Source organism: Cicer arietinum, chromosome 1 (assembly GCF_000331145.2).
Source record: "Cicer arietinum cultivar CDC Frontier isolate Library 1 chromosome 1, Cicar.CDCFrontier_v2.0, whole genome shotgun sequence".
In the NCBI taxonomy this organism is placed as follows: Eukaryota; Viridiplantae; Streptophyta; class Magnoliopsida; order Fabales; family Fabaceae; genus Cicer; species Cicer arietinum.
Window position 1 is genome coordinate 43,312,527 of NC_021160.2, and position 72,089 is coordinate 43,384,615.

Consider the following 72,089-nt stretch of genomic DNA (forward strand, 5'->3'; position numbering starts at 1 on the left):
ATAAAGAATTTAATTTATATGCATCGATAATATAAACTTCTTTTACATTTTCATCCAAATAGAATATATAATTGATTTTAACACAACAACTTAGAGTCTGTTTGTTACAACTTATTTGTAAAAACATCATTTTTTTTTTGAAATAATCACTTTTAAAGTTTTCACATGTTTGTTATATATATTTAAAACAATGATAATATAAAGAAGAAGAAAAAATTACAATGCCTTCAAATGAAAAACTATTGAGTAGTTCCTATTGAAAATCATGTTCCATAACTGATTATTTTAAAAGATTGAAATTTTCATTAATTTTAGAAAAACAAAATAGATTCTGCTTTTTTCTTCAAAAATATCTAAAATTAATTTCTAAATTATCGAATATCAAAATTATTTTTTTATAATCTATATCAAACATACTCTTAATATATTTCAATAAATTAAAAATAAACTACAAATAATAATAGTTTCCATTCAATGAAAAAACCACGGTAAGGATTATTGGATTAATTACATAAGTAAGGTTATTTTTAAGTTTTTTAAATTTTGTTGTCATCTAGATTTTTAATTTTAATTCAATTAAAATGTTCTTATTGGATGATAATTTAACCTCTAAGAAATAATGAAAAAAATATATGTATTTACAAAATGATATAAATAGCATTAACGAAAAAATATAAAATATAAAGAGAATAAAAATAAAATATTTATAGTTTATTAAATTTAAATATTTTCTTTCATTTTTATGAAATTTACTTTATATATTTATTCTCTTTATTTTTATTTTATACATTACAATTTTTTATTGATTGTAATGAAATATTTATTTTATTAATTTTAATTAATTTTAATTCCTTATTATTTTTTCTTTAGAACATTTATGTCATTTTATACACATTTTTCTTTTCTATCATCCTTTATTTTCATTTCTCTTAAAAAAATATTTTCTTTTGATTTTCTCTTATTCTAAACTACTAAATATTCAATTTATTTTCTATTCTTTTTCTCTCTTCTTTTTACTTTCTTTTCTTTTCTCCATCGTTAATTTTTTCAACAACCACACAAATTGTGAAAAAGGTAAGGAATAAATTGTTCTTGTTTAATAAAAATCTAATCGTGAAATCTAAGGTATTTATTAGATTTCACGATTTTTCTAAAGGACTAAAATAATTATTTACTTAATTTTATATATACTACTGGTCGTTAATTTTTATTGATAGATAATTTCATTAAATAGTAATAAATAAATTGTACGGAAATAATTATAGTTAATAATTCATTTAATAATATATCTATTGAAAATTTAAATTATATAAAAAGAGATTTTAAATTAAATAATTACTACCGATGATATAACAAGTAACTAAAAATTCATTAACATGTTGGATTTTTTGTTAGGGTTAGTTTACCATCTTATTCATCAAAGTGATAGTAATATCTGAAATAAATCAGGCAAAACCAATATATTTGAAATAAACTCAAATTTAAAAGGTTTATAACCGTTTACTTATATAGCTTAAAATATTCATATATATTCATATTCAAATAAAGGAAAATTTAAAAAGTAAAATAACCGTTTACTTATATAGCTCAGAATATATACAGAGAGAAAGAGGTACATATATGTTTATTAGACATAAAAGAAAAACTCTTTCTAATAATTTTTATTCTTCCAAATTTTTTAAAATTAATTCTCATTAACTTTTTTTTAATATTAGAACCAATCACATTGTTTATGAAAAATATAAGAAATATTGTCCCGAGTCTAGTTTTGAACAACTTTAATATAACAAATTAATTTTATATAAAATTTGAAATTTTTTCAAAAGATACAAAACTTCTTCATCTAAACAAGGAAACTGAAAAATGCACTATTTCTTTATTAATTAAAAAAAAAAAGATGATAAGAACAAACACTCATTCTCAAATGTTTTTTAGACAAAAATAGACATAAAATACCAAATATATTTTATATGATTTTTGATTTTATAATAATTTTTTCTCTCTCCTCGAAATCCATATACACTAAAATTAAGTGTATTTTATACATTAGGGACATACAATGCCAAAATTTTGTGTCTAAATATTAATGAAGACGTTAATTATGATGTAAGTTACTATCCTTCTTCTCGTGGACATGTAAACTTGTATCTTTCATGTGTCCATCTTAACCTCAACCCCAACTTTCCTCTCTTGTTCACACAATTCATAACTTGTGAAATAGCTCTTCAAAGAAAGAGAAGATATGGAGGTGGTGATGGAAAGTGATGAGATACAAGATTTTATCAACAAGCTTCCAAATGACATCTTAGCCTACATCCTTTCAAAACTTCAAGTTGATGAAGCTGTGAGATGCAATATCCTTTCAAAAAGATGGGTAGGTCTTTGGAAACAATCTCCACACATTGAATTTAATGCAAAACACATGATAAAGCCTATGACTCAACTTTTACACACAAAAGAGTCACTCAAACACCAAGATTCTATTCTCAATCCATTTATGCAAAAAGTAGTTTATAGGTATGGTATTCTAATGTTTCAATTGATGTGTCGTCACTATGGTAATATGTCAAGTTGTCGAGTCTTGCATTTTAGAAAGAGTCTTTCAATTGGAGAAGTGAATGCTTGGATTAATCTTCTCCTTATTAAAAACAAGGGACTAAAACACCTAAGCCTAGAGTGTTTACCTAATTATGGAGATGAAATTGTGCATGAAGATAAAATTAATGAACCTTGCTTCTCACATAGGATTTTTCATTGTCTAGATTCACTTGAGTTGATCAACTACACAATTGATTGTTGGTCTTCATTTGAGGATTGCCATAACCTCAAAATCCTTAAACTAGAGAGAATACACTTGGATGAAGCAATGTTGAGTGGGATTCTAGAAAATTGTGTGGTATTGGAAAATTTTAGCCTAATTGAGTCCAATGGGTTCATGAAACTTATCATCATGAAATCAACACTTAAAGTTTTAAGACTCCAAGCTTTATGTGTGGAACACCTACAAATTGTTGCCAAGAACCTTGAAATTTTGTTTCTTGATTCTATAATTTGTCCAATGAAGAATTTATCCATTTATGCCCCAAGCTTGCACAACTTTGAGTCTCATTGGTACTCAAGAAGGTTAATTCAAGAGAGGAAAAATATTATGAAAACCTATGAGATTCTTGCTTGCTTCATTGACCGTTGGGTAAGTCCTATTACTTTTAATATTACATCTTTTACATGAACATATATTTTATTTCTTTAGGGATTCCATGAAGTGATTTGAAAAATTGGTTATAGTTTTTTCTCAAAGGTTGATTATATTTTGTATCCTTGAGGTGCAATTAGGTCTTTTGTCCAATCCCCCAAAACATAATATTATACCAATAAGAGTTAAACCATACTAGAAAAGGCTCTAAAACTAGTTCAAATATTCAAAAAAATTAACTAGGTGCCATCTTTTTTAGACTTGATTGTCAAGATTTCTTTACCTTGTTTTGATGAGTCATGTTTTTGGTCTCTAGATGACATCCTAGGATTCTAAGTGGCTTAACATCTAAGCCGATGTGTTTAGATCAAATGTTGTATGATGCAACAACTCTAAGGATTATTAGACTCAGAGATAAACACTTTTTTCTCATTAAACTTAATTGTTCTTATAATAGTTGCACCACCTAACTACTGTAGATGATTCAGATCTCATAACGATGTGAATTATATAATTATTTCCGCAATTGAAACTCATAGGTCTAAAAATCTTTGTTGTGGCCATCAACTATAAATTTGAATCACTCAACATTCACCTAGGGAAAATTGATTTTTTTTTTTTGTTAATTAATTAATATCAACACCAGCCTTAGTTAATTCTTTGCTTCTATACTTTATTTGTATAAAAATGAATCAGTGAAATATGAGATACCGACATAAATTAGAGAAAAAAAATCATTAAATTTGATGTTTAACAACAAAATTAGAGATATATTTCACCTTATTCTATCTCTAAATTTTGTTTCTATTTCATATTTTTCGATATAGAACTAAACCCCAAAGGATGTACTAGTTAAAGACTAAGCTCTAGTTTACTTACATAGTTTTTGAATTACTACTTCAATGTTTATGCTTGTGCTACTAACTAACTTCCTCTTCTCTATTTGTTAGATACATGGAAGTTGTAATATTTTTCAAAATTTATCAACATTCTCAATGGACTTGGATTTGAACAATATAGAAGAAGTCATGGATCTTTCTTTTGCCTTGAGATTATGCAAAAGTTTACGAGTTCTCGATATCACTCTACCGGTATGTGGTGTCATATTTGATTTTTTTAAGCTAAAAATTTAATAAAAATAAAAGGAAAAAACAAATTCTAGGGACATAAAATGAATCCAGTAAGATAAGAAAAAAAACTCGTCAAATCATGTAGGTTTGTTGGTCCTTCAACAAAAATTATATATTATAGTTCTTTTATGCATTTTTTTGTTTGTTTTAGAAATCACTTCCGCAAAAGCTCTTCACATGCCGTACGAATATGCAAATCATTAACATCTCTTTTCTTATGGCAATAACATTTGAACATGTCACATTTGATTGAATTATACTACTAACAAAAGTTGAAATAATTATAGAAATTAAATAAGAAAAAAATTAAATTAATCATCAAATTTGACGTTGTTAATATTTGGCAACAAAATTAAGAATGAATTTTATTTATTTCAATCTCTAAATATATGACGCTATTACAATTTTTTTCTAGTTGTGTTAATTCTTACATAACCCAGATATTCCACTATAGATAAAATTGTAATAGATAATTTTCCTTTACAGGCATTTGTTTATAAAGGTTCTAGTGGTTGTGGCTCTAATGCTTGTGCTATATCAATGTTTTGGGAGAGACAAGAATTGTGCAACACTATTAGTCATAAGTTGAAATTTGTATGCATAAGGGGATTTAGAGGCAGAGAACAAGAATTACAATTTGCAAAATACCTCATAACAAGAGCCACAATGATGAAGAGGATCACTTTAATTTGCAATGATTCAATTGAAGCAGCTGAGAGCTTGTTTTCACTACCTAAAGCTTCCAATGATCTCTGCATCAATTTGAAGTTCAATGCTTAACATCAAAAATTGCAGTTGAAATGCTAATAAATTATTAGATTTTTCTATTAAGTTAATGTCATGCATGTAAGGAATATTATATATGGGTGATACACTTTGTGTAATAGAATTTTAATGTTGGTGTTTCCCAATTTGGCTTTAAAAGGCATACATGTGACCGGTTGGAATTGTGGTTGGTTTTTAGATTTTCTATTTTTATTTTTAGAGTTTAGGGGTGATACTCACAAAGACACACACTAAGTGTGAAGGAGAAGAATATTGCATGTTTTAATCCTCACCTAAACCTATGAAATAATGTCTCTTAAGGTTTTTTATGTTGCGGAAATGGTGGAATATATTTTGTATTATTTCTGGAAGTGGTTCTTGGTTAAGACATCAAAATCCATGCATCTTCTATGAATAACTATTAGACCTCTCTTTATGTTTTCTTCAATAGTTGTTTTAGATGTATTTGCGACCACTCATTTTGATGGAACTTCACCTTGGACTCTCGAGGCAGAGTTGCCTTCCTATATCTTTTTTTTTTATATGTACTATTTGGATTTTTATTTGAGTATCCTTTGTACTCTTATTATTCTATATGTTTTTACCATAAAGCTAAGAACAAATTAAAATGATGAAAAAAACAACAATCTAAGGGAAAATAGACCTAACCCCATAAAAAAAAACCAATAAAGTGATGAATTTTGGGCGTGTCCAAAACATGTCTCTCATAACATCCGAGTTTTCAAGGCTCCTACCCCGACAAACATACTTCTTAGTTTTGAGTAATTTCATTAGATGTTTCACATCACTTCTTGGGACTTTCAAAGTCTTTTGATGCGTACTTTGTCACTTATAAATTTGAGATACATTAGTTTTGTTCTCCTTATTTTAATTTTTCAACGATGTTACGATGTGCCTCAGTTCAACACGATGCTCGGTCAGTTCATCAACACGTTTATGGTCTTATTCTTTTAATCACACAACAAATGCATTATTCTCAACTGTAGCTACTAACTCCTAGTTGTGAAGTCTGTATCTTACATTCACAATCCATCCTCGACTATCATTTAATGCTTTTGATATAAGTTTAAATGAACAATTACACTTTTTAGTGGAAACCTCTAATTTACCTTTATTTGACTTGTATTTTCCACCTCTATTGCAACCTAAAATTTATTTTGACTTTCTTCATACCATTCCAATTTATTTGTCAAAACTGAGTTATCATAACAACTACTCGAGTTTGTTTCTCAACCTCTCTTACTTGAGATATGACAACTTCTTTTGAATTAAATATTATAAATAATAGTGAAAACAACTGACTTAATATTACTTCCTCTAAAATCTCATACTCCTCATCAAATATAAAATCTTTAAAATAGTAAAATGATAGCTTCAATCAATTTTCTGTACATATTAGAGCCTCAACCATTTTTGGGTTTAGGGAGCTTCTATATACATGTAAAATCATTCCCTCATTTTAAAAGCAGTCTAAAAAAGCCACTATAAAAATTGGTGTAAGCATGATGTCTCTTACTATTTTGGACAAAATTGAATACCAGTTTCCACCATATTAGAATGTCAAACTTTTGTACACACTCAATACACTTTTCATTAGTATATCTTTCATGCTCATTTTCAACATCAATTGAATAATTTGCCTTCAAATATTGTTGAAAAGCATTTTCGCTTCGTAGGGGTGTGTCAATATCTCCAATTGTAGTTGTTTCACTATGGAAAACAAAAGCTACGACATTGGACATCATGCCAGTGGTAAATACACTAGTCAAATCCACAACACCAGGTTCAACACCGTCATTTATTGCGTCAATACCAGATTCCAAATCATCATGTATTTTGTCAAATTTAGGTTCCAAACTTTTATACATTTTGTCATTATTGTCTTCCTTTTGGTCCATTTATCAACATCCAATAGGAACATATCAAAAATTGTGAATATTACTTACGTAAACTGAATTCATGTATACTGCGTTAACTTAATTCACACAAAGTACATAACCTCGATTCACGTATGTGTATGTATTCACATACATATTTTTCTTAATAATTATAATATTTTATATGTACGTGAACTAAATTTAGATACGTTCACGTGAACTATAATTGTGTAGCGCTTGTAGTTTATTAAGTTACAGATCATACCTAAATTATTTTCAATGGCTAACAAATTAGGTCATGAATTATTTTTGGTGAAGAACAATTTAATGATTTACTATATAGAACATTTTAATGATATTGTCTAAATTATTTTCAATGTCTAAATTGTATTTAGAACTGTTTAATGACATTATCATCAAATAAAGAAAATTATTGATATTTATTTAGATTTTACTATCCAAAAAGTAACTAATTTTGTTTATAGTTTATTTTAAATGAGAATATATAATTATGGTGAACTCTAGGAGAAGCACTTGTGTTGGGGACATATTAGTGAGCACCGTAAGATTCTAACGTATATGGGGCAAACATCTAGAAGGTATCCTTTATTCCATTTTTCTATATAAGCGTTACACTTTATATTATTTGACAAACTTCTTTTTTACTCATTATTTGACACAAATTTAAAACAGTTAACGAGTTCCCCAAGACACTCACCCATTAGTATTTGCCATAAAATAAACTTGTGGCTTGAACTTATAAGAGGAGAATGATTGTGCACAGTATAAAATAGTTTTATCAATAATCTTTAATAGAATTTATATGTTCGGTTACAATACACTATTTTTATTTTTATGGTAAGACATGATAAACTTTTAAATATTTGTGTAAAATTATTTTACAATAACAACATATATTCATTAAACTCAATTTATAAGGCTATCTACAATGGTTAGTGCTTTAGCTATTTAATACCAAGTTAAATAGACACTTCACTGTGGAATTTTATTTTTAGTGCTTACCGAAAAAGGTAGTTATGGAAACTCCTTTTGTCTCTTCACTTTTTACAGATCATATATACACAATAAATTATATTAAAATAAATTAGTGTCGTTGAAAAATAATGATATAGAGTTATTAGTAGAATCCATTTAATATTTTTTTTTAGTACTGAATTGGAGAGATTAAGTGCTTATCAAAGAATGTCATTAAAAAGTTATAAAGTGAGTGATATAAACAAACGAGACCCGTTTAAACACTCATACATGAGTGATCTATTATGAATGCTCTAAATGGCGTTGTTTAATGTGTTTGAATACAAGATGTGGCTTCATTTAAAAGCATAACAAGACGTTGTTTTTACAATCTTTTAAATGATATATGTGACTGCAGCTAAGATTTTTTTTTTTTTACTGAAATTAAATGAAGTAATATAATAAGTGAAAGTGTTTCGATACATGAAAATAGTATAGAATGATGCAAAAATATTATTACATCCTTTTCAATGATTTATTTGACTATTTTATAAATTAAAGAAAATATATAAATAAAAGAGAAAATAATAAATATACTATTTAACATTCTCTTTGTCAAATATTGCTCTATAATTCATGTGAAAATTATTAATTTAAGTATGAATGTGGCGTAGCTTGAACTAAAATATTGAGTGATCAAAATTTTAATATTTTAATGGCTAAATAAAAAGTATAATATTGTATAGAATTCAAAATTACAACAATATACACCACGATATCTATATTAACTAACATATCTATTAATATATGTCATATCATGCCTAGTCAAAATTCATTACAATTGATTAACATATATCAAATCACACCAACCACAATTATCCTACATATTTATATAATTTGGTTTTCACGAATTTGTCACAATTAATAATTATTTCTTTTTCAAATTGTTTTAACATAAACATTTATTTCTTAGAAAATTTATCTACTTTAATACATTCAATCAAATGCATATCATAATTTTACTTTTGAGACCACTATTCTATACTCATCCACACAAATATAATTTTAAAGAGTCAATAGAAGAAGAGAGAATTACTTACTAGTGGTGGACTGGAGAGAAGATGAGAGAAGTAAGATTACTAAGTGTAGAGATAAGATAGAGAGAAATGTTTAAGATTATAAGAGTAATTTGATAATTTGAGTATTCTAGAAATAAAATATATATATAAAATTTTAGAGTGGTAAAAATTATAGATATCAATAAACTTTTTAAAAGTTCAATTATACTATAAAAAAAAAATGTACCCTACCTACTTGAGTTGAGTACCTTAATTGCATAGGTCAAGGGCCGATCCGATTTGGTCCATATATCAAATAGATTAATCCTTAATGACCAAATTATAATTGTTTCCTAAAAATTAAAAGTATCAATATATTTTAAAAAATTACTGAAAACTTTGAATAGTCGTGGCTACTCTATGTACTAACGAAACTCCGTCACGTGTGACTAATTTATTGATACAATTATTATTAATTAGATGATACCATTAAAAAATTTAATTAGTGATGCATTAAAATCGAGAAAGTATTGTTATTTGACATTATTTGTTACTCTATCATTCCTTTTAAAATGTCTAATTTGTTTGTAATTTTGTGGTACTATTTATCCATTTGTTATTTTTAAAGTTTAAAGTTGCATTAAATACTTTTTATATAAAACTATTAATTGTTTATTGTAAATATGATAATTTAATTATTTCATAATTTTTTTTAAAAATAGAAATAAAAAAGAGATAATACTACTTTTATTATAAATTATCTTATAATACCAATTATTGATGTATTTAATATTATTTTTAATATAAAATAAAAGATAAAGAATTGAGAGTGATGTATGTAGTATTAATTAAATTATATAATTAAAAATAATAGTTAATATTACATTGAAAATCAAAAGATCATTCGTTTATTATATTTATCTTTCAGTTGACTTAAAATAATTATGTAACTATTTACACAATATATGTATATTATTTATTTGATATAAGTTGGAATGGAACTAGTGGAATAATGTATAAGGGTGAAACTTTGTAAACCTAGTGCGGTTCTCCCCTTATTCATTTTTTCTTCTTCTTTTCTTCACTCTCAAGAGAGATAATTTATGGTCAATTACATCTCTAAATTGTTTTCTTCTTTTTCTATTATTTGAATAATTGATTTTCACATATATTTAGTTTTATTTTTTGTGATTTCGTTGTTTAATTGCAACTTTGTTTTTTGATTTCTTGTCTTGGTACTGTGTCTTGATTTCCCATCTTATTGCAGCGTTTATTGATTTAGATTGATATATTAGTTTTTGATTCAGTGCAAACTCAATCAATGACTTTAGTGTCTTCAACGTTAGAGCTTCGAAGATATGACTATTTCAGACACTTCAATCTTGTCATACTTGTAGGCTTTGTCTTAATCTGGATGGTTTGAGTTTATTCGCAGACTTATCATATTTAGTTGTTAACAATGAAAAGAGGAAGAAGAGAGACAATCACTCTGGGTTTCATAACATAGAATAAACCAAAACTTAAGTTAATAGGTTTACAATGAGTATATATACAAGAGAATAGAAATGTCTAAAATACCCTTACTACTAATATATAATAACATTATCTAACATCTCCCCTCAAACTCATGATGCATTAACATGGAGCATCGAGAGTTTGTCAACTAAAAAACGAAAACGTTTAATGGGATGCATCTTTATGAATAAATCAACAATTTGTAAAGATGAGGAGACAAACGGTAGAGTAATGGTTCTATGTTGAAGATGATGACGAGTAAGATGACAATCAATCTCAATGTGTTTGGTGCATTCATGAAAGACCGAGTTGTGAGCAATTTGAATAGCACTCTTGTTATCGCAGTGCATCGGAGTTGGCTCAAAAAGAGAGATACCCATATCAGAAAAAATCCAACGCAACCGAATTATTTAAGCGGTAGTGGATTGATGTATCTAAATATCACTAGAAGGGGGGGTTGAATAGGGATTTTGCTGTTTAAAAATAATTTTCAAGAGATTGTAAAACTATCCTCTCACTGAGGATGGATTTTTTCAACCCTTTAGTTTTAACTTAAGCAAAAGAGTAAAAGAAGAATATGAGAGAGACACACACAATTTTATACTGGTTCACCCAAAGATGGCTACGTCGAGTCCTCACACCCTTGTGAGATTTCACTAACTTTCAAACAGATCAACCTCACTCTGAGGATGATTACAAACTGTGTATTCTTTATCTTCACCAAGCTTACAATCAATTTTCAAATATTTCCAAGCTTCACTCACAAGGAAATTACAAAGTAGTATGAGAGTGATTGATACTTAATACTTTCTCAAAGGATATACAAAGATATAGTGTAGGATCAAAGAAAGTATGAAGTGAGGATGTGATTTGCTCTTGATAGCTTTAAGATGCTTGATCTTTTTATGCAATTGTGTTGTGTGTTTTATGATGAAGAGCTTGCTGCATTTTATAGAGGTCCAAGCTCTTTGATGACCGTTGGAAATCATTTTTCAAAGGATCCAAGGTTTTCCATCATAATTACAGAACTGTCATTCAACTTGTTAGGCCAGGCAGAACCTATCCTCACGTATACAGGCTAGTTTCGTTGAAACTTGATCTTGAGATGCCTTTGTCTATTCTCTAATATCAAGAGCGCAAAGCTATTTCTTTGACCATGTGAGCTGCAACCTTTTTGAAAACTTTAAGGTCTAGGTTGATTTCATCTTTTGAGGTGATGTTGACAAGATAGAGAAAGCCACCCTATTACATAGGACTGTCACACTCAGTCCGAGGATCAGATCTGGCAGCAACATGTGATTGTCTATTTTTGGCTTGTTTCTTGTTGCCTTTCTTTAACTTGACTTCTTCATATATTAATCCGTGCAAGCCCAATAAATGATCTGATTTTAGCCTTTGCACATGCTTGATGGGTTGCTTTCAACTTGGGTTGAATCATTTACAGCCTAGTCTGCCATCCTCAGCCTATTCTGTCATCCTCTTAGACTTAGATCTAGTTGCTCTTGTCCTTTTCTTTTTGGCCTTCTAACTTCTTTATTTCAAATACTTTTACTTATTCATTCTTTGACTTTGTTGTACATTTCTTTAATGAATAAAAATATTTGTTCTGGTGAGGTCACAACTTAGGCAGATCTGGAGATTTTCCACTTTGCAGCCCATCCTCACGTGGTTCATCTTGATCATATGCCATCCTCACGTGGTTTTCCATCCTCAGGCCAGAATTATATTTTCCTTCTTTTTGCCTTAATGATTAATAACCTATTATCTTATATGAATACACTCAAGAGCACATGTTAGTTCTTAACCACAATCATAATCTCTTAAGTAATTTTGTTATCATTAAAATCATTTGAGAGATTTTGTCTCAACATGGATGTCATAGCACGATACTCAGCTTCTGTAGAGGAGCGAGAGACAATGTCCTATTTCTTACTCTTCCAAGAAATAAGAGAGTCTCCAAGAAAGATACAAAATCATGTGGTAGATTTACGATCTGTGGTGTCACCAGCCCAATCAGCATCAAAATAAGCTCGTAACTTCAATGAGGATGACGATGGAAAGAGAAGGCTTTGAAATTGAGTTCCTCGAAGATAACGAAGAATCCGAAGAACTGCTGCCCAATGTACTGTAGTAGGAGAGACAACAAACTGACTAACAACATGAACAACATAAGCAATGTCAGGTCTGGTAATCGTGAGATACACTAAACTGGCAACCAAAGTACGATACAAAGTGGAATCTGGTAAAGGAACACCATCCGATGGAGCATATTTCACATTCAACTCAAGAGGAGTATTTGCTGCTCTAGTATCAGAAAGACAAGTCTGGTCAATAATGTTGGCAATGTACTTGGATTGAGAAAGAAGATAGCCTCTAGGAGAGTAGGCAACTTCAATCCCCAAGAAATAGCGAAGAGTTCCCAAGTCCTTCATCTCAAACTGTTTGACTAACTGCAATTTCAACTCATTGATTCCACTAACATCATCACTTGTAATAATCATATCATCAACATATAGAGAAAGTATAATGCGACCATAAGTGGTGGACCTTATAAACAATGCATAATCATGTTCGCTAGAGAGAAAACCAAGAGCAGTGATCACAGTAGAGAATTTCTCAAACCAAGCTCGAGGAGCCTATTTAAGACCATATAGAGCCTTTTTAACTTACATACTTCCCCTTGATTATAAGAAACTCCTTGTGGAGGGACCATATAGACTTCTTCATGAAGCTCACCATTTAAAAAAGCATTTTTGACATCCATTTGGGAAATATGCCATTGACGAATAGATGCAACTGCAATAAGAGTACGAATAGTGGTCATCTTGGCTACAGAAGCAAAAGTTTCTTCATAATTCATACCATATTGTTGAGAGAAACCCTTAGCAACAAGACGTGCTTTGTAGCGCTCAACTGACCCATCAGACTTAGTTTTGATCTTGTATACCCAACGAGACCCAATAGCACGTTTTCCAGGAGGAAGAGGTACTAACTCCCAAGTGTTGGTTTTGTGCAATGCATATAATTCTTCTGCCATAGCCTGCTGCCAAAGAGGATCAAGAACAACCTCTTTATAGGAAGAGGGCTTAGACAAACTGTGAATAGAGGTTAAAAAAGAAGCAAACGAAGCTGAGTAAGTGAAATAAACAAAATCAAGTAACTGAGTAGACTTATGTTGACAAGAGGGGTAACGAGGAGGATCAACAATCGCAGGAGGTGGTTGGACAGCCCGAGGGATAAGAGGGATGTCATCATGTGGAGTAGTAGTATTTATCCTGTAATTCTCAACATTACAATCGCTAGAAGCATTATCATTAGGATCAAACGAATCAATATGGGTTAGTTCAGAACTCTTAGTAATATGAGAATCAGAGGAAACATAGTAAAAAATGATGTGCTCAAGGAAAACAACATTACAAGATACATAAAGTTTTCTTGCATGGGGATCATAACAACGATAACCCTATTGACCATCCCCATAACCAAGAAAAACACACATGGCTGAACGAGAAGACAACTTACTGTACTCTACTTGAGGGCGAAAAACAAAACAAGTAGAACCAAAAACTTTCAAAGAATAGTAATCAGGGGTAGAAGCATACAATTTTTCAAAAGGAGACAAACCTGATATGATAGAGGATGAAATTCTATTAATAGCATGAACAACAGTAATAACTGCTTTCCCAAAAACTCACTAGGAACTGAAGCGGACAACAAAATGGAACGAGTAGTCTCTATAATATGGCGGTGTTTCATTTCAGCAACTCCATTTTGTTGAGGAGTATCAGTACAATATGTTTGGTGGAGAGTGTCATCATAAGCAAGTAATTCAAAAAATTTATTAGATGTATATTCACCACGTAAATCACAACGAAAGCACTTTATAACATAATTATGTTGAGCTTTGACCATTGCACGAAATATATGATAAATGTAAAAAAATCCAGACATATTTTTCATAAGATAAACCCAACAATAATGAGTGTAATCATAAATAAATGAAACATAATATCTAGATCCACCTTTGGTGAGAACCGGTGATAGACCCTAAACATTAGAGTGAACTAAATCAAATGGAGCATCTGAAACGGAAACACTTTTACTAAATGGTAAAGCTGGAAGTTTAACAAGTTTACAACCACAACAATCTAAGATATCACAGGTTTGTAACTTTCCTAAGGCTCCAGTAGAAGCCAAATATTTTAATCTAGAAGTAGAAACATGTTCAAGGCGAGAATTCCATAAATAAAAACTAAAAGATAAGGAATTCAAGCGAAAACTAGATAATAAGTCAGCAGTAGTTGTTGAGGCTGCAATATCTGGGAGTCGCAGGTCATCCAAAACATAAAGTCCCTCTTGTCTATGACCTGTCCCAATCAGTCTCCCGGAATATGGATCCTGCACACAACAAGAAGTGGAAGAAAACATAACCGAATAACCGAGATCACATATTTGACTAACAGAAGCAAGACTCAAAGTAAGATTAGGAATATAATAAACATCAAAAATAGACATGTTAGGTGTGGAGACAGAACCAACGTCTACTAGTGGCATTGGAGTGTCATCAGCAATCATAACCGACACAGACGAGACATGTTTCACAGACACAAAAGATTTATCATCGTATGTCATATGATGAGATGCTCCCGAATCAAGAATCTATATGGAATGAGATATACCTAACATACCAGAGGAGTTCAAACCTATAGAAGAGGTGGCAGACATGACATGTGATTGAGTGGCGAGAAGTTTTTGAAGCTGTTATGCAATATCAGATATTTGGGAAGCAGTCTCAGATGAGTATACAGAACCAGAACTAGAGCCAATGGTAGGAGGAGCAGAAGCGACAACATTGGACGATGACGCCCTAAAATTCTTCTTATGTGCTCTCTCCAATTTCGAACAATGTATTTTCCAATGTGCTTGATGAGAATCATCCTTAGCACCAGCCGTAACAAATAATGACATGAAAATACGACAAACACAATCACAAAGACAAAATAAATTAGGGATAATATGGTGTTGTGAGAGCCCGATTTCTCCCCCTACTGACGTCGTTTCACCGATCCGACCGTTGAAGACGAAGAACTAAATGTTGCGAACCTTCTGTCCAAATATCAGCCCGATCCAACGGTTAACGAATGTGAAATTGATGTTTTTGTGAGACTGATTTAACAAAATCGGGAATAGGGTTACTCTTCTCTTTTCTCTTTTGGTGGTTGCCTTTCCTATCAAAATAGTTTCTCTCTTCTTTATAGTAGATCCCAAAATCAACCAAAGCTCTTTGATACCATGTTAACAATGAAAAGAGGAAGAAGAGAGACAATCACTCTAGGATTTCATAACATAGAATGAACCAAAACTTAAGTTAATAAAGTTACATTGAGTATATATACAGGAGAATAGAAATGTCTAAAATACCCTTACTACTAATATATAATAACTTTATATAACATTAGTTTTAGCTACTTTGAATTGTATTGTTATCGATTGATGTAATTTTATCAATTTGAATTAATGAATACAAATTTTCAGTAAAACATAAACATTTGATATAAGTTGGAACTCATAAATGGTTCTATATTTTTTGGTTCATATAGGTTCTCTTCGCTAGAAGAAATCTTATTCGAGGCTCGGCGGGAACTAAATGCAGATATTTTTTCCAGCGGAGATTTGAACATGGGAGCACAATGTTATGAGAGTCTAGACCCTTTTGTTAAACTTAACCCCCTTTGATATAAGTGGTGCTATTTACTGTGAGATGGAATATTAATATGTGGTTTTCATTTATAAAAAAAAATTAGATGTACTTTTGGTCCCTATTTCAAATGTAACAAGATTTTATTCATCCCATTTATAAATTTGAGAGTTTAGTCTCCCTATTTTCAAAGATTTCAAGATTTCTCTTCACAACTCAGGTTGAATATTATCTTTTATAATACGACATATTAATTAATTAATTATATAGCACTACATTTAATTGTGTGGTATTGTTTAGTTCGACATAAAAACAATAAAATTAAAAAAAGATTGTAATAGAGTTTTTAGTCTAGGATTTGTGGTCCAAATCAACAACATCATACCATTGAATTTAATTTCACATCCATTTTATATTAAAAAAGAACATATTAAAAAATACTACTGAAATTTGGTTACTACAGGGAAAAATCCCAAAACTGGGAAGTAAAATCATACACTTTTTTTACATTGGCCAAAAATGAATTTTCACATTGAACCCAAATATGATGTGAATTTTGATGTTTGTTTCAACTTTTCAAATTAGGTAAACAATCGATGTAAAACGTTTTACATCAGTTATGATGTGAAAAGTTCAAACAAAAATTGTACATCCGTTCAAAAAATTCACTTTACATCAGTCATAATTATTTTTACATCAATTATAAAGTACCATATGACTTTGTTACACTTTACATGGGTTGAGGCTTTACCTGATGTAAAGAGTTCAATCTGCATCCTATGAAAATATATAAGTATATTATCATTATTTTTTTTTTAAATGTTGACGTTGTTTGCTTTCGAGTTTTCAAATTGGTAAACAAACGTAGTTTTTTTTACATGAGTTATAAATGCATTTTTTAAATGGCTTTGTTACACTTTTTACCTGATATATAAAGTTCAAAATTACATATTCTCCTTAAATAAATTTTTGATTTTTGTAAATAGATTATATTTTATTTTTAGTTTCTTTAATTTTTTTTTCAAACAATAGTCTCTCATATATTTTTTATCAACTATTTTGGTCTTTGTTTTAAGTTAATTCACATATATGAATTAAATTTTTTAATATTTTTGGCAAGAATATTTAGAAATATTATAAAAATTCGCATCTCTAATTTTTTTACAAAGGATGCATTAAATGCAAAATTTTAAGCGTGAAAAGCTTTAAAAAAATTATATTTAATTCTTTATTTGTTAAAAAAATTTAATTTTTTAGGTGAGATTCTTATAATCCTCTAAACATGCATGTAAAAAAATGTATTTAAAAATTCAGACAATACATATAAATTGTTATAAACATTATTTCAATTTTTTTTAATGAACTAAAAACAAAATAATATATATATATATATATATATATATATATATATATATATATATTTGACTCAATGTATCAAATAATAATAAAATATATGAAGGTCTGGAACTAAAATTAAAATAATATCCATATATTAATTAATAATTAGATTCTAAATTAATTTCTATTTAATTGATTTATTTAATTTGAAATACACAATATATTCACTTACTAAATTTTCAAATTTATTGTTGAATATATATACAGTCTATTATATTTTAAAGTAATTGACTATATATTTAAGAAAGATATATACTAATAGAGACAATTTTGCCAATCTTTATATTTTATGCACTACACACTTTCCAATGGTACTTTTGCTCTTCAAATTAAAAAAAAGAAGTTAAATTAGAGTATTTTTAAAAATAATTATACCTATTCCTGCTCTCTCCACTATAGACTATTGCTATTATATCTATTTACTCTCTCCAATTATACACATATATATATATATATATATATATTAATTTTATTAAAAAACTCAAATATTTTAATTTTCAATATTAATTACACATTTTTCCATAAAAAGTTGCTATTTTAATCTCTTAAACAATACCTATAAGATACTAATTAATATTTTTCTATTTTTATATCTAAATATTAGAGCCGATCCAACACATGTAGAAGCTTAAAGAAAATTTAATATGAGGTTTAAAATGATTTTTTTTAAATTTTAACTTGACATTAATAAATTAATGTAATATTTTTTTAATTGATTTAATATTATATATTGAGAGAATATTAAATTTAAAAAAATATTTATATTTTTTAATTTAAAAAACATTAAAATCTAAGTCCTTTTGATTAAGTAAATATTTTTTGGAAATTTATGATTAAGTAAATTTTTTATTTTTTATAGAGGTCTAAAGCAGTTACTTTAGTGGCTTTACCCTCAGGTTGACCTGCTAAATACTATTTCCATTATAAATTATTATATTATTATATCTATTTATTTTTTTTTATTCTTAATAGACACATATATTAATTATAATATTTATGTATTATGTATTATATATGTTATAGAGTTTAATTTACATTCAAATGAGATGCAGCTGAATAAGACATATTCAAATATTATTTTTATTAACATAATTTTATTTTAGGATTGCGCATGACTAAGAGATATTGAAATATTTAGGTTTGTTTAAAGATAAAGAGACTAGCGAAGTCCACTCTTTTACTGTCAATTGAAGAATCTTTTATAAATGTAACTTATAATGCAAAAATAAAAACTATATTATATAATATTTGCTAAAGGATCGAAAAATCTGCATGAATTGAGGAACACAATTTCTTTCTTTTTTTTTTCTTTTTCTAAGTTAGATTGATGTTCTCTTATTTTGTTGATGTTTGTTTGTTTGTTTGTTTTTTTTAATAATAAATTTTTGATATGATAGAAAAGAACTATAATAACATTTCCTTATTTTATGTGTTATATATATATATATTGAAGTTAAAAGGTGAGATTTTCACAATATATGGACTTGGTGGTTTTCACTTATAAAAAAAAAGGTGTGATTTTTACAATCTTTCAAACGATGTGTTAATGATTTATAATAAATGAAATGTATTTACTTATATAAATATGATATTACTATGAGATTAATTTTGATAGTAAATATTTTTTACATTATCAATTAATTATAAATTTTCATTTATAATTTTTAAGGTAAAAAAAATAATGTTAAATATTTTTGTGGTCTAATTCTTGTGATTAACTGAAAATATAAAATATCTTTACATTGTTAGTGCATATTAATTAAATCCTACAAATATTAGTAGTTAATTTTTCTTTAAGTAATTACACATTATTTATTAATCATTACTTTCTGAAACAAAAAAAATATAATTATGACTCCTTCCTTTTTAAGTTTCTATTATGTAAATTTTATTATTATTATTATTATTATTATTATTATTATTATTATTTATATATCATTTTTTATGTTCAAAGTTGTATTAAATTATAATGATTCATGAAAGGTGTGGAATTAAATTTGAAATATAGCTTTTTGGTCAAAAAATAATTTTAAATACACCTTACCAAAAATTATAAATATATACATTAGTATTTCAAATTAAATATTAATATATTTGCCAGATGTTAATAATAAACACTTATGAAGGTTTGAAATGAAATTTAAAATACACAGACATATAGTTATTAATTAAAATTCCAAATTAATTTCCAATATAACTTTTCAAATAATAATAAATTGTGCTATATATGGGTTTGAATACAAGATGTGGTTTTCACTTATAAAAAAACTGGATGTGGTTTTCACTTATAAGACTTTTTTGTAGATGAAGTTCCATTGAAAGAAACAGAAGAAGGAAGAATGAGAGAAGAAAAACTGAAAAAAGTGAAAGCTATAGAGAAAGATGAAGTAGATTTGATCAGCGATCTTCCTGATGTACTTGTAGCATGTATCATTTCTTTACTACCAGGCATGGAAATTGTGAGAACAAGTGTTCTTTCACACCGTTGGAAAACAATGTGGAAGTACTCTTCTCACCTTAGTTTTGATCAAAAACAAATGTTGAAGTCTTGGATTGAATTTTACATTCAAAATTCTAACTCAAGCTCACGCATTGCTATGGCTATGCGTCGTAAGGTACAATTTTACAGATTGTTATAGTATTTATTTATTTATTTATTTTTGTTTGTGATGTGATTAATTGTGCATTTCAGATAGATCCTAAAGCAGAGGAATTAATGGATACAATTTCTGAAGCAGCTATATTGATTAAATCAATTATGGAGAATCACATTGGTCCATTGAAAAGTTGTAGCATTCAACATTTACCAGAGAGTTGTGCAAGTGGAGACGCTGTGGAGTGGATGAAGAAACTATTGAATTTAGGGGTTATAAAGGTTTCAATGGAACTTGAATTGCGTTATTATCTTCATGAAATAACTGATTCTGATTTAAGAAAAGCTGGACGAACTCTCGATTTGCCTTTTGAGATTTTCTCTAATTTCGAGATTATTGAATTGAAAAACTATCATTTTACAACTATACCCTTTCCTAATCCCTCACAGGTTTTGAAAACTCTTATTCTTAACAATGTGCGTATTATATCAAACAATTTTCAAGGGATTCTTTCTCATTGTTCTTCTCTTGAAGATCTCATTTTGGACCAATGTAAATTCTTTGAAGACGAACTTAAGATTGATAGTCCAAGTCTCAAATATGTTAAAATGTATAATTTAAACATCCGTAAGATTTTGGTTTTTGCAGCTAACGTTGAAGTTATAGAGATTGACTCTGTTATTTGTAATCATAAAGATCTAGTTTTACAGCCCCCAAAACTTTATTATTATTATTATTATTATTATTATTATTTATATATCATTTTTAATGGTCAAAGTTGTATTAAATTATAATGATTCATGAAAGGTGTGGAATTAAATTTGAAATATAGCTTTTTGGTCAAAAAATAATTTTAAATACACCTTACCAAAAATTATAAATATATACATTAGTATTTCAAATTAAATATTAATATATTTGCCAGATGTTAATAATAAACACTTATGAAGGTTTGAAATGAAATTTAAAATACACAGACATATAGAATTTTAAATACACCTTACCAAAAATTATAAATATATACATTAGTATTTCAAATTAAATATTAATATATTTGCCAGATGTTAATAATAAACACTTATGAAGGTTTGAAATGAAATTTAAAATACACAGACATATAGTTATTAATTAAAATTCCAAATTAATTTCCAATATAACTTTTCAAATAATAATAAATTGTGCTATATATGGGTTTGAATACAAGATGTGGTTTTCACTTATAAAAAAACTGGATGTGGTTTTCACTTATAAGACTTTTTTGTAGATGAAGTTCCATTGAAAGAAACAGAAGAAGGAAGAATGAGAGAAGAAAAACTGAAAAAAGTGAAAGCTATAGAGAAAGATGAAGTAGATTTGATCAGCGATCTTCCTGATGTACTTGTAGCATGTATCATTTCTTTACTACCAGGCATGGAAATTGTGAGAACAAGTGTTCTTTCACACCGTTGGAAAACAATGTGGAAGTACTCTTCTCACCTTAGTTTTGATCAAAAACAAATGTTGAAGTCTTGGATTGAATTTTACATTCAAAATTCTAACTCAAGCTCACGCATTGCTATGGCTATGCGTCGTAAGGTACAATTTTACAGATTGTTATAGTATTTATTTATTTATTTATTTTTGTTTGTGATGTGATTAATTGTGCATTTCAGATAGATCCTAAAGCAGAGGAATTAATGGATACAATTTCTGAAGCAGCTATATTGATTAAATCAATTATGGAGAATCACATTGGTCCATTGAAAAGTTGTAGCATTCAACATTTACCAGAGAGTTGTGCAAGTGGAGACGCTGTGGAGTGGATGAAGAAACTATTGAATTTAGGGGTTATAAAGGTTTCAATGGAACTTGAATTGCGTTATTATCTTCATGAAATAACTGATTCTGATTTAAGAAAAGCTGGACGAACTCTCGATTTGCCTTTTGAGATTTTCTCTAATTTCGAGATTATTGAATTGAAAAACTATCATTTTACAACTATACCCTTTCCTAATCCCTCACAGGTTTTGAAAACTCTTATTCTTAACAATGTGCGTATTATATCAAACAATTTTCAAGGGATTCTTTCTCATTGTTCTTCTCTTGAAGATCTCATTTTGGACCAATGTAAATTCTTTGAAGACGAACTTAAGATTGATAGTCCAAGTCTCAAATATGTTAAAATGTATAATTTAAACATCCGTAAGATTTTGGTTTTTGCAGCTAACGTTGAAGTTATAGAGATTGACTCTGTTATTTGTAATCATAAAGATCTAGTTTTACAGCCCCCAAAACTTAGTGTTCTACGTGCTTACAATGATGTGAATAGTTTTGGGAGAGGTTTTTATCAAAATGGAAATAAGCTTTTGACATCAACAAATATTATTGAAATTTGTGGTGGCCTTTTGGTTAGTCTTTCTTCTATTCTTTACTCTATTTCATTTCACAAATGTTTTGAATTTTGATTGAAACCATAGTCTTTTATAACTATCTTTTCTGATTCTATATAGCGTCGTCATCGTGGTTCAATCACGGGAAGTATATTCGACAATTTGATTACCCTTTCTCTCGATTTAGCTTTGACAAATATTAGATGTATGGTCGCTATTTCTTCTGCACTGGAGTCTTGTCATAAACTAAAGAATCTTCAAATAAATAATCAGGTATGCTTTTTTGTGTCAGTGTTGTCACCATTACAATTGATGAATTAATCATATTTTCTTGACATGTTTTTTTTCTTCCTTTCCTATAGGTCAATTCAGATTACAATGATGACACACATGATTATAATAAAAATAATTTTCTGCCTTACCCTGGAGTCTTGTTTTGGCAAAGAAGAGATCCAAGTCAGTGTACCAGTCACCAACTAAAATCACTTTGTATAAAGGGATATAGAAGTGGAGAGTTTGAAGTTGAATTTGTTAAACACTTTATATTAAATGGTGGTGTTATAGAGAAGATTATCATTTGGTTTGTGGATCATTGCTCGTGGGATCAAGTTGTAGCAACTAAATGCTTGCTATCATTTCCAAAGCTATCTCCCAAATTGTTTATTGATTTGAAACCTGGACCAGAGTTTATGAGAAAAGATGGTGGTGATTTTGAAAAATGGCTCAAAAGCTTAATATGAAGTGTTTGTTGGTGACAAAAATGTGTTTTTGTTATGGTTAATCTTGGGGTATGAAACTTTCTAAATTACTATTAGACTTGTGTTTATTCTAGTTAGACAATTTTATTTTGTTTTTCAAAATAAACAAGTTATTCAGTTGGATATAAAATTGCCTATATCATATATATGCACCAACTTTTATGCTCATATTGAACATTATTTTATTTGTACAAGGCTATGAGAGCACCATGCTTCAAATTACAATCCTTTTATAGACTTCACATAGGAAACTTTCGTGGTTTTTGCTCTTCGTTATCTTAAATTGTGTTTCATTCATATAAATAGTAGTTTATCTTATTTACTTGTATGTAACTAATCTTACTAATTGACATAAATATCGACAATTAATACACATTAGTACATTATTCTTCTTATGAATGACTTTGTGAATCTATTATAATTATCAATAGTAATATATATTGATAACGTGATAAACTCAATATTACAACACCATTGTTCTCACATTTTAAGAATAGTTGAAATGCACAATCAATTAAATACTAGTGATAGATGAGTAATGAACACCTTGAAATACAACACTTTGAAAGCAAATAGTGTTACTACAATATAATATTTTCACAACACCATGACATGTCCCTATAACATTTCGTAGTCTTAGAAACACATAACTAGGACTTGGTATGATGCCTCCTTTTTATTTTGACATACTCGTTTTTTAGAGGTTATAATATCTTGTTTTCTCAAAACTACAATTCAAAATATGTATTTTAGACACAAAATAAATTTTTTGTAGACTACTTCTAAGGAGTAGTTGTCATTAGTAGAGTATAAAAAAGACTTTTTATATAGACAAAAAAAAAAAAAAAGAAATTCACATCGATCGAAAATGAATTTTCACAATAGTTTTGAAGCCAGTATGGATACTAACAAAGTAGTATGTGAGCATTTTCAGATTATAAATTAATTACCCAATATAAAAGAATATCTCAAAATCGATTTTTCCATGACGTTGGTGCACTTTTTACATCGAATTATCATAATAGTTGTCGGGGACGGATTTGAAAGGGGCAAGCAGGGAACCCCCACCCTGCATACTTGTATATATTCGTTATTATTGTGATACAAACCTAGTTTAAGAAATGGCTTGCCCAAGGAACAATAAGCCCAACATCATTAAGCCTATTTGAAATGCAAAACATTTTTTTGTCTCATAAATAAAATGATAAATAAATTTGTGTATAATCGTGAGGTTCAGAGTTCAAATTCAAGACATGATATCTAATATAATATAATATAAACATTTATTATAATATTAACAGCATAACACACTAAAGTTAATAAAATAGATAGTTCGTCAATAAAATATAAATATAACTTGATCTTGAGATCCCGTTGAACGTTAAAGTTAGAAGAAATTTTTATTTGATCACAAATATAAATAAATAGTTTGAACACACTTACAAAAAAAATATATCATTTAATTATTTAAAAAATATACGTCATTTTATTCTTTTATCTTTATATTTTATTCTTTTATCTTTATTCATTTATTCATTTATGTGAATGTACCTAAATACTATTTGTTTATGTTTCTCACCAAACATCGACCATCTATATTAATAATTTATTAAAATTTAATGTGTCCAAATTCACATTAAATCTTCCAAGTTAGTCGTTAAATGTTTTAGATTTTGTGGGAAATCTACAAAAAGTTACCAACATTTCATTTTTATTTATTTCTAAATTATAACCTACCAATCCAAGGTTTTCCACCCTAATTGTGTTTCTTTTTCAAATTGAAAAACAAAAAACATTGCTTGATTTTTGTAGCTTGCGCTAAACTGTTTGACATGTCTTCCTCAATGGATTATTTTAAGTGCACTTTGTTTTAGTGTTTGGATTCTTTTGAAAGGTAAATTCCACTCAATACCCAAAATTACTGATATTTCATTAACTACAACCAATCACATCCAAGGATTTCCTCCCCAATTTTATGAAGACAAATACCTTGCTGCAACCTTTTGATACAATGATTATTGACAATATGGCAGAAAATTAGCAACATTTTTTCCAAAAGGGGTCCGCTATTGAAGCTTGATTTCTAAAATAAATCAAAAAATAGATTTCTAAAAAGTGACATCTCTCTCGTTAGCGACACTTACACATATTTTATGAAAAGAGAAGGGTTAGCAACACATTCTTTTAACGGATAATAAACTTTTACAACAATAATGTGGCATTCAATTATCAATTTTCGCCTCTTAATTGGGTTAACATGAATAATATTGGTTATTTTTTATCCAATACTTTACATATGAAGTTTTCAACTAAATTCAAATCCAAGGTTAATTTTAGCAATCTTGGATAGAAAAATGTTACAAGTACTATTGCAGCTGGTGGTATATTTTTAAAACATAATTATATTAAGTTTCCATTAATTTAGGTAATACAAACATTAGTATAATACTTTGTACTTAGAAGGGCTTTATCTATATTTCTCTGTTTTATTAATTATTATTTATAATTAATAAATTTCTTCATGCACGAGTAAAGTGGCTAATTAAGGTGTCCAAAGCATGTATCATATTTCCAAGCTTTACACTTAAGTGCTTGCTTATAATGCTTGAGCTATGTGACGATACACATTAATTTATTATCAATATTTTACAGAATTAGCCGACAATCTATGTTAAGATACTATGTTTAATGATTGAGCATTATGCATGCATGTAGTATAGTGGCTACATATGATTTTCAATTGCGGCTGTTGTTGCGATTATCCTACAAACCATTATATTGCGGGAATATGCAGACAAATGCAATCAATGAACCTATTGTGGCTGCAATGCAGTTGCATATACTTCAAATTCAAATTCTGCAATATTGCAGCGCAATTATGGTTGTTGACCACAATTTAAATGATCCCTATGTTCCATCTATAATCTTTACATGAGGCAATTTTATTGATCCCTATGTTCGTATTCATTTTTTTCTTGGAGGAATGCGTAGCAAGTTTAATTTTATTTAGTTGATTTTGAATAAAAGTAAGTTAGTTATGGACATCTTATGATGTACACTTGACTCAAGGTTAGGGCCGGTCCATAATTTGTGCAGGCTGAGCCAACCATACAGTGGTCCAAAATTCTGAAGCTCCAAAATATTAATTATATATTGTCGATATTTACAAATTATTAGATGTTTTACGATGATTCAGTGATAAAATGCGATAATTTTATGCAAGAGATTTACTCAAAGTTAATATAAAAAAATATAATATTGAGTGGAGGATTTGAAAAATAATAGGTTGTGTTGGGACAAAATATGTTTACCAAAGAAATGAGGTGACTTTAGGAGTTAAAAACCTTGAGTTGTTTAACATTGTTTTACTTTCAAAAAGGAAGCGAAGATGCCTTATTGACACAAGCGCCTTGTGCCGTAATATGGAAGGTACGTGTTTTTGCTTGGAGGCTTTTTCTCAACCGGCTGCCGACAAGATCAACATTGTTTCCAGTGGGATATGGAACATGACCAGATAATTGTGTGTGTTTTTTACTTTGGTGCTGTTGAAAACATTTGACACTATTTTTTTTTTATTGTTGTATTTTTAATAGAATTTGGAGATTAAGGTTCTTGCAATCACGAAGATTTTAATCATTTTCTACACAATAGGTTCATTTTTTTCTTTCAAAAAAGGCAAGTAAGGCCAACCATATACATTGCTTGCACTAGCGGAGTTTATTTGGGACAGAGGGGCTGCGGCCACACAAAAAAATGTATAAGTAAAAGGACCGAAATACCTTTATTAAAATTACAAAATTACAATAATGCCTAAACTCTAAATCATATCCTCTCTCTCATGCGCACGCTGCTCTCTCTCACTAGAAGATCAGAAATTGCCGCTAAGCTTTTCTTTTAGCTCTAACTCATCCTGGGCGATTCTTATTATTCTTGGCCACTAAGGTGGCTTTTGACCAAGAGAACCAGCTAGAAGAAAAGGTACCACCGAAAGAAGGTCGACCTCACCCCCTTTGCTAAACCGAAGCAGAGTAAGAGGAAGAAGCAAAGCTAGGCCATTTGTTCTCACCTGTGTGTACAATCCTCAAGAAGGAATATACAAAAGAACCTTATTCTTTTTTGCATCTCCCAAGTTCGAATGCTTTTATGCTGTTAACTCTTGCTGCATTGCGTCGCGCCGCCGCTGTGTCGCCCTTGTCTTTCCGTCTTGCGCCGCTGCTGCCTCGCCTCGCCTGTTTGTCGTCAAAACTCCAAAGGTTTGGAATTTGTTGATTTGCTGTTTTATCTGATTTTGTTGATTTGCTGAACAAGATGTTTGTGCTGATTTGTTGTTTTTCTTGATTTTGCTGAACAAGATGTTGTGCTGATTTTTGTTGTTGATTTGCTGGTTTTTGTTGCTGATTTAAAATATTGGCTGCTTATTTAGAATGATGGCTAAATTGGTGTTGCTAAATTGGTTGATTTAAATTGTTGTTGCCGATGGCTGCCTGTTTATGGAACAAGATATACGACAAATTTAGAATAAAAAACATAAATAATGGCTGCATGTTTTAGAATGCAACTCTTTAAATTTAGAATGCAACTCTTTGCATATTTGATTTATACATATTATAATTTTATATCGGTCATCCCAAACTTTTTAGTCAAGCTCCGCCACTGATTGCTTGGCTAGCCACGATTTAGTGTATCTAGATACACATAAATGAAATTATTTTCAAGGGAGTCTTTGATGACATGAGAATTATAATTTACATTTAAGTATTTGTCTTGGTGTTTACTCGTAGCACATAAAGCAGAAAGGTTATTGTATAGTTGTTATATTGACTCGTGTTACAATCTCACAATCAACTGAATTGAGCTAAAGGATGAAGGATTGTAAGGACCCATGATCCAACCTAGTTAATGAGAAAATTATTAACTTAATGTGTATTGAGTGTTATAATTGATTCAAAATTTTGTAATGGATTCGAGGACTCCTTGTCCTTTCTATAATGTATTTGCTTACTAATAAAAAAAACTACATTTGGAACATTTTTTGTAGTTGAGTGTTTGATGTTAAAAATAGATAATTTAGTAAATTTGACTTGTATTTTATATTAAATTTAAAAAATCATTTGCACTTGATTAAATTTCTTAATAACCTTAAAATAGTTTTTGTTGGGAAAAATTAGAGATAACTATCTCAATAATACGAAACATTTTTCTCTTTACATTGCAGATAAATGACCGAACAAAAAATACAATTCCACATAGCAACTTGAGAGAATAAAAACCACGAAACCTAATTCAATAAAATATTTCACTATAATAATTAATGAGTACACTAGAGTCTTTCTAGTAACACTAGGGAACATAAGTCGACAATAGCCACTTCTTATTATGATAGTCATGGTATTTTTTAGGATCATCCTAGTCTTGACTCGTCTATCAACATCCCCACCCCTTTGGAACAGTTTGAGATAATCCCTTTTCTCCTATGAAGTTAGGTGACTTTTATTTCTCATTCACAAATCCCTCTTTCTTTATGATGTTCACTCTAAGTTTGGTTTTGCTGCTGGTTCATTTTGTTACTAAAAAGCGAGGAGGAATGTCAGTACCTAATGCTTGGCAATCCTTGGTAGAGCTTATTTATGATTTCGCGCCGAACCTGGTAAACGAACAAATAAGTGGAAATGTAAAACAACAATTTTTCCCTTGCATCTCAGTTACTTTTACTTTTTTGTTATTTTGTAATCCCCATGGTATGATACCTTATAGCTTTACAGTTACAAGTCATTTTATCATTACTTTGGGTCTCTCATTTTCTATTTTTATTGGCATGCATTACTATTAGGGGTGGGCAAAGTTCAGTTCTGCACTAGAACCATTTGAAAATTGAACCGAACTGTTTTTCAGTTTGGAAAAACCGAACTGAACCGGTTTTCAGTTCAAAGAACCGAACCGAACCGGTTTATAAAAGTGGTGCACCGGTTTATTATTTTGAACCAAACCGAACTGGTTTAACTTAATTTTTTTGTTCATATAGGCCAAAATTTTCATAATTACCCCTAATTACGACTAAAAAAAATTCGGTTCAAGTTTTTTGAAATAAAAACCGGTTCGTTTTGGTTTTTTTAAACAAAAAACCGGTTCGGTTCGGTTTTTTGAATTGAAAAACCGGTTCGGTTCAGTTCTGGTTTTACAAAATCAGTTCGAAAACAGTTCGGTTCTTAAACCAGTTCAGTTCAAAAGCAGTTCGGTTCGGTTCGGTTCGGCAGTTTGGTTCAGTTTTTGGTTTTTTTGAACACCCCTACTTACTATAGTGAAATTTCAAATAACAAATAATTTTTCACTAAAGTGGGTAATTCAGACTAACTCTCAGAGAAGATAAAACTACTAACATTATATATTAAAAGAACAAACTCAGAGGTAGAAGTAACATACTAAAATTGTAGACCTAACATAACAAGTTTGCTACAAACATATTACCACCGGAACCCAAATTTCTTCTTCTCCTTTCATGTTCCTACCATTACTTTTTATGCTTTCTCTTCTTCCCTTTTTTGGCACTATTCCTTTCTTTCTCTAACATAGGGATTTCAAATCCCTTTCTTTCTCTTTCATCACATGGTCTTAGCCCAATTAAAATACTTTGTTCCTTTTTTTTCCTCTAATAATAATAATAATAATAATAATATAGAAAAGTTTCCCCATCAACAAAAGTTTATGCAGGGTCTTAGGCGCAACATCACTGTAACTTTTGGAATTTGATTTATGTTTCTTAGGTTTATCAAAATCTTTAGTAGTTTGATCTTCAAATAATATCACATATTGACTTCTATAGTTTTGTTGTCAACCGAATCCCACAATCTATAACCAAATTCTTCACCATCATAACTGACGAACACACACTGTTTGGATTTACTATCAAGCATGAACCTCTCATCATTTGGAACATGGACAAAACATATGTAACCAAACACTCTCAAATGACGATAAGAGACATTTTTTTTCTGTCCACACTCTATTTGAAATATCACCGTCAAGTGGAATAAATGGAGAAAGTAAGTGTCATAGCCCTCAATATCCAATGCTTTCACCGAAATCCAAATGAGATGAATATCATGAACATGTCTAACATTATTCAATTGAAACTTGAAACCAATCTCAATTTCAACCTGAATATCTCCCTTACCGATAATTTTACATACTCTTTCATCTCCTATTTTTATTGTGTCAAAATCACCAAAACTGTTAGATGAGAAGAAATCAAGCATAGAAGTAACATGATATGAGCCACCAAATCAATAATTCAAGTTGAATCCTGACATGGAAGGTTGATGGAATTATCATCATAAACAATGTAGACATCACTAACAAATGCAACTACTGATGTATTGTCTTCATCTTTTTCCCTTGATTGATATCTCTTAAGGAACCTGCAATTTCTTTTTATGTGGCCTGTTTTGCCATAGTTATAACATATCACTTCTCTTCTAGTACCCAACTTGCTTCTTGACTTGTTACAACTTTTTGAATTGTCGTATTTATGGAAGTGTCTAGATTGACTTCTTCCTCGTGACTATGTAACTAGTGCTTCTGAATTTGAGGAAAAACCAATCAAACCACGCTCCTTTCTTTGAGCTTCTTCATTCAACTTTTTCTCTTTAACTGCTGATATTTTCAACTTTCCACTTGGAGCTAAATTGGTCAACGTCACAACAAGGACTTCTTAATCATCTGGAAATGAACTCAACAATAACAAATATATCTTGTTAGCATCATTCATTCCCACTACCAATTGAGCTGCAAGGTAGTGGGAACTAATACACGACGATACTAATCCCCTAAATACCAGGTTCAATTACTAAAATTATAGACCAAACGAAGCAAGTTTGTTACACAAACAAAACATCTGAAGATCTGAAGAGCATCCACATAGCGCTACAGTAGAAAAGATGAAGAACCGGTCGCACTTGGAGAAAAAAAGAAGTTGATACTGGTGATCGATAGCTGTTCCAGAAAACTTTCTCCATTTTTATCCAAATTTCAAATTCGTTATTTTGCACTGTTCTTCTTCACCGTAAGTTCGATTTGAGTGAAACCAACACAAAAACGACCATGTGAATAATGGCTATATTATCCATTGAATGGTTTTCAGATTTATGATCAATTGAAGGAGTAAGAGTCAATGGACAAATGGTGTTTGCTTGTTTAATTGTATTCGTGTGTGAAAGCGTTGAAATAAGGTAAGGAGTGAGAGAATGTTTGAGTTCATGAGTATAATATATTGTGAGATGAACGGGAAACCCTTCTTTCTCAATGATTCATCTGAGGCTCCCTACATACGACATTAATCCTTTGAGAGATAAATTGATTAATGTGAAATATGAGAATTGTGAGATAAAATGTGAAATAGAAATATTTATAAGGTGTTGATTAATTTAATTTTCGATAATTGTGTGGTAGTCGATATTTGTCATTATTGTGATATTGAATATCAAATGAAATTATGTGCATTTATTTGATTAGATAAAATTATGTGATGTGATAATAAAATATGGATGCTTAGTATGATATATGTTTATGTGATGATAATGATGATTTTTGATTGATGATACTAATGCTATAAAATTATGACGAGTTTGTGTGATGAGATATGATTAATGATAGTGATGTTGTTAATTTGTGATGAGAATATTAAAGTAATCCCATAATTGGTGAAATAATTGTGATTTCAATTTGTGTTGGAGATTACGGTCTTAATGGAGTATCATAGGCCAACGAAGGGAGAAAATAAATATTGAGAATTTGTGAAGTGGAGATTATTTTGTCATCATATAGGTAGGACATGACAAGCCTAGTGATTCCGGAGAAGTACAACTGAATGAGTCTGATCGTGGCGGTCTACTGTTGAGCCTTAAGGCAAGATTGTTAGACCTTGGAGGTATTTGGGTGGGGAATTCCTAGGTGACTTGGAGGTAGCACTCCAAATGTCGGGAGCTACCATGCAACACACGTTTACCTCAACTGTCGCGTATATGTGTCTTGGGTTGAGTTAAGGGGATTTATGAGGACAAGACCAATTTGAATTGTCCGTCCATCGTGATGATGACATAATATCAATTAGCCTCTTAACCAAGTACTTCAGAGTTAGAATGGTACCACATTGTGAAGTAGAGTCTAAGCTCATGCATATCATTGCATTTTATTGTGATTGATTTGTTGTGATTAATATGTATCATGTGCGATAATAATTTCTCTTAGATGATTTGATGTTATAGTGAAATGTTTTGATTTTACTTGAGTGATTTTAACTTTATAATGTGATGTTTTACCTTGAAGGATGTTTGTGTTATGCTACAGTCTATTATGATTGTTTGTGTGTTCTTCTTACTTATATTATACTATTAACATTATTTCAAAATTCACTTCATTTGTTGTGTGACTGGCTTAACCCTGCGTTTGCAAAAATCGCAGTTATTACAAGTTAATGAGTCTTCAAGTTCAAGTTTGGGAGAAACTCGCTCTGATAGATGATACCAGAAATGGGAGTCATAAGTTGTATTTTATTTATTTAATTAGAAACAACTCTTTTATGAAAACCCTACTATTTTAAAAGAGGAAAAATTTAAAGTGTTCCTTTTGAATTTTGAGAAATGTGATATTCTAAATAACTTGTAAAAGTTTATTTTCCTTATGAATTTTTTTTATCTATCCGTTGCAAAAGTTCTATAAAAGTTCTTGTTTAAATTAATATATATTATTTTGGGGTTTAAGGTCTCGCATAAACTCCAATGGGAATACAAATTTAAAAAATTATTCTAAACAAATTTAATCGAAATAATATTTAAATAAGAAAAAAATAAAATAAAACTATTATATTTATAAGGATAAAAAAAATATATATAAAAAAAATCATAAGGACCAAATTAGTAATAAAACAAACATGATAATATAGAAAAAATTCCAAGATGACCATTTACAAACTAAAAGAGATTATAGAGGCTGAAAAATATGTAAGTTAAAAGTAAAAAAGTAAAGGGTGTGAGGGAATCTCTATAACACATGATTGTTCTTAGTTATATCCACAAATCTCAATCTTTTGTTTTTTACCTATTGTGTTTCTTTTTCCACTCACTCTTGTATTATACACTTTTTAATGTTTTCTTTAAGACTTAACTTTTATGTCTTTTTGATGTATTTTACCTCTATGTAGAATTCTTTTTGTCTAATGACAAAAGGGGATTATGTTTGTGTTAACAATTTCTTATTCTTTAGTAAACTCTCTCTATCAGAATTTCGTACTCCACTTTCTTTTTGAAAACTTAATTATATTAAAGAGATACTTTACTACTTTACTTTGAACATCTCTACATTTATCATGCTATTATAAAAAAAAATTATTCACAAAAGTAGATGTTTGTTATCATCAAAAAAGGGGATATTGTTAGAAACAAGTTGGTTTGAAGAACAATGACCCTTAATTTTTTTGATGATAACAAAAATCATTTTGCAGGAACAATTTATTATGCTAATAAAATTATTTAAGTGTGCTGACTCTTGTCATGAACTTTAAAGTCTTTACACTGCATCCTTTGATGAAAAGATAAGTTAAGCAATGAAATTAATACAGTGCTATGAAATATTTGTTAAGATATAACAGACTCTAACAAACACACTCTTGACGCATCTCTACTAAATCAGTTAATACAAGTTCGCTCTGAAGATTGTGTGTCTAATAACCTTGTTATATAAATTGATTGTATGATAAAGTCAACCTTGATAAAGTCTGACAACCTTGGTATCTTAAGTAGGGACATCCTCTGGCCGTCCCACCATATCTACGAAGCTACGCTGAATCAATTATGATGATGGATTCAAACAAACTTTTAATGTTGATTGAATCTTTGAAAATTTGATACGAGTTATTATTTCACATATTGATTACACGGAATCACAAAAACAATTAGAAACCCTAATAGACTTAAAGCTTTTCTATAAAAGGATTATTGATCGTCATTGAAACCATAAAAAGACAACACAAAAACAACAAATGAAAAATTCTTGCTGTCACAGATGCAAGCTCATGAAAAACTCTTGTATTAGCTCTAACTGCTTAGAAACCTAAAATACATTTTGAGAGCAATTTGTGTAAACACTCTTGTGTGAGAGTTCGTCAGAAAACCAATCTAAACACTTTTGTAACTTGAACTAGTAGTGGTTGTCATCCTCAATAACTTGACTGTACTAAGCTAGAAGATTGAGAAGGCTTGAACACAATCAATTTGACTAGAATATTTTTAGTTGAGTTGTGATACTATTAGTGAATAGTGGATTAAATTCTTCCGTGTAAATGGATTGAACGTTGCTACTGTGTTGAGAAACCTAAAATATCTTCTAAAAGAAGTTTGTGTAAACACCCGTGTGAGAGTTTGTCGGAAACCTAATACAGGCACTGTTAGAACTTGGCCCAGTAGTGACTGTCGTCATCAAAAGCTTGACCATACTGAGCTAGCATTTTGAGAGTAACATAGTCAATTTGACTATAAGGTGTTTAGTGGACTTGTGATACTATTGGTGAATAGTGGATTAAATCCTTATGTGTGAAGGAATTGAATGTAGCTACCGTGCTGGTGGTCAATGATAGCGTTTTAGCAAGTGTACTGAATCGTTGCAAGTAATAATTAAAACGGTAGTACCGATTGTCGAACTCAAGGATTGCGTTTTACTATTGAATTATATTTAGTTACTAAAATTGAACAAAAAGTTCCCAAGTTGATTGAAATAATATTTAAAATTGACAACAGTAGTAAAATTGATCATTTATAAATTGAGAAAAATGTCAGGGATGAGTTTCACTTCGAATCCAACCTTTGTGTCAAATTTGATCCTAGTTAATGAATTCCTTTATTAAATTATTACTGAATTATCTTTATTATTCTTGCCCTAATGTCTTAGTGACAGAACCTTTAATTCCAAAGTAACCCCTAATTCCTTAGTAGATTTAAGATTAGAATTAAGCATTACCGAGCATAAATTCTCTTGTAAATTATTGCTTTGCAACTAATTTAATTGGTTTCATGACCTGCACCTATGTCTAGACTACAAATTCATGAATTTCTCATTTCAAGCATTCGTAAAGTCCACTTCCGTTTCAAAATACAAATCGTAGAACATTTTAATGTTGATCAAGCAATAAAAAGCATTAAGCACATAGATGAGAAAAATAATTCCATAAACTCATTCATATAACTAGAAATCAAATGATAAAAATAAGGGTTTCATCTTGTTACACTCATCCCTAACAAATATGGTTTAGTTACTCATGACAGAGATAAAAGAGATAGAGATTAGAGAAGAATTACAAGAAGGATTCATGAATGATTCTTGATAAATCTGCTCCAATGATGTTAGAAACGGCCGTCTTTGAGTTTCTATGCTAGGGCACAAGTCTCCCAACTTTCCAAGAGTCAAAAATATCCATAAAACAGTGAAAAATTGCGTTTTTATGAATGCTGATGCGCGTCGGGCGCACAACATTCGACGCGCTTTAGGCGCACAACATCTGATGTCCGACGTATATTTCATTTTGCTCCTCTTTAGAGTCTGAATTAGGTTCCGGTGTCTTCATGAAAGTTGTAGCTATGAATCTTAGCTTTCATTTGCACTTGGTGTGACTCCAATTGGACATCTACAACTCCATATATGGCTGAAATGCTCTACATAGGTCATGTTGATTTCTCACCAAAATTCAGCACTGCACTAAAACAAAGTAACAACACAAAACTCCGAAAAATCCCTACTTAATCAAGGAAATAATAACATAAATATTTCATAAATAGAAGAACTAAAATCAACAAAATATATCAAATAAATCTTTAAATTTACTAATGATTAAAGATAAATAAGACTAGAATCAATGAAAAATATGCATATGATGAAGAGTAATCAATGAACCATGATAAATTGGCTCGTATTTCTCTCCTTGTCTCTTTACGTATCATTTTACTTATTCCTACATTCAACCTCACTAGTTTTTAATTAAGTTTTTGAAACAAAACACAATTCAAACCACCTATTTATTGTGTTTTTATCTCTACAATATTAACTAGATAGTCAACTTGTTTACTATAACTATCTTACGTAGAATCATTAGAGTAAGTCGGTAGTCAAATTCAGTAGAAGCGTGTTGAAAGTGCGGTTAACCAAGCCAAACACATCTTCAACAAATTCTTTAGAGTCAGTGCACTTGATTAGCTAATTCTCTCTCTTTGTTCATCAGATGATTTAACTTGTACTAGAACATTGACTTTAACAGATGCTTCATTTAGAACTTTCTTCTTTTGATCTTTGAGTTAGATGATCATTAAGGGTCTTTAGTTAGAGGCAGATAATTAACGTAAATTTTTTTGTGTGCTCAGAGGGTCACTCATTGACATGTATTGCATTTGTTTTTAACGTTTTGATTTGGATTGTAGATTATCAAATGCTTAGATTATCATCTCTAATTTACTAATAATTTATGATACACATGAATTTTAAGAGTTTCAATCTTATTAAGTTATTTTATATTTTTGATGCACATAACAGTAAAAACAAAAAATAATTACTAGAAAGGAAATACTTTGGATTCTTATGAAGTCTATTGATTAATGATTTATAATTCCTCGGAATGTAAGCATTTGTATTATTGTTCTTCTTAGGATATTAAGTCTAATGAAACAAATCATAATTTTAAAGGATGTTAAGCCTTTCAAAATAATAGTGAATTGCAATAACTGTTATAATAATGAGATATGCAAATGATATACAAATGACACTCACATATGATATAAATCAAATGACACTCAAATGATGCGAGATGATGCAACCATCTGATACAAAATAAACACACGATAATGAAATTAGACACAATAATGAAACATAATAAAACACATAATGCTTTTTCTCACTACTAGAATTTGAGTTAGTGTGCAGGATAATGTTGTAAATCTTTACGGACAAAATTTAATTCCTAAGAATAAAAAGGGCAATATTATTTATCGTATACGTCACTTAAAAGTTGTATTTTTACATGTAATTAATGCATCATACTCAACCCGCTATTCCAATGTTCTTATTGCTCCATGTTTTTTGCATTGAATTTGTATCTTTTTTAGTAATTGAAAAATCAGAATTCGTCCTGTTAATAGTAATAGTTTAATTTTGTAATTTTACTGGACGAAATTCAAATTATATTCGAATAGTTGTAAATTGGTCATATAATAATTCCTCCGTCCTAATTTAAAAAATAAAAATAAAAAACTATAAAAAAATATATTCTTACTATATATGTGAAATATATTTTATATAAGACAAAAAGGCTTAGCTGTTTGTTTTTGTTTTTGTTGATAAGCGGCTTATGTGCTTGTTGATATTAATCTTTATTCCATTGCAAACAAACAAAGCCAAAGACAAAAAAAACAAAAGGATAACATAGAGAATCGTGCAAGACTTCATAGTGTTTACCTCCAAAATTCTATAAAAACCATAGTTTTGATTTCATATTTATACACTTTCATTTCCTCTAATTTTATAATAATACAAATTCTCTTTCTTCTTTGCTCCATCAATTATGAACAAAGATGTGGAAGTAAATTGGACCACAACTTCAAGCATAATTCTCATCATCGTGACAATTGCAATTTTGTGGGCATGGAAGGTTTTGAATTTGTTGTGGTTGAAGCCAAAGAAGTTAGAGAAGTTGTTAAGAGAACAAGGGCTTCAAGGGAATCCTTATAGATTTTTGGTTGGTGACTTAAAGGATCTTTTTAAGATGGAAAATGAAGCCAAATCCAAATCGATGAATCTGACGGATGATATAGTGCCACGTGTCTTTCCTTACACCCAACAAAGCGTTAAAATTCACGGTATGTTTGTTCTTTGCTCGATCTTCTTATTTCTAAATGCCTGTCATCTTACTTAGAGTGATAATTTAATGGTTAATATTGCAAATAACATGTAATTTAAATGATTAAACAATAACAAAACTAAATCAACTAAGTGAAAATTGATTAAACCTAAAATACAAGTGTATTTTAGTCTTAATTTTTTTAGCATTAAATAAACTTTTAATCTTTAAATTTCTTATAAAAAATTATTAACGTAAATTTATTTATTTTTTCGTTTTCAATTACTCTTTAAAGTACAGCGCAAGAAATGCATAGTAAAATGTATTTAGATTTAACCATGAATTTTTTTCACGATTTTAATGGGAAATAACTAAAAGTTCTTAGAGTATTCACAACAGTGATCCTCTAATTTGAATATTTAAGTACACTTCACTAGTACACATCATTCGTTTATAATTTTTTAAATTTAATACTTAATAAACAATATTTTTTATTTTAATATGATTTATTAAGCGAAACTCGCACAAGTAAAAAGAGAGAATATTCAATAGAAGTATTCTTCTTTAATAGCCACCCATAAATTTTCATATTCAATAAAGGCGGCTATGCATTATTCCTCAACAAGTTTATATACTTTTAAAAACATCATGGAAGATCTTAACCTCATATACTTTTAACTATTTTGATTTTAATTAAAATTCATTAATTATCTAGTCCAATAATTTGGTTGCAAAAAAAATCCATTTATTTGGTCTATACTTAAAAAAAATGTACAACTGAAATATGGCTTTTGACATTTTTTGTTTTGATTATTGTTGATTAACTATGTTTATATTTGCGAGAGACTTTCAAAATCTTTAGTAGATTGCATATTATTATCAAAACAGTTAAGATGAAAATAAATTCTAAAAAATTTAATTTAACTATTCCACAAAATATTTACATACTGAAAATCTATTAAAATTTCAAATAATTTAATTGTCTTTTACAAAAATAATTTTAGAATTAAGTTTTCTAGAATAGAAACTAATAAAATTACATTATGAAAATCTTAAAATTGAAATTTTTAAAATTCAAAATTTTAGCTTTAATTTATAGAATTTAATTTCTATTTTAAAATTTTGAAATTTCTATAATTTCTAAAATTACAATTTCGAGATTTTCAAATAGAAAGTACCTTCTGAAAATTTCATTTTCAAATGATCAAAATGAAATTTTTATTTTTGAAAACTCAGTTTCAAAATTGCTTCAGATTGAAAAAATTCACCCACGCTCGTGTTTCAAAACAATTTGTTAAAAAACATTTAAAAGTTTAATTTTTATTTGTTATTATTGAGGGTAGTTAAGTAGTTTAAGAAGTCTATGGAGGGAGGAGTACAATATAGAGGTAATACAGTAAAATTTTCTCTTACAATATACATTAAAATAAATCTAATATGGACGATTCACCATAAATCAATATTAGAAAAATGTTTAATACTACAACAACAATTACAAAGATCGTCTAATAATAGTAAACATTAATGATTTAAGTATCAATCTACGGTGGACTCATATTACCACTTATAACGGTAGTTTAGAGTAGAATTCATTTATATTCTAATCACCTCAACTCATTTTATCTTAATGGTCCAAATAAAATCAATAGACTTATCGCTTTCTGTAATGTCTATCTCAACATCAATTTAGAATGATAATTTCTTCTTCTACCTCCTATATATTTTAGATTGACCGATCTAAAAGTGTATATTGATTAAAAAAAAATCCAAATTAGTCCTTTCGAGTATGTTAATATAAGCAATATAGTTAAACCTTCTTATGGAGTTGCAAATTGTATGCAGGGAAGAATTCATTCATTTGGTTTGGAACAAAACCAAGGTTGACTCTTACAGAACCTGAGCAAATAAAAGATGTATTGAACAAAATCTCTGACTTTCCAAAAACCAATTATAAGATTTTCAAGTTGCTAGCTAGTGGTCTTGCTAGCTACCACGGAGAAAAGTGGAGCAAGCATAGAAAGCTAATCAACTCTGCTTTCCATTTAGAAAAATTGAAGGTTAGTTTTCTTTTATTGATTATTAGATATCATTGATGCTTTTATGCACTTAACTTGACATGAAATTTGAAGTCTTAGTAATTTCATTATTATTACACCACAGATTATGACACCAAGTTTCTTCACAAGTTGCAATGATTTGATAAGCGAGTGGGAAGAAATATTGTCTTCAAATGGATCATGTGAAATAGACATATGGCCTTCTCTTCAGAATATGGCTAGTGATGCTATTTCTCGAACAGCATTTGGAAGTAGTTATGAAGAAGGAAAAAGAATATTTCAACTTCAAAGAGAACAAGCTGAACTTATAACCAAAGTTGTAATGAAATCTTTCATCCCTTTATGGAGGTATTATGTACTAATGTTTACATCACAGTGTTTGTTTTAAGATTTAAATCATTTGATCTCTGATCAGACGATTCCGAGATTCTGACTGCAACTGACTGCATCTATTTTGATTGCACCGAATCTAAATCCGTATAAACATATATTTCAAACACATGATAAATGATTGGCAAATAACATTTATTACTAGAAAGGTGGTGACACAATTGACATTTTTGTGTGTAGGTTTGTCCCTACTATTGTCCATAGGAGGATGAATGAAGTTGACAAAGATATAAAATCTTCGCTTAAAGATATGATAAATAAGAGGGAGAAAACACTAAAGGCAGGTGAAGCTAATAAGAATGACTTATTAGGTATTCTTTTAGAGTCAAACCACAAGGAAATTAAAGAACACGGAAACAACAAGAATGCAGGTATGAATATTGAAGATGTAATAGAGGAATGCAAGTTGTTCTACTTTGCAGGGCAAGAGACAACTTCTGTTTTGCTTGTTTGGACAATGATATTGTTGAGTAGATACCCTGATTGGCAAGCACGTGCTAGGGAAGAAGTGTTTCATGTCTTTGGCAACAAAAAACCAGATTTTGATGGGCTAAGTAACCTAAAGATTGTAAGTATTGTATTATTGTCCTAACACTCAAGTCTATTTGGTTTAGTTATTTAATAAAATTTATTTGTTTTTCAATCCTTGATATATGCATAAATTGTTTTATGGTAGGTGACTATGGTTCTGTACGAGGTTCTTAGGTTATATCCTCCTGTAATTGGCCTTGCTAGAAAGATTGACAAAGATATGAAACTTGGAAACTTAACATTACCTGCTGGAGTTGAGGTTTTTTTACCAATTATTTTGCTACACCATGACACTCAATTATGGGGTGATGATGCTACAATGTTTAATCCAGAGAGATTTTCTGGAGGAGTTTCCAAAGCAACAAATGGTAGAGTTTCATTTTTTCCATTTGGATGGGGTCCTAGAATTTGCGTTGGACAAAACTTTTCACTATTAGAAGCAAAGATGGCCATGGCAATGATTTTGCAACATTTCTCATTTGAACTTTCTCCAACCTATTCTCATGCTCCAACCACGGTGATTACTCTTCGACCACAACATGGTGCGCATATAATTCTACGTAAAGTGGAAACATAAAAACATTGTCATAAAATGCTCTTAATATGTTATTATTTTATTTCACATGCTACTTTCCAACAAATTTATGATGTAAATCTCTTATAGATTCCATCATGTTTTCTTTCACTTAGAAAACTAAATTCAACTTTGTTTGGGTTAGATTTGATAATTATATATGTGTTTTATAAGTTTGTAATAATTTATGTGATTTATTATGTATTTGTAAACATTCTATAAATTTGCCTAGATCTCTTAATTTTCTATTTGTTTTGAAAGAAAAGAAAATATAATAGAGATTAAGTTGCACACATTGGATATTTAAAACACACAAAAGCTAGAGATTAAGTTGCACATACATAGCCACCACCCATGCATAAATAGATATGCAAATAAAGCACTTCCAATTACCCATGACGAATCCTCATCTATACCACCGAACTCAGGATAACAATCAAACCCTTTTTCCCTCTTATTAGTTGTGGAGAAACTCTCTCTATCTCTTAGGAAAGATAAAAAGCTTTAAGAAGAGAACTTCATGCTGCTCTCTTTTTGTTCAAGACCAAGGATATTCTCTTATCAATATGAAAAAGTCAACACAAATCCTAATATTAATCAATTGGTTATAGCATTTGAGTACATCCATATATTATTTCTCTCTATTATTGAAGTATAATTATAATTTAGTTGTTGGATTTAATTTGTTGTTAATTTAATTGGTTTATGCACTTTTTTTAATAAAAATATTTATGGTGAGCTTATTAATGTTTATGAGTTTTGTTATGTATATGAATGTATTCTAAGTATTGAATGATGCGATGTGATAAAGTATTTGTTAGATAACTTGTAATTTAAGTAAAGCAATAATTGAATGTAGTAACTAACTAGCTAATCAATCAATTAGATAGTTAGTTAGATTGCAATTAGAATGCGTAAGAATAACTCATGTATAAATAGGATTATCAATCTATTCAATACATAAGTCTTACCATTCATTCGTTAGTGCATTTTTCTATTTTATTGCACTTGAAGTAACAACTTGATAAGCTAACAATTGGTATCTAGATCCATTGGTTTTTTTTTTATTTTTTTTTATTTTTTTATATATATATATATCAAAATCAGAGTGAAAAACATGAGTGAAGTGTGAGGATTAAAACACGAGTATAATAAGGATGAATTCAAGTGCAAACAATAGAAATTTTCCAACTCATATGCCACACTTTGATGGAAAATATTGGGATAGATGGAGAGTGCAAATTCGTGCACTATTTGAATTTCAAGAAGTGTTGGAGATCATAGAAAAGGGGTTTGATGATTTGGGAGCCATTCCAACATAAACTCAAAGATCAATTTTTAAAGAAAACAAGAAGAAAGATTGCAAAGCTACATTTATCATTCATCAATGTCTTGATACAACCAACTTTGACAAGATATATGATGCAAAAAGTGCAAAGAAGCCTAAGACATTCTTGAGAAGTGTTATTCAAGAGTAACCAAGGTAAAGAAAATGGAGCAACATACTTTACAAAGGCAATTCAAAGTGTTGTAGATAGAGGAATAAGAAAAGGTATTATATTTGATTTCAAGATTAAGAAGCATCACAAATTAGATGGCTTGTTGTGGTGAGAAGTTGACTGAACAAAAGTTATGTGAGAAGATTATAAGATCCTTGCATCCCATATTTGATTACATTGTGTGTGAAGTATATGTCTCTCAACCACCAGGATTTGTGATTAAGGTAAAGGAGAATAAAATGCCCTCAACCACCAGGATTTTTGATTAAGGTAAAGGAGAATAAAATGCTCAAATTGAGAAAAACTCTTTATGGCTTGAAGCAAGTCCCGATAGCTTGGAATAAAAGAATTGACTCATTCCTAATCAGCGTTGGTTTCATCAAGTGCACATTTGAATGTGGGGTTTATGTGAAACATTATATACAAGATGGAAGGCCAACAATGCTCCTACTTTGCCTATATGTTGATGATTTGTTAGTAACTGACAAAAACAGGAAAGGAATTGAAGAATTCAAGGAAATCATGAATAATGAGTTTGAAATGTCACGCTCTTGGACAAGTTGACCTATTTCTTGAGAATGGAGTTCACTGAGACATAAGTAGGGTTGGTAATGCCTCAATGGAAGTATGATGGAGAATTCTTGAGGAGATGCATGGTTGGCTCCAATCATGTTGTCACTCTAATTAAAGTCAATCTGAAGCTAGGAAAAGAAGATAAATAGGAGCTAGCCGACACCACTCTATTCAAGCAGACTGTTGGATCCCTAAGGTACTTGTGCAACACAAGACCTGACCTTTGCTATAGTGTGGGTGTCATTAGCAGATTCATGGAGAATCCCAAACACTTTCACTGGACTGTAGTTAAGAGAATCATGAGATACATTATAGGCACATTGGAACATGGAACTCTATTTGCAATGGAATTAAAGCAATGAGATGAAGACCTAGTAGGCTATTCAGATTATGATTGATGTGGATATAAGAGTGATAGAAGAAGCACATCAGAAAATGTATTCAAATTCATGAAATCCTCAATAGCTTGGAGATCAAAGAAGTAGTCAGTCATAACCTTATCACCACGCGAAGCTGAGTACATTGCTGGTAGCTATGCAGCCTGCCAAGCTCTATGGCTGAAATCCTTGATGGAAGAATTGAAGATTAATGTGTGCAAGCCAGTAGCATCGATGATTGACAAAATCTCAGTCATAAATCTAACAAAGAATCATGTATCTCATAGAAGAAGCAAGTATATTGAGATAAAGTTTCATTTCTTAAGAGATCAAGTTGGGAGGAGCGAGCTTAAACTCATATATTGTAAAATTTAAGTGCAAGTTGCTAATATAATGACCAAGGCATTGAGGACAAAATGCTAGGAGTAGTATCACTTAGATACTTGAATTAACGGAAAATGTTAGATAATTTATCATTCAAGTAAAGTAATAAATGAATGTAGTAACTAATTAACTAAGCAATCAGTCAGTTAGTTAGTTAGATTACACTTAGAATGTGAAAGAATAACTCATGTATAAATAGGACTATCAATCTTTTCAAAACACAAGTCTTACCATTCATTCACTAGTGCATTTTTCTGTTTTCTTGCACTTGAAGTAACAACTTGATAAGCTAACAGTTTTGTGATTTTTGAGATGTTAAGTTATTTAAAATTTAATTAAAATTTTAAGAATTTAAAAATTTAATTATTGAAAGGTTTCTTTATGAGGTTCCTAAATTTATAATATAGTTTTTGTCTTTGTGAAATTAAAAATAATGCAGCAGTAACTACAAAATATCATAAATAAAAGAAATGTGAAAATCTTAATACACTTTGGTACTATCAAGTATTTGACACTTATAAGATCCTAAATTTTCTAAACTCTAATTTCTGCAATTTGATTATTTTTTTGTGTTAAATTGCTTAAACTTTTAGCCCAATTTTTATTCTATGAATTAAGTACCAAACTATAATTTGGTTAGAGTTAGTAATATATATTTTTAGAGAACTGCTTAAAATAATCTATTAGAGTATCACTTAATTAAGTTACAAAAAATTTATTATCGATAAAATTTTTAAGATGTCACATGTTACTAATAAATTCATCTCTCGTTTGAGTTGCGATGAGAATAAATATTTTTATTAAATTAGATAAGATAGTGAATGATATGATGTGTGTAAGGGTGATTAGGTGCATAATAATAATTTTAGTAAAATATTGTAATTATAATAATCTTTTTTTCTTTTTGGTAAGTTAATAAAGAATATATATATCCCCTTTTTAGAGCCATCAGCCGAACATGACATCTTATCACTCATTCCATCCATTTTCCTCACTCTGGAAGCCAAAAACAGAAGGAAAAAAAAAAAAAAAAAACACAAGTGTTGGTGCTTGGAAAAAAAATATATGTAAAACCTCTATTTTATACTAGATCAAAGTCTTCATTCAAGAAGTGTTGGGAAGGAAAATTGCTCATCTCTATAAGGTAGTACTTGTGAGCTAATTTATTTGAGGTGAGACACTTACTTCCTCTTTTTTTTTTTTTTTCTTTCTAAATTCGTAAACTTTATATAGTGGGGAGATGAGTGAAATTTTTGAGTTCTTAACAAATCTTTTGTTGTTGTGTTGTTGATGATTTTGTTAGTAATGATTAAAAAAAAAGGAAATTGATTTTTGATGTGTTTGAGTTACGTAATGAATTATTTTCAAAAAATTGAGTTTGAACTAAAGTTGAAATTTTACAAAAAAATAAATACAAAATTAGAGTTATTAAAATTAGAAAAAGTTCAAATTTTAACTATGTTAAAGAGTTTGTGCAAAAAGTTAGATTTATTTAGAGTTTAAAATGTTACTATTTTAATTACTCTTGGACTGAGTTTAAAAAAACAAGTTTAGAGTACTTTATTAACTCAATATTTCGGTGCTTTAATAGTCGAGTGTGTGTATGTGTGATTTGGACAATATTCGTTTTATTTAATTTTAACTAAATAATGTAATTTATTTGGTTTTAAAAGTTTGGTGTGTGAAAAAGATATAATTTTGGAATTTTGCTGTGGTTGGATAAATTTTAGTTGTGAACAAATTGTTATAAATATTTATATTTATGTAGTTAGCTCGTTGAGTCTCGAAAAGGAATCGAGACCGTTGGCACCTAGTTAGCGTTGGGGAGAACTCTGATATATTAATGTGGTCGTGGTGATTAAAGAAAGATAATTTTTCTTAGTTTATGCATTTTCAAGAATTATGATTGATGATTAAGAATGTATACACATGATTAACAAATTTTTGAACTTGTGATTAAAGGAAAATTAGTGAAATGTGGTTTCAAGCTTGTATATGTATACTTTCAATTTTAATTAAAGTTCCAAGTTTATTAAGTAAAGATTAAAGTCTTCAGTTTTTTAAAAAAAGAGTCAAAGTTTCATGAATTAAAGTACGAACTTTGTTGAAAAATATATATTTTGAAAAGGATAAAAATATTTCAAAGAGTTAGAACTTTGAAATTAGAAAAAAAATATTCATTGACATTTGTTTTGTGTGAGTATGTTGTTATGAGGTAAATACTTTGATTGAAATTTTAGTCTTTTAAAAAAAATATAGTGGATCAAACTTGTAGTTATTTGAGAAGAAAAAAAAAATGAGTTATGGCAAATTTGAGAAAAATTTGTGGTTGTGTGAAATTTTTTAAGAAGAATAATTTAAAACGTTTTGAAAAATTATTAGTGAATTCGCTGAAAAAAGTAAAGGATGTTAATTTATAAAAATATGTTTTATATGTTGAAAATGTGTTGTGATTAATAATATTGTCAGTCCTTACTCATTGTAAACTCTTTTAGTAAAATATACTCTAAGGGGGTTAGGAGTAAGAAATGGTCTGTAAGGTAGTTAAAGTTTTAGTGATTAATTTGGCTAAGTCAAACACTATTTGATTAAAAGTGTTGGCACAAACGAGATTTTTCGTTGTGTTTGATTGTGGTAGGGATAACTATTGAAAAAGGTATAACTAAGATAAGAGCTCCTTCCAAATTTTTAATTTGCAAGTAGGGACTTTATATGTGTGATTTATGTATGATTGATGCGTGAATATGTGATGATTAATATTGATGTGATGATGCATTCTTGAGTGATAATACATGTTGCAACATGTTATGAATTTTATGGAGGATAATGTGTCTTGAGTATGCTCTGTGAAAAGTATGAAACATTATTAGTGTGTAATGAGTATTAAAAGGGGGTCTTTTAATAGCTACATTTACATAATGATTGTTGTGAAAGAGTTAGAGTATGCTCATGCATTTCATAATTAGTGGTGACTGTGATGGGCCACAATGTTAGTGGTGACTGTGATGGGCCATGAAGTTAGTGGTGACCGTGATGGGCCACAGGATGGTTCCATGAGTTGATTGATTCATCTTATCCTTACGAGGATTTATTTGTCGTGTAGCTCTGTGATAGATTGCACTCTAGTAAATTGTGTTGATCTGTGATAGGTGGCACATCGGTAATTAGTATTGGTCTGTGAGAGGCGGTACATTTATGATTTACGCCCCTCGAGGAGGGTTTGGAAATTCCAGAATCATGTGCATTGACATATAAGCATTGCATTAGGGTGTTTGGCACGCGAGTCATGTTTGTTATAACATGATAATTGTATATACATACTTAATTATTGTTTGTTATCATGCTGTAATTGCTAAGTGTTATTTCTTGTCTTTATGACGTAAGTGTTAAATGTTATTTGTTAATTTCGGTTGGTGACCCTTTACATTATTGTGGAAATTGGGCTTTGTCCTCATATGATACCCGAGTTCGTTCCACCAACTATTACGAAGAGGGCTTGGGTATACGACACAATCTCAAGCAGGGCTACTTATGCGGGGAGGGTAGTGAGGATAAGTAGGAGAACTGAGGCAGTATATCTCGTGGAGCTCACTCACGAGAGGATCGACTATCTGATACCCTAAGGATTGGTGTTTGGGATGAATGGAGTATGAGAAGATGTAGAGGATGCTTTAGTTAGAGTTGAGGCGGAGGCCACCATAGGAGCTGGGGATACAGTGGTTCGGCCGGGGATTGGCGGGAAGGATAAGGGGCCGATGCCAGTGGGAAGAGATATTGCAGGACCGTCTAGGCGGGTCGAGCTAGAGCTTCCACTTACGGTGAATGATCCCCTACCGATTGTCACTGAATTAGTAGACTATTTTGAGATTCCAGCGCCGCTGAAACCACCTATCCCGTGGGTGGATCTAACTTCTGAGGAGACTGATCCTTCTATGGATGATGATGAGGAGGAAGTTACTTCGAGGAGAGATACTGCATTAGAAGGAATTTGTGCAGTGTGTGGAGGTCACCCTTGTTATTATAGTTGCTAGTGGATGATCAGATTAATTTTTGTTGTATATGGACTTAGTGTCTTTCTTTTGGTGGTTGTACTTATTTATGTTGGGAGGACTGTATCTATAACATATATTGACAGTTGACTTTTTTTTTGGTGGATCCATGTTCCATTTTTTTTTACGTGACCATGAGGGGGATAGCATTCTTGGAGTAATACTTTTGTGCAAGTGTCTGCCGAGAATACCCCAGGGGTATGAGCGATGTCTGATAGGTCTCATAGTCCCGATGTATTTCCTATTTGTATAGTGTAGACTATTGACCCAAAAACTATTTTAGCTTGTTTGTATATATGATGTAATTATTTATGACTCTTGTCATTTGTGTTACAACATAATATTTTATTAATTTGTTTTAAAAAAAATGCACTCGTGCTGTTAAAAGTCGGGGTGTTGCATTGTGGTATCAGAGCTTTGGTTAGATTGTAGGTTGACCTGAAGGTTGGGAGTCATTATCTGATCATGCTTCGGGGTAAGTTGTTTGAGTTGTCAGGTCTTGTGTAGTTATTATGCATTCATGTTGGTTTTATAGGAAACAATGCCTCCAAGAAGGAACAACGCTGCAAAAGTCAATGTCAACAGGGATGATCAAATGGTTGAAGCAATGAATAACATGACTGCTTCTATTGCTGCACAGACAACTGCAAAGACTCTATGGGATCTGGAGAAGAGGGAAAAAGAGATTCATGTTGCTAGTCAAGGGGATTGGAAGATTTTCGTCATCACAATCCTCCAAAGTTCAGGGGTGATGAGAGTCCAGCAAAAGCCGGCAATTGGATTCAAGAAGTGGAAAAGATCTTCAAAATGATTAATTGTCAAGTAGGGGTGAATGTCAACTATGCTACGTATCTGCTACTAGGGGATGCTGAATATTGGTCGAGAAGTATAAGGCTTCTGATGGGATCATCTCATGAGGAGGTGAACTGGGAGTCGTTCAAAAGGAAGTTTTTAGACAAATACTTCATAATGAGTACCATGACTAAGTTGGGTGATGATTTTCTTAAATTGTACCAGGGAAATATGATAGTGGGTGATATATGTTGCTGAGTTTGAGTCATTGTCAAGGCATGTTAGGTTTTTCCATGAAGAGGTTGATGAACAATTTATGTATCACCGTTTCCATAATGGACTGAAGTCTGAGATTCAAGACTTTGTCCTGCCATTGGGAATTCAGCGTTTCCAAGTTTTAGTGGAGAAATGTAGAGAAGTTGAGGGCATGAAGAACAAGAAGACTGATGACTCTTCATCATATGCATATTTTTCATTGTTTTAGCCTTATTTATCTTTTATTCATTAGTTAATTTAATGATTTATTTGATATATTTTGTTCATTTTATTTCTTTGATTTAATGAAATGTTTATAATCTTATTTCCTTGATTAAGTAGAGATTTTTCGGAGTTTTGCGTTGTTACTTTGTTTTAGTGCAATGCTGAATTTTTGCGAGAAATCAACATTACCTATGTAAAGTATTTCAGCCATATCTAGAGTTGTAGATGTCCAATTGGAGTCAAAACAAGTGCAAATGCAAGCTACGATCCATATCTACAACTTTCATGAAGACATCGGAACCACAGTCATAATCTATAGAGGAGAAAAATGCAGAAAATGTCAAACATAAGAAGTTGTGCGTCTGAAGCGCAACAGCCGCGCCAGAGGCGCATTTCCAACATTGTTCCACTGTCGGGACGCGCTTGAAGCGCAAAGCATGCGCCTGGCACGCGTCAGCATTCATTAAAATTATTTTTTTTTTCTTTCACTTTCTATGTATTTTTTGACTATTGGGAAGTTGAGAGACTTGTGCCCTAGCAGAGATACTCAAAGACGGTCATTTCTAACACCATTGGAGCACTTTTATCAAGAATCATTCATGAATCTTTCTTGTAATTATTCTCTAATCTCTATCTTTTCTATCTTTGTCATGAGTAATTAAATCCTATTTGTTAGGGATTAGTGTAACAAGATGAAACTCTTATTTTTCGGATTCGATTTCTAGTTATATGAATGAGTTTATTGAATTATTTTTCTCATCTCTGTGCTTAATGCATTTTATTGCTTCATCAACATTAAAATGTTCTACGATTCGTATTTTGAAACGAAAGTGGACTTTACGAATCATTGAGATGAGAAATTCATGAATTTGTAGTCTAGGGATAGATGCAGGTCTTGAAATCAATTAAATTAGTTGCAGAGGCAATAGTTTGAAAAGAGAATTAATGTACGATAATGCTTAATTCTAATCTTAAATTTACTAAGGAATTAGGGGTTACTTTGGAATTAAAGGTTCTGTCACTAAGACATTAAGGCAATAATAATAAAGAGAATTGGGTAATAATTCAATAATGGAATTCAGTAACTAGGATCAAATTAGACACCAAGGCTGGATTCGAAAAGAAACTCATCGCTGACATTTTTCTTATTACAAAGGATCAATTTTACTACTGTTGTTAATTTTAAATATTATTCCAATCAACTTGGAAAATTTTTGTTTAATTTTAGTAATTAAATATAATTCGATAGTAAAACGCAATCCTTGAGTTCGACATTCGGTACTACCATTTTATTATTACTTGCAACGATTTAGTACACTTGCTGAAACGCTATTAAGTTTTGGGTGCTTTGTTGGGGATTGCCATATCACTATTGAATTTAACTTATTTACTTAATCGAAATTTTTTGCTCTGCAATAAAATTTTTGTTTTTATTTTAATTTTAATTTTGAAAAAAAAAATTTGTTTTTCTTTTATTTTCTAGTTTTATTTGTAGAGCTTGCTAATGTCATGTGCTAGTGGTTTGTCTCTTCTTTATTTGAGATAACTATTCGCTGTAGAGCATAGAAGATTATAATGATGATATTCTAATACAATTATATGAAGAGTGTGATACTTGTCTTACATCTGGTTATCGCATGATTGAGGGGCAAAAGATTGAGAGATACATTTTTAAAATATCGCCCTCAGACCCCTCAGATGCTGCCTCTTAGGTGTGACTTTTGGGGAGAAAGACATTGGAATGGAACATGTTTTGATGACCTTGCCGAACTAATAGAATATGAAGATTTTTTAGTCAAAGATGCAGAAAACAACGAGTGTTACATGAAAAAGATCAATTGGGAACAAATTCTACCTCTTAAGATTCTATCCAAAGAGTTAGATGACAAAGACTTTCACATTACGAACGTTTTGGTTGAATTCATGAAGAATAACATGGTTTCAATTGAAAGATTTGAAAATCAATGTGAGAGGTTATTTGAGCAAGTGGTTAAGTTTGAGGAGACGGAGGAGAAGTTGAAGATTGAAGATAATTTCTTTGTTGTGGTAGAAGAAGATAAGCAAGAGAAAAAGACGAACGAGGAAAAGATAAAAGAAGAGATTGATAAAGTTCGAGATTCAATTTATGCCTTGTTCATCTGTGTGCAATTGAGAAGGACATGGAAGCAACATCTTTTATTTCTCAAGTTCATGGAATTTCTACCAAACAAAAAGAAGAAGAAGGATGACATGTTCTTCCTGTCATCTATGGGAGCTTGACAATAGTTGAGACGTCAAAGTAATGACTTTAAAGAAGTGCTTCGTGGGAGGCAACCCACATGTATAGGTAACTTTTATTTTTGTAATCTTATTTTTGTTATTTGAATTTGTTTCTTTCTAATTATGTGTAAACGTGCACTATGATGAAGAATTATTAACAACTTGCATTTGGTCTTAAGTTTTCTGTTTGGGATTTTGAAATTTAAACTCTATTTCTCTGGTCATATCATTTCTCAATTGGATAAGTTTCACTAATGCATGCGTTGTTGATTACTCATTGGTTGTCGAAGTCTCAATTGCTATTTTTTATTTATAAAATTAAATAAATTTTGTAGTGGCATGTTTGACATCATTTAGATAGTTCATAATCTTTCTTATTATCCTAGTTGTGAGCTTTTGAGCCTAAACACTTTAATTATTTGTTGTGTGATTTTCTAGACATGTGTTATCCCTTCAGAACTTGGACTAATTCTGAGTTGCATCACTTGTAATTTATGCATACACTGAGACAATTTTGTTTGGTCGTTTGAGTCTTTCTAACTACCTTATGCAAATTTTATCATTTTCTAGCCCCTTTAAGCCTTGCCTTTTTATTTCGGTTACTAGCCAAATTACAAGCCCAAAACATGACTTTAATTAAATCACCTTACTTGGAGTTAGGTAGAAAAAAAATTCTTGTCTTGGTAAAGTTCTAAGTTTGGGGTTGCTTATGGAATAGAAACCTTTTATATTTGGGGTGGTGATGACTCTTCATCATATGCATATTTTTTTATTATTTTTAGTCTTATTTATCTTTTATTCATTAGATAATTTAAGGACTTATTTGATATATTTTGTTAATTTTATTTCTTTAATTTAATGAAATGTTTATGTTCTTATTTCCTTGATTAAGTAGAGATTTTTCAGAGTTTTGCGTTGTTACTTTGTTTTAGTGCAGTGCTAAATTTTGGTGAGAAATCAACATGAACAATGTGGAGTATTTCAGCCATATATGGAGTTGTAGATGTCCAATTGGCGACACACCAAGTTCAAATGAAAGCTAAGATCCATAACTACAACCTTCATGAAGACACCAGAACCAAATTCAGACTCGAAAGAAGAGATAAATGAAGTATAAGTCAGACATCAGATTTTGTGCGCCTGAAGCGCAACAGCCGCGCCTGAGGCGCATTTCTTGCCTTTCAGCATTGCCAGCGCGCGCCTGTAGCGCGTTTTCTGCGTCTGGGGCACGTGGAAGCGACATCATTCATTTAAAACAAATTTTTTCATTTTTTAGGGATCTTTTTGACTATTCGGAAGTTGGGAGACTTGTGTCCTAGCATAGAAACTCAAAGACGGCTGTTTCTAACACCATTGGAGCAGTTTTATCAAGAATAATTCATGAATCTTTCTTGTAATTCTTATCTAATCTCTATCTTTTTTTATCTCTGTCATGAGTAACTAAACCCTTATTTGTTAGGGATGAGTGTAACAAGATGAAACCCTTATTTTTCTATACGAATGAGTTTATTGAATTATTTTTCTCATCTCTGTGCTTAATGCTTTTTATTGCTTGATCACCATTAAAATGTTCTACGATTTGTATTTTAAAACGGAAGTGTACTTTACGAATGCTTGAGATGAGAAATTCATGAATTTGTAGTCTAGGGATAGATACAGGTCATGAAACCAATTAAATTAGTTGCAAAATCAATAGTTTAACAAGAGAATTTTTGTACGATAATGCTTAATTATTATCTTAAATCTACTAAGGAATTATGGGTTACTTTGCAATTAAAGGTTCTATCAGTAAGACATCATGGCAAAAATAATAAAGAGAATTTGGTAATAATTCAATAAAGGAATTCAGTAACTAGGATCAAATTAGACACCAAGGTTGGATTCGAAATAAAACTCATCCCTGACATTTTTCTCATTGTAAAGAATAAATTTTATTACTGTTGTTAATTTCAAATACTATTTCAATCAATTTGGAAACTTTTTGTTCAATTTCAGTAATTAAATATATTTCGATAGTAAAACGCAATCTTTGAGTTCGACACTCAGTATTACCATTTTAATTATTACTTGCAACGATTCAGTGCACTTGTTGAAACACTATCAGGTTGTGATTCTCACAAAAAGAAGAGAAAAAAAAATAGAAGAAAAAGAAAAAAATCAAAACAAAAAGAAGAAAAAAAAAATCAATTTGTTTCCTTTGATAAATATTATCTTCTTGGTTCTTTTTGAATGTGTGAGAATCTCCACAATGAAAAGGTGAAGAAAAATAAAAAGTGGTAGATTAATTTGAAAATGTATGCCTAACTCCATGTAGTAAAGCCTACTATTCTAAATTGTCCTACCTTTACCTAAGCCCCATTACAACCCGAAAGTTCTCCAAAAGTAGATGTGTTTGCTGCATTATGTTTGCTAACTAGAATTTTTTCAAGCATATGGTAGTGTGATGCATGTTCTAGGATTTGTGAGATTACATAGAGTATCGTCGAGTATCGTATCAGACCGTGACCCAAAATTCACGTTGCACTTTTGCGGAGCGTTGAATGAAGCGTTCAGAATGAAATTAATATTGAGTTAAGTATACCATCCACAAACGGATGGCCAAACTGAGAGGACGAATCAGTCCTTGGAAGATTTATTGAGAGCACGTGTATTAGATGATAGAGGAAGTTGGAATGATGTACTTCCATTGATTGACTTTACCTACAATAATAGTTTTCATGCAAGTATTAGAATGGCACCCTTTGAGGATCTGTATGGACGCAAGTATCAAACACCTTTGTGTTGGTATAAGGACGGTGAAAGTATGATTGTAGGACCTGAGATGGTGCAACAGACTACATATAAGGTCAAAAAGACAAAAGAGAAAATGAAGGTCTCACAAGATCGTTAGAGGAGTTATGCGGACAAGCGTGTAGACGTTTAGAATTCGAGCAGAGTGACCATGTGCTTCTGAGAGCCACACCTCTGACTGGAGTTGGCAGAAGCATAAAATCAAGGAAATTAACCCCGAAATTTATTGAACCATACCAAATTACTGCATGAATTGGACCTGTGGCTTATCGGATTGTGTTGCCTCCATTGTTGTCCAATATTCACGACGTGTTTCACGTGTCGCAACTAAGGAAATACATTTCGGATGCGTCACATGTGATCGAACCAAACACCATTCAGCTAAAGGATAACTTGTCATTTGAAGTACTACCGCTGAGAATTAGGACAAGAAGATTAAGCGGTTAAGGAATAAGGAAGTTTCATTGGTCAAAGTGATTTGGAAACTAGAGAGCAAGATGAGGGAACAACATCCTGATTTGTTTATCGACATATAGTTTCGAGGACGAAACTAGTTTTACGGGGGTAGTAATGTAAGACTCTGAATTTTTTAAACTTTAATTTCTGTAATTTGAATGTTTTTTTTGTGTTAAATTGCTTAAACTTTTAGCCCAATTTTTGTTCTATGAATTAAGTACCAAATTATAATTTGGTTAGAGTTAGTAATATATTTTTTTAGAGAACCGCTTAATATTATTTATTAAAGTATAACTTACTTAAGTGATACAAAATTTATTATCGATAAAAATTTTAATATGTCACATGTTACTAATAAATTCATCTGTCATTTGAGTTACGAAGATAATAAATATTTTTATTAAATTAGATAAGGAGGTGAGTGATTTGATGTGTGTAAGGGTGATTAGGTGTATAATAATGACTTTAGTAAAATATTTTAATTATATTAATTTTTTTTCTTTTTTGTAAGTTAAGAAAGAAAACAAATATATATATATATATATATATATATATATATATCCCCTTTTCAGAGCCATCACCCGAACACGATATCTTATCACTCATTCATCCATTTCCATCTCCTTGGAAGCCAAAAACAGAAAGGAAAAACAAAAGCACAAGTGTTGGTGCTTGGAAAAAGAATATATAAAACCTCCATTTTCTACTAGATCAAAGTCTCCATTCAAGAAGTGTTAGGAAGAAAAGTTGATCCTCTCTATAAGGTGGTGCTTGTGAGCTAATTTATTTGAGGTGAGACACTTACTTTCTCCCTTTTTTTCTTCTAAATTCGTAAACTTTATACGGTGGAGGGGATGAGTGAAATTTTTGAATTCTTAACAAATCATTTGTTGTTGTGTTGTTGTTGTTGATGGTGATTTTGTTAGTAATGGTTAAAAAAAATTGATTTTTGATGTGCTTGAGTTACGTAACGAGTTATTTTCAATTAAATGAGTTTGAACTGAAGTTGAAATTTAAAAAAAAAATAAAAAATTTAGATTTGTTAAAGTTGTGAAAATATCTAAAACTGGGTAAGTAATATCTAATTCCGAAATAAAGTACGATGTAGACACTACCTCTACTTATTCTTGATTTACTAACCTAATCGAAGGAAATTACTCTTCTCAAGGGAGGTAGGACTTCTCAACTCTAGATGTCCCCAATGGTCTTAGTATCTGAAAAACAACACTTTAATGAGATACTAAATCCCATTGAATAATACACACAATTTTAAAAGAAGTATTGTTCTCAAACGGATCGGTAACCGAAAAAGTCGATCATGGCACTCGCCTTCTTCCAAAAATAGAAATATTCATGATATAACTAAGATTTTTCAATAATAACCAATTACTTCCAATAATTAATAAAAACTCATCAATTAAATTAACAATAATCCACATCTATCATAATCAAATAAATCCAATACAGACATTTATTCTGCAGAAAATAAATAAATAAATTAAATTATGTCTCATCGTTATATGGAGATATACTACTTCTGCGATGTGAGTATTATCTCATCATATGGAGCACCAGCTCATCCAGTGTCGGTACAAGACCCATCAGGATTGGTGCTATGGATGAATGGAGCATGGGAAGATGCAGAGGATGCCTCAGTTAGAGTTTAGGCGGAGGCCACCGTAAGAGCTGGGGATACAGTAGTTGGGCTGGAGACTGGCGGGAAGGATAAAGGGTTGATGCCAGTGGGAAGAGATATTGTAGGACCGTCTAGGCGGATCGAGCCGGAGCTTCGACTTCTAGTGAATGATCCCCTACCAATTGTCATTGAAGTAGTGAACTGTTTTGAGATTCCAGCGCCGCCGAAGCCACATATCTTGTGGATGGATCTAACTTTTTGAGGAGACAATCCTTCTATGGATGATGATGATGAGGTCACCCTTGTTATTGTAGTTGCTAGTGGATGATCATATTAGTTTTTGTTGTATAGGAACTTAGTGTCTTTCTTTTAGTGGTTGTACGTATTTTGTGTTCGGATGACTATATCTATAACATATACTGACATTTGACTTTTGTTTGGTGGGTCCATGTTCCATTTTTTTGACGTGAGCATGAGGGTATATCATTCTTAGAGCAGTACTTTTGTGCAAGTGTCTGTCGAGAATACCCCAGAGGTATGAGCAATGTCTAATAGGTCTCATAGCCTCGATGTATTTCCTATTTGTATATTGTAGACCATTAGGCCAAAAAATATTTTAGCTTGTTTGTATATATGATTTAATTATTTCTGACTTTAGTCGTTTGTATTAATACATAATATTTTATTAATTTGTTTAAAAAAAAAGTACTTGCGTTGTTAAAAATCGGGGTGTTACAACACTGTTGTCGAGGATTTCCATATCAGTATTAAGTTATAATTTATTTACTCAATTGAAATTTTTTGCTTTGCAATAAAATTTTTGTCTTTATTTTTTTTTAGTTTAAAACTTTTCATTACTTACGATTTATTTACTCAATTGAAATTTTTTGCTCTGCAATAAATGATGTTGTATGATGAGGTGGTGGGTCAAAAAGTGGTGTGATGGAATTGAATGCTATGGATGTTTGGTTGGTTCAAAGGAAGCCGCTCTCTAAACAGATAGAAGATTTTTTTATATAGTAATTTAGTAATTTATACTAGATTTATATAGTAATTTATAAAGACAAAATTTATACTAGATTTTTTTAATTAAAATTCGTAGCGGATAAAGAAAATTTGTGTCTAAGTAAATAAAAACTTTTATAACTAATTTAGGATATCACATTTCTCAAAAATCAAAAGGAACACTTTAAACCTTTTTCCTCCAATAAAATAGGGCAATCTCCATAAACTTTATTTAAGTATAATTACTTATTTTAATTCTAAAAGCTTACTACTACTTATAAGATTTTCATACAAAAAGTCGTTTTTAATAAACAAATAAATAAAAGTAAAAGTAAAATACAATTTACAACTCTTATGGTCGATATCACCTATCAGAGCGAAGTTTCTCCCAAATTTGAACTTCAAGATTCACTAACCTATAATAATTGCGATTTCGCAAACGCATGGCCAATCCAGTGAAACACAAACAACGAATGAGGTGAGTTTTGAAATCATTTTAATAGCATAATATAAGAAAGAAGAACACAATTAATCATAAATAAATCGTATCATTACACAAATATTCCTCAACGAAAAACATCACATTATAAAGTCAAAATCACACAAGAAAAATCAATATGTTTCACTATAACATCAAATTGTCTAAGAGAAATTATTATCGCACACGATACTCATTAATCACAACAAAACAATCATAAGAAAATGCAATGTTATCCATGAGCTTAGACTCTACTTCACAATCTGGGACCATTCTAACTCTGAAGTACTTGGTTAGGAGGCTTGAAACTATGCCACCATCCTGATGGAAGAACAATTCAAATTGACTTTGTCCTCATAGATCCTGTAACTTCCCAAATTTTATAATAAACTATTTTATTAATGAAATATGATTTTAAATAATTAATTTGGTTTTAAAATTATTTTAGAATACATGTTAATAAATTTCGTGATTAGTTTTTGTTATATAGGTGCTTTAGATTATGTGCTACTTTTATACATATTGAACTACATAAACAATCTAAATAACAAATATTATATTTTATATATTTTTCTAAATAGTATTTTAGTGTAATATTTTAATGAATGAGATCTTAGAAGATTTTACGTGTATATACTCGTATCAAATTAATGAAATATTTTTCTGTGCGTTTGACTGATATTAAGTATGCACATAGTTATATTTCAATTATTTATAACTATTTCTTATTTTTAATTATTTTTTTATAAATAATTATCTTGATATAGAATTGATAATGTGTTTGATTTCGTTTATTTTTATATACTTGTTATGACATTGTGATTTTATATATATTTATTATGATCTAGTAATTAATATAAAGTATTAATGTTATATTTATTTATTTTATAATTTCGATTATTCTCTAATGATGGTAATATTTTAATTTAAGTATTTGGAAAAATAAGTATTATTATAGGGATTATTTTGAATATGAGAGTTTTGGTTATTAATGTATTTTAAAATATTAATTATTTTATTTTATAAATTATTAGTTTTGAAATATTAATAATGTTTTATTAACGAAATTGTGTTTTAAAAAAAAAAAATAGTAATAGTAAAACCTAAAAGGAGACTAATTGGTTTGACTTTAATGAATGAGATCTTAGAAGATTTTACGTGTATATACTCGTATCAAATTAATGAAATATTTTTCTGTGCGTTTGACTGATATTAAGTATGCACATAGTTATATTTCAATTATTTATAACTATTTCTTATTTTTAATTATTTTTTTATAAATAATTATCTTGATATAGAATTGATAATGTGTTTGATTTCGTTTATTTTTATATACTTGTTATGGCATTGTGGTTATATATATATTTATTATGATTTAGTAATTAATATAAAATATTAATGTTATATTTATTTATTTTATAATTTTGACTATTTTCTAATATGCTAGTATTATTATAATGTGAGTATTTGAGAAATAAGTATAATTGTAGAGATTATTTTGAATGTGAGAGTTTCAATTATTAGTAAAATGTTTTTTTATATTGATTATTTTAATTATTCTAATTTATAAAATATTAGTAATGTTTGGAAAACTGTGTTTAGAAGAATATTAAGAAGGAGATTAAATCATTATTAATTTTGTTTTAGCAAAATAAAAATAATAATAATAAAACTGTTGAAAATATATTTATATTTATTACATATCATGTAAATAGGGATAATATCTCCCATATTTATTTTTGTATTTATTTCCTTGAGCCTATATAAAACAGACTCAGTTGTGTAGTTCAAACACACGGTTTCACTATATGTCTCTCTCATCTTCTCTTATTCAACATGGTATCTAGAGCCTATTAAGAGAGACAATCCTATACCGTGATTACCCTGGGACCCACTGTCCTTCAGTGAGTTTTTTTTTTCGGTAAACCGTGTCTCAATTCCGGTTTACCCTTTCTTTGTCGCTTGTAGCTTTTCGTTCATTTTTTTCAGCAAATCAATCCACTGTTCATCGCATGCGGTACTGTTCATCGCAAAAAAAAAAAAAAAAACCTCTTCCGCCACTATTTCGCTGCTAGTTTTAGGTAATTACTTATTGATTATGGCTACTTATGGAGATTTTCTTCGGCGGAGAGAGTATTGTCAGAACTAGAGTTCAGCTGTTTCCGCCGCACAAAGTGGTAATTCACCTGTTTGCATCTCACCTTCTCATAGCCCATGAATTCTTGATTCTGGTGCATCTGATCACATTACTGGTAATAACACTCTTTTCTCCTCTCTCACAACATCTGGTTATTTACCTAGGATAGTCTCAGCCAATGGTTCCCAAACACAGTCTCAAGGGATTGGCACTGTCCAAATCCTCCCTACTCTGTTAGTTAAATATGTCCTTTATGTGCCTGGATGTCCATTTAATTTAATTTAATTTATATCAGTCGATTGACTCGTTCTCATGATTGTGTTGTCACATTTACTAATTGCAAGGTTACTTTGCAAGACCCAATATCAGGACGAAAAATTGGTGTCGGATGTGAGTCTAATGGCCTTTATTTTCTCTCAAACCCATCAACAGCATGCCCTACCACACATTCTCCTCTAACTATACATGCTCAGTTAGTTCATTCGAGTCTTCCCAAACTTCAACAATTAGTACCTAATCTAACCAAATTATCTAGCTTAAATTGTGAGTCATGTCAATTAGGGAAACACACTCGTAGTCATTTCACTGATCGAGCTAATAAACGAGCTTCCTCCCCGTTTGCTTTAGTTCACTCAGATGTTTGGGGTCCCTCTCGTACTATTTCCACACTTGATTCTAGATATTTTGTTACCTTTATCGATGATTTTTCCTGTTGTACGTGGTTATTTTTAATGAAAAATAGGTCTGAATTATTTTCTATTTTTGAACAATTTTATAAGGAAATTAAAACTCAATTTGGTGTATCCATTCGCACTTTGCGCAGTGATAATGCCCGTGAATATTTGTCCCAGCAATTTCAAAATTTTATGACCCTCTAACGGCATTCTTCATCAAACATCTTGTGCTCATACACCTCAACAATGGTAGCCGAACGCAAAAATCGGCACCTTATTGAAACCACTCGTAATCTCATTTTTCATGGTAATGTACCATCTCGCTTTTGAGGCGATGCTGTTCTAACGGCATGCTATCTTATATATCGCATGCCTTCGTCTGCTCTTGATAACAAAGTCTCTCACTCGATCCTCTTTCCTGGTACCCCTCTTCACTCACTTCCTCCTCGGGTCTTCAGATCTACATGTTTTGTCCACAATCTCACTCCTGGTCTTGACAAACTTTTAGATTGATCATTAAAATGTCTGTTTCTTGGTTATCATCGGTCCCAAAAAGGTTATCGTTGTTATTCTCCTACTCTTCGACGATATCTCATATCGGCTGATGTCACATTTTTTGAGTCTGTTACATACTATGAGTCGCTTCCTGATCCTTTGTCTGCAACTATTCCTCTGGACCTACCAAAGTCTATTTCACCTTCTCTTTTACCACTAGAGCCTATTACGTATGCCCCACCTGAGACACCTCCTGTGGCCCCTCCCACTGTCACACTTGAGACTCCTCTTGTTGATCCTCCAACTATACAACCTCTTCAGACATACCGTCGTCGTCAACCACCATCGATTGTACATGTCCCTACACCTGTTCTTGATACCGAAGTCATTCCAGACGCTCCTTCACAGCCACCTCCTTCTTTATCGGATCCGACCCTTGATATTCCTATTGCTATTCGTAAAGGTATACATCCTACTCGTAACCCATCCCCTCATTACATTGGCTTGAGTTACCATCGTCTTTCTCCTTTGCATTATACTTGTTTGTCTTCTCTATCTTCTGTTTCTATTCCTAAATCTCCAGATGAAGCTTTATCTGACCCAGAGTGGAGACAAGCAATGATTGACGAGATGTGTGCACTTCAGAGTAGTGGTACATGGGAATTGGTTCCTTTACCGTCTGGAAAGTCTTTAGTAGGATGTCGTTGGCTTTATACGGTGAAAGTTGGTCCTGATGGTAAGATTGATCGTTTTAAAGCTCGTTTGGTAGCAAAAGGGTACACTCAAGTTTTTGGCCTCGATTACAGTGATACTTTCTCCCCTGTGGCTAAGATGGCCTCTGTTAGACTACTCCTCTCTATTGCAGCCATCAGACATTGGTCTCTACATCAACTTGACATTAAAAATGCTTTTTTGCATGGTGACCTTGAAGAAGAAGTGTATATGGAGCAACCACCTGGGTTTGTTGCTCAGGGGGAGTCCTCTACCATGGTTTGTCGACTTCAGAGGTCTCTCTATGGTCTTAAACAGTCTCCTCGAGCTTGGTTTGGTAGATTTAGCACAGTAGTGCAACAATTTGGCATGATTCGAAGTGAAGCTGATCATTCTCTTTTTTATCGTCACTCAACCCAAGGGTGCATTTACTTGATTGTCTATGTAGATGATATTGTCATAACTGGTAGTGATCAACAGGGCATACTCCAATTGAAACAACATTTATCTCATCAGTTTCAAACTAAAGATCTTGGCAAGCTCCGCTACTTCTTGGGTATTGAGGTAGCCCAATCTAAGGACGGCTTAGTAATTTCACAAAGAAAATATGCTATGGATATTCTTGAAGAGACAGGTTTGTTGAATGCCAAACCGGTTGACACTCCTATGGATCCAAACGTCAAACTTCTACCTAATCATGGGGAGCCATTTTTAGATTCAGGGAGATACAGAAGATTGGTTGGTAAATTAAACTACCTCACAGTCACCCGTCCAGACATTTCTTTTGCAGTCAGTGTGGTAAGTCAATTCTTAAATTCTCCTTGTCAAGAAGTTCCTTTACCATCTGGAAATTCTTTAGTACGATGTCGTTGGCTTTATACGGTGAAAGTTGGTCTTGATGGTAAGATTGATCGTTTTAAAGCTCGTTTGGTAGCAAAAGGGTACACTCAAGTTTTTGGCCTTGACTATAGTGATACTTTCTCCCCTGTGGCTAAGATGGCCTCTGTTAGACTACTCCTCTCTATTGCAGCCATCAGACATTGGTCTCTACATCAACTTGACATTAAAAATGCTTTTTTGCATGGTGACCTTGAAGAAGAAGTGTATATGGAGCAACCACCTGGGTTTGTTGCTCAGGGGGAGTCCTCTACCATTGTTTGTCGACTTCAGAGGTCTCTTTATGGTCTTAAACAGTCTCCTCGAACTTGGTTTGGTAGATTTAGCACAATAGTGCAACAATTTGGCATGATTCGAAGTGAAGTTGATCATTCTCTTTTTTATCGCCACTCAACCCAAGGGTGCACTTACTTGATTGTCTATGTAGACGATATTGTCATAACTGGTAGTGATCAGCAGGGCATACTCCAATTGAAACAACATTTATTTCATCAGTTTCAAACTAAAGATCTTGGCAAGCTCCGCTACTTCTTAGGTATTGAGGTAGCCCAATCTAAGGACGGCTTAGTAATTTTACAAAGAAAATATGCCATGGATATTCTTGAAGAGACATGTTTGTTGAATGCCAAACCGGTTGACACTCCTATGGATCCAAATGTCAAACTTCTATCTAATCATGGGGAGCCATTTTTAGATTCAGGGAGATACATAAGATTGGTTGGTAAATTAAACTACTTCACAGTCACCCGTCCAGACATTTCTTTTGCAGACAGTGTGGTAAGCCAATTCTTAAACTCTCCTTGTCAAGAACACTGGGATACTGTGATACGAATCTTGAAATACATTAAAGGTGCTCCAAGAAAAGGTCTAATTTATGAAAACAGATGACATACTCAGATAGTTGGTTATTCAGATGCCGATTGGGCAGGCTCACCCATTGATAGGCAATCCACTTCTGGGTATTGTGTACTTGTTGGAGAAAACTTAATATCTTGGAAGAGTAAGAAACAAAGTGTAGTTGCAAGATCTAGCGCTGAAGCTAAATACAAGGTTATGGAATTAGTGACATGTGAGCTCATTTGGTTAAAACAGTTACTCAAAGAGCTTCAATTTGAAGAGGCAACACAAATAAAATTAATATGTGATAATCAAGCAGCATTGCACATTGCCTCTAATCCAGTTTTTCATGAGAGGACCAAGCATATTGAGATAGATTGTCACTTTGTAAGGGAGAAGATCGAATCAGGAGACATCACCACTAGTTTTGTTAATTCCAATGATCAATTGGCAGATGTATTCACTAAGTCTTTGAGAGGTCCTTGAATCAGTTATATATGTAACAAGCTTGGTGCATATGATTTATATGCTCCAGCTTGAGGGGGAGTGTTGAAAATATATTTATATTTATTACATATCATGTAAATAGGGATAATATCTCCCATATTTATTTTTGTATTTATTGCCTTGAGCCTATATAAAACAGACTTCGTTGTGTAGTTCAAACACACGGTTTCACCATATATCTCTCTCATTTTCTCTTATTCAACAAAAACAAAAACATAAATTAAGGGACCAATGGGTTTGACTCATGTGTGAATCCTAATTGTTAATAAAATAAAACAAACAAAAAAGGGAAGAGAGTTGGAAGGGCAGTTGTAAAATCAAAGAGGAAAAATAACCTATCGTTTGACATCGGTGATCGATAACTATTCCAGAAAACTTTCTCCATTTTTGCCCAAATTTGAGTATGTTATTTCATTCATTTAACTAGTCAATTAAACATAATTTTCTAGATTTTTAACAACCCCAATTTCTCTCTAAATTACCCAACTTCTCCGTTTATAGAATTCGTTATTTTGCACTGTTCTCCTTCACCGTAAGTCCGATTTGAGTTAAATGAACGCCAAAACGACCGTGTGAAAAGTAGCTATAGTATCCACTGATTGGTTTTCTGATTTATGGTAATTTTCCTTTACCGAATTTCGAATTTAGTTTTTAGAGTATTTTCTCATAATTTATTTTTAACGTTTACCCATAAACTGTCGAGTTAGATCGATTGAAGGACAAAGAGTCAATGAACAAAGGATGTTTGCTCGTGGAATCTTATTTGTGTGTGAAAGCGTCGAAATAAGGTAAGGGGTGAGAGAGCATTTGAATTCATGAGTATAATATAATGTGAGATGAACGGGAAAATCGTATGTCCCCACGATTCATTCGGGGCTCGCTACGTATGACAGTAGCCCTTTGAGTGATAAATTTATTAATGTAAAAATACGGGAATTGTGAGATTAAAATGTGGAATAGAAATATTTATAAGGTGTTGATTGATTTAACTTTGTTAAATGTATGGTATTTGATATTATTGTGATGTTTGATTTATTTTTATTAAATGTGTGATATTTGATATTATTGTGATATTGGATGTCAAATGAATTTTATGTATATGTTTGATTAGACATGTTTATGTGATGTGAATAAAATATTGATGCATTTTGATAAGTTTATGTGATTATGGTGATGTATAATTAATAATAATGATGTTATAAGTGTGTGATAAGTCTGTGTGGTGATTTATGAATGATGATAGTGATACTATAAAATTTTGATGAGTTTATCTGATGAGATATGATTAATGACAGTGATGCTGTGAATTTGTGATGATATTATTGATGTAACCCCATAGTTGAAGAAATAATGATGATTCTAATTTGTGTTTGAGGAGACGATCTTAATGGAGTATCATAGGTCAACGGGGGGAGAAAATAAATGTTGAAATTATTGAAGTGGAAATTATTTTGTCATCATATAGGTAGGGCCTGACAAGACAAGTGATTCTGGGGAAGTACAACTAAATGAGCCTGATCGTGGCAGTCTGCTGTTGAGCCTTAAGGCAAGATTGTTAGACCTTGGATGTATTCGGGTGGGGAATTCTGATGACTCTTCATCATATGCATATTTTCCCACTATTTTAGTCTTATTTATCCTCAATCATTAGTTAAATTAAGGATTTATTTGATATATTTTGTTGATTTTTGTTCTTTTAGTTAATTAAATGTTTTGTGTCTTATTTTAATGATTAAGTAGGAATTTTTCGTAATTTTACATTGCGTTGTGTTTTGGTGCAGTGCTGAATTTTTGTGAGAAATCAACATGACACATGTATAGTATTTCAGCCATATCTGGAGTTGTAGATGTCCAATTGGAGTCAAACCAAGTGCACATGAAAGCTACCATCCATAGCTACAACTTTCATGAAGACGCCAGAACCAAATTCAGACTCGAAAAATAGACACATGCAATATACGCTGGACAACAGATGATGAGCGCTCGAGCGCAAGCCAAGCGCTTTTTCCAGCATCTGCTACTGTCCAAACGCGCTGGAGCGCGTTTTTCCGCGCCTGGGCGCGCGACCCGCACCAGCAACCATAAAAACACAGATTTTTACTGTTTTAGGGATCTTTTTCACTATTGGGAAGTTGGGAGACTTGTGCCCTAACATAGAAACTCAAAGACGGCCGTTTCTAACATCATTGGAGCAGTTTTATCAAGAATCATTCATGAATCCTTCTTGTAATTCTTCTCTAATCTCTATCTTTTTTATCTCTGTCATGAGTAACTAAACCCTATTTGTTAGGGATGAGTGTAACAAGATGAAACCCTTATTTTTATGATTTGATTTCTAGTTATATGAATGAGTTTATTGAATTATTTTTCTCATCTCTGTGCTTAATGCTTTTTATTGCTTGATCAACATTAAAATGTTCTACGATTTGTATTTTGAAACGGAAGTGGACTTTACAAATGCTTGAGATGAGAAATTCATGAATTTGTAGTCTAGACATAGGTGCAGGTCATGAAACCAATTAAATTAGTTGCAAAGCAATAATTTACAAGAGAATTTCTATACGGTAATGCTTAATTCTAATCTTAAATCCACTAAGGAATTAGGGGTTACTTTGGAATTAAAGGTTCTGTCACTAAGACATTAGGGCAAGAATAATAAAGAGAATTCGGTAATAATTCAATAAAGGAATTCAATAACTAGGATCAAATTAGACACCAAGGTTGGATTCGAAGTGAAACTCATCCCTGACATTTTTCTCATTATAAAAGATCAATTTTATTATTGTTGTTAATTTCAAACATTATTTCAATCAACTTGGGAACCTTTTTGTTCAATTCTAGTAATCAAATATAATTCAATAGTAAAACGCAATCCTTGAGTTCGACACTCGGTACTACCGTTTTATTATTACTTGCAACGATTCAGTACACTTGCTGAAACGCTATCAAGTTTTTGGCGCCGTTGCCGGGGATTGCCAATTCACTATTGAATTTAATTTAATTACTTAATTGAAATTTTTGCTCTGCAATAAAATTTCTTCTTTTATTTTATTTCAAAAAAAAAAATATTTTTTGTTTTAAAACTGTTTTGTTTTTACTTAATTATTTATTTTTCTTTATTTTAAACTCTTCATTACTCACAATCTGTCTAACCTTGTATGCGAGGCCAGTCCTCAGCTGAACTTATCTTTGATCCAGAAATCGAAAAAACAGCAAAGGCACATCGAAAGGCGGCTCGAGAAAGGAGACAAAGGGAAAGACATTTAGTAGTGGAAGAAGAGGTTTTGGGTGATTGTGTCATATTTACTGAAATGGCCGACCCACCACCACCAGAACGTACTCTCGGAGAATATGGGAATCGAATTAGAAATCGTGCTCGATTACCCATTCATCACCAACCGGTTACAGTCAATAAGTTTGAAATAAGTCCTGCTCTATACCGAGAGTTGAGGGAAATTCATTTTGCCGGTAGACATAACGAAGACGCTAATAGACACCTCACAAATTTCTTTGAATTATGTGAAACAGTGAAGGTGGATGGTTTATCTGAGGAAACCAAGAAATTGAAGCTATTTCCATTCTCTTTGATAGATGATGCTAAGGAGTGGTTTCTTTCATTCCCCGCCGACAGCATCACCACATGGGATGATCTTGAGGATAAGTTCTTGGAACAATATTTCCCCCCAGCCATGTTCGTTAGAAAGAGGCAAGAAATCACCGGTTACAAACAGAAAGAAGGGGAATCTCTTCGTGACACTTACAGGAGATTCAGAAACTTACTAGCCGGATGTCCTAATCATGCTTATGACGACACTGCCCAAATGCAAATATTCTGTAATGGCTTGAGGCCGAGCACTAGAATTATGTTGGATGCCACAGCTGGTGGTTCTTTGAATTACAAAACCGCAACAGAAGCACGAAAGATTATTGAGATCATGGCATCAAATGAACAGATGATATTGTATGACAGAAGTGGTGGTTCAACAAGTGGTGTAATGGAATTGAATGTTATGGATGGGTTAGCTCCAAGCAGGCTACTATCGAAGATGGAAGAGGTTATCGCCACTGAGATAAAGAAGGGAATGGCAGCTCTAAATATACAACCACAAGTGGCCCCCGTCAAATTACTAAAGCAAACTAGTTGTAACCTTTGTGGAGGAGCACATAAAACTGGAGTCTGTGAAGCACTGGATGATAATGAGGTAGAAGAACTAGAACGGGTGAATTTTGTGAGTAATAACAACAGGCAGAATAACCCATACTCTAGTACGTACAATCCTGGTTGGAGAAATCATCCGAATTTTTCTTGGAGAGATCAACAAGGTAGATCTCAGGGTCAACAAGAAGCTCAAACGAACCAATTTCCACCTAGAAAGGCTGCTTGGGAGAGTGCCATGGAGAAATTAGTGACAACCACAAATTCTTTCATTGAAGAGTCAAGAGCCATCCAGAAAAATCACTCTGCATCCATAAAGAATCTGGAAACTCAAGTGGGTCAACTTGCTCAACAAATGGCACAAAGAACGACTGGACATTTGCCTAGTGACACAGTTACGAATCCACGAAATTATGTCAATGCCGTGACAACAAGGAGTGGCAAGGTAAGTGAACAAGTACCACTTAAAGTCAAACAAAGTGTAAGCACTTCAAGCTCGACCCACTCAGAAGAAACAGTCACACCGACCTTAGTGGAAGAGCACACCACTCTTGAAAAGGAGGAAGAACATGTGGTACAAAAAAGGGAACCACTGCCAAAACCAGAAATTCGACTTCCGTTTCCTCAAAGGTTAAAAAAGGAAGAAACAAAAAAACAATTCGGTAAGTTCCTTGATGTTTTTAAAAAATTACAAATTAACATTCCTTTTGTAGAGGCACTAGAACAGATGCCAACATACGGTAAGTTCATGAAGGAGATTCTATCGAAGAAAAGAAAAATCGGCGGTGAAACAGTGATGCTAACCGAAGCATGTAGTGCTATACTACAGAGAAAACTTCCGCCGAAGCTCAAGGATACTAGAAGCTTCTCAATCCCGTGTGCCTTTGGAAATAAAACTTTTGGGAAGGCTCTGTGTGATCTTGGGGCTAGTGTAAGTCTTATGCCCCTTTCCATATACAAAAAATTGGGCATTGGAAAAGTCAAAGACACACAACTGATGCTACAATTTGCGGATCGCTCAATGAAACACCTTTATGGAGTGGTGGAAGATGTGTTGGTTAAAGTGGATAAGTTCATTTTTCTAGTGGATTTCGTGGTACTAGACATGGAGGAAGACAATGACATTCCTTTGATTTTGGGGAGACCATTCTTAGCAACAGGGCGAGCTATGATTGATGTAGCAGATGGCACCTTAAACTTTAAGGTAAATGAGGAAACAGTTACATTCAATATTTTAAAAGCCAAGGAGCATTCAAACGAAAGAGAAGGGTGCAACCGAATTGAGATTTTTAATTTGATAGTCGATGAAGAAGGTGAACATCAAGGACACATTATGCCATTAGAAAAAGTGTTATGCCTACCCCAAGATGTTGTTAAAGAAAGTAAGGATCCGAAGGTGAAAGAGGTTTTAGCCATGCCAGAAGCATCACCATCTTACTCCCCCCGTTTCCCCACTACATGGGAGGGGTTGAAAAGGAATGAAGATGAATATGTAGAGAAAAAACAATTGCCACCTCACTTGAAAAATGTATCTCTTGGTGAGAAGGATGATGTGTTCTTCCTGTCATATATACCACCTTGAAAATAGTTGAGACGTCAAGCTAATGACTTTAAATAAGCGCTTATTGGGAGGCAACCCAATTTTATATCCTTTGCACCGTATTTTTTTATTGCATTTCACATTTATTTTACTTCATTTAGTTCCAATTTTAGTCTCAAATTGCTAGTTCTCTTAGTTTTGATGTTTGGTATGAGCAAGGAATCAAATTGCTAGTTCTCTTAGTTCTCGTACGACTCCAAGTGACACAACGCGCGCCCAAGCGCAAGCCAAGCGCGTTTTTCAGGATTTACTACTGTCAAAGCGCGCCCAAGCGCAAGCCAAGCGTGTTTTTCAGAATTCTCTATTGTCAACGTTCGCCCGAGCGCGCCCAAGCGCAAGCCAAGCGCTTTTTCCCAGCATTCGTTACTGTCAACGCGCGCCCAAGCGCTTTGCACGGCTATAAGTCCTTCAAAACACCTATCTTCTCATTCAACACTCCCCTTCTTCATTATCACTCTCCAAACCCTCCTCCATTATCATCAAAGGTCAGTATCCACCTCTTCATTATCACCCTCCAAACCCTCCTCCATCATCTCAAGTAAGTTTTCCTCCCCTATCCAACATTCTTTCATCCTCAAGTAAGTTTCCCCAATTTCTAATATCAACTCTTTCTTGTTCATTGATGCATGTGGGTTCTTTACATTCGAATTGGTGCTAGTATTAGAAATTGTTCATACATGCATGTTGATTTTCTGAGATTGAATGGGTGATTATGTTGCATATATGTGAATTGTTCATGTGTTTTATGACTGCACTCCAACTGTTTGTTAAAATGGCACAACCACTTCTGCACCTTAAGGGCCACGAAATTTGTACTGCACTCCAACTGTTCGTTAAAATGCCATGCAATGCATACGCACTATTATCATGTACAATTTTGTTGGACTAACCCAGGGCCACTTAAGTTGTTATTTTTCTAAAGGGGACCATGCTTAAATTAATTATCTCTAACTTGAAATATTTTGAACGATGGGTATGAATACTTGTTTTGCAGGACCTAATGGCAACCCAACAAAAAAGCAAAACAAACTAAGGTCGCAAGTACATCCTTCGCTCAATAGACACCAGGAGGCATGTTTTATGATGATCTATTTGCACCTCACCGGTATACTGGCGACCATAGCGGAACATGAGCGGATGATCTAAACGAGAATCCTTGAACTACTAAACTGAGAGAAGTTTTCTTTCCTTTTTTTTCTTTCTGTTGTTTGTCCTGTTTCTTTCCGTTTTCTCGTTTTCTTTGTTTAATGTCAGTGTATGTTGACTTTCTTTTCTTCATGTTTTTCTTCCTTTCACTAAATGTGTACTATGATGAAACAGTTGTACTGACTTGCACTTAATCTTAAAATTTCTGTTTGAGCCTTTTAAACTACCCTATGAAAATTTTACCCTTTGCTAGCCCCTTTGAGCCTTGCCCTTTTATTTCGATTACTAGCCACATTACAAGCAAAACACCCAACTTTAATTAAATCATCTTACTTGGAGTTAGGTAGAAAAAAAATTCAAGTCTTGATAAAATTATAAG

General features: G+C 31.3%; 3 protein-coding genes and 1 long non-coding RNA gene across 4 annotated transcripts; all 4 read left to right on the top strand.

Annotated features, from left to right (window-relative positions):
* The first annotated feature begins 19,942 nt into the window (after positions 1 to 19,942).
* On the top strand, positions 19,943 to 21,018 carry LOC101509027 (F-box protein At1g80960-like). The gene is made up of 2 exons (XM_004488636.3): positions 19,943 to 20,245; positions 20,323 to 21,018. The coding sequence occupies exons 1-2, from the start codon at positions 19,970 to 19,972 to the stop codon at positions 21,016 to 21,018; spliced, it is 972 nt and encodes a 323-aa protein (XP_004488693.2). The 5' UTR covers positions 19,943 to 19,969.
* A 478-nt stretch (positions 21,019 to 21,496) lies between these two features.
* LOC101509348 (F-box protein At1g80960-like) lies at positions 21,497 to 23,333 on the top strand. The gene is made up of 4 exons (XM_004488637.3): positions 21,497 to 21,799; positions 21,877 to 22,611; positions 22,714 to 22,866; positions 22,956 to 23,333. The coding sequence occupies exons 1-4, from the start codon at positions 21,524 to 21,526 to the stop codon at positions 23,331 to 23,333; spliced, it is 1,542 nt and encodes a 513-aa protein (XP_004488694.1). The 5' UTR covers positions 21,497 to 21,523.
* A 3,363-nt stretch (positions 23,334 to 26,696) lies between these two features.
* On the top strand, positions 26,697 to 33,044 carry LOC113786684 (uncharacterized). The gene is made up of 2 exons (XR_003472952.2): positions 26,697 to 27,604; positions 32,808 to 33,044. It is a non-coding gene; the product is annotated as an uncharacterized lncRNA (long non-coding RNA).
* A 4,754-nt stretch (positions 33,045 to 37,798) lies between these two features.
* On the top strand, positions 37,799 to 42,020 carry LOC101499206 (cytochrome P450 72A68-like). Its single transcript, XM_004488608.3, has 5 exons — positions 37,799 to 38,239; positions 40,063 to 40,277; positions 40,381 to 40,625; positions 40,848 to 41,235; positions 41,344 to 42,020. The coding sequence occupies exons 1-5, from the start codon at positions 37,945 to 37,947 to the stop codon at positions 41,773 to 41,775; spliced, it is 1,575 nt and encodes a 524-aa protein (XP_004488665.1). The 5' UTR covers positions 37,799 to 37,944; the 3' UTR covers positions 41,776 to 42,020.
* The last annotated feature ends 30,069 nt before the right edge of the window (positions 42,021 to 72,089 follow it).

Coding starts and splice junctions, on each gene's coding strand:
- LOC101509027 (XM_004488636.3), top strand. CDS start 19,970: ATGAGAGAAGAAAAACTGAAAAAAGTGAAAGCTATAGAGAAAGATGAA. Junction 20,246..20,322: donor CTATGGCTATGCGTCGTAAG/GTACAATTTTAC, acceptor TGTGCATTTCAG/ATAGATCCTAAAGCAGAGGA.
- LOC101509348 (XM_004488637.3), top strand. CDS start 21,524: ATGAGAGAAGAAAAACTGAAAAAAGTGAAAGCTATAGAGAAAGATGAA. Junction 21,800..21,876: donor CTATGGCTATGCGTCGTAAG/GTACAATTTTAC, acceptor TGTGCATTTCAG/ATAGATCCTAAAGCAGAGGA. Junction 22,867..22,955: donor ATCTTCAAATAAATAATCAG/GTATGCTTTTTT, acceptor CCTTTCCTATAG/GTCAATTCAGATTACAATGA.
- LOC101499206 (XM_004488608.3), top strand. CDS start 37,945: ATGAACAAAGATGTGGAAGTAAATTGGACCACAACTTCAAGCATAATT. Junction 40,278..40,380: donor TCCATTTAGAAAAATTGAAG/GTTAGTTTTCTT, acceptor ATTACACCACAG/ATTATGACACCAAGTTTCTT. Junction 41,236..41,343: donor GGCTAAGTAACCTAAAGATT/GTAAGTATTGTA, acceptor GTTTTATGGTAG/GTGACTATGGTTCTGTACGA.